This window comes from Lactuca serriola, chromosome 5, assembly GCF_051521515.1.
Source record: "Lactuca serriola cultivar US96UC23 chromosome 5, Lser_US96UC23_V15, whole genome shotgun sequence".
Taxonomy (NCBI): Eukaryota; Viridiplantae; Streptophyta; class Magnoliopsida; order Asterales; family Asteraceae; genus Lactuca; species Lactuca serriola.
Genome location: NC_136412.1, coordinates 99,695,617 through 99,767,705, shown reverse-complemented (window position 1 = coordinate 99,767,705; position 72,089 = coordinate 99,695,617). Strand labels below are relative to the sequence as shown.

Genomic DNA, 72,089 nt, shown 5'->3' with positions numbered 1-72,089 from the left:
ATTTATTTGATCGGAAGATATGTATATGTGATTGGGTGTAGCCTGAAAAATCATATTTTAATTTTTATAAAGAAAAAATACTTTGAAATCGACCAAGTTACAATGTCTGAATTTGATGTTTATGGTTAAAACAACTCACTTTATTTGTAATGTTTATCGAATTTCTTTGCAGAATTTAATGTTGTTGGTACATGTAACAACTTATTGTTGTTTTTGGTTTTACATTGCCAAACATAGTCAATTTATAAAGCTACTACACAACATGTTTTAATCAAGAAGTCGCATTATGTTGTGATAAAATAAAGATCGCATAGATCATTTATGTTAAAAATTACTGTATTAAAAAAACCAAATTGCTCTCATATAAATATTAAATATTCTTATCTAATTAGTTCGGTTCAAAAACTTTAAAAATGAATCTAACTAACATTTTTTTATTAAAATTCAACCTAAGACAAAACCACCTATTAATGTGATATGTATTTAATTATTGTCCGCGTTTAACGCGAGTTATAATCTAGTATAAAACTGAAATACAATCAATTGTCCTGATTTTTTCAGTTTAGATTAATAATATTTAGAGATTAATCCGTGCAATCATTCGGATATATCATTTTGAAATGAAATGAGAACATATTATTTATTTAACACTAATTAATCAAACAAGTCAAACATACATAGTCTTTTATTTCAAATATCAACTTCTCCGTCAACAAACCTACGAAACTTCGAATATGAAATATGATAATTTTCATATTCGAAAGAATTATTTGAAACCTAGGAAATTAAGCATATTAATATTAAAACGGAGTTTGGTTGATAGAGTCTTCAAACATTGGCTTCTTAACCAATGTAGTACATAGGATCGGGAACTTTAAAGGTGCGATCACCGGCGTTGCTTCCAAATAAATCGCTCCATTGATCGCCCATATTCCCACGAATCTTGTATCCACCCTCTTCCTCCAACTCTTTCCTTTTCTTCGATTTGTACACTACTCCACCTCCTTCCCCAGCTTCTCTGCATATATTACAATTGATTTATAACAAAATACGTTCGATTTAAATGATGTTTTTATCTAACGATATATCAAGCCACCTTAGTATTAGCTTTTCCCACGTCGTATAACCAACTGCTTTCAGTTTTTTTATACGGGCTTCCCTGTAAATCTCCTCAACTCCGGTGAGAAACACAATCTTGAACCCTAATTTTATAAACTGTTTGTACAGTTTAAGAGACCCCGGTATTGCCAATGAAGATGCTTCCTCCACCCAAGCATTGAACGATGTCTCGTTCAACGGCATTGCCCTAATCAAAAACCATCAAAAAAAGATATAAAAACATGATACATTAAGGATACAAAGATTTTGGTTAGTTGTTTCGATTACCCGAAAGCAACTGTGTCACGAGCGTAATACGGGAGATTAGATAGTGTAGTTTCATCAATGTCGAAGACCCAAACGTGAAACGTCATTTCCATCTCCGGTGAGGTTGAGGCCTTTGGCATACTTATAGGCTTCGGCGGCTACCAGATCAACATCCCGACGGTATTGTTTTCTAAGCATGTAATGACCGACATAGTCTTTGCATGCTTGGGCAGTTGAGGTCTCCACTGCCAGCCGCCAGCTCAGGCAGTTGAGGTCGGAATGCTTGTGGCCGTTGGATCCCTAGTGTGGCTTCAGCATGTGGATGTAAATGTTTGGAGATGTAGCAGCGGTGGTGGCGATGGTTAAGATCAGAACGAAAAGTAACGTGAAACTGAAATCCATGGCTTTTGCTGGGGCATGCATTAGTAAATAGCAAGTTGTACTGTAGTATTGAAGCATATGGGCATATGGCATTTGCTTATATAAGCCCGGTTTGGCCCACCCTCCTCTTTTTTAAAATCAACGCTTCTATTTTTAATTGATTATTAATTTCATTTAACTGAAAATCCAAGAAATAATCATTTGTGATTTTGTGTATTACTTTTATTTTGACTAAATTACAGAAATGGTCGTCGTCCTTTACAAAATCTCACATCTTTAGTCTAGGTTTGCAATTAATTACATTGCCAGTCCTTATTTCAATTTTTATTTATTTATTAATATATATATTTAAATCATAACGAGTTAGGAACATGAAGTTTTACGTTTTAAAGTTTAGCCACAAGAGTTTTAAAAGTTGACACTTTTGGCGTTTTTTTTGGGAATATAGGTTCAACTTCCATATCCGATGCAATGACCTTAGCGTTATCGATACTAATGGCATAACCTTCATTTCTATAATTTTTAAAAAGTGTCATCATATTTTTTAATAGATCAATTGTGGCATCAATACACATAGTTTTGGTTTGCATTTTTTTTACTAACTTTATTTATAGCAAATAAAATATCATACCAAATTACCATACCAAGTAAAAAATCATAACTTTCAGTAGCATTAACTAAACTTTCAGCTTCACTTTTAGACTTTGCATCATCACATGATGAACTTAATTCTATCAAGGCATCCCTTATATGAGGAACTTGAAACCTAATGGCTTTGACACTTTTTATTCTACTCTCCCAACGTGTATTAGATAAAGATTTTACCATTAAGTTAGGGACTTTATCAAGTAATATTGACCATCTTTTGGTTGAACTTGAAAATAATACAAAAATGCATTGCAAAACTCCAAAAAAAGAAATGGCTTTAGCACAAGAATGAGCCATATCACTAACCGTGAGGTTAAGACTATAACAAGCACATGGCATAAACAATGCTTTTGGATTAATTTCAAATAATCGTTTTTGAACACCTTGGTGTTTTCCTTTCATGTTAGAACCATTATCATAACCTTGTCCACTTACATCATCAATATTAAGACCATAAGAATTAATTGCATTTAATAACTCTTTAAAAAGTCCTAAACCCGATGTATTTTCTACCTTTAAAAATTTAAAAAAAAATTCTTCAACTTTTATTTTATTATTAGACATGTTCACACATCGAATAACAAGACTCATTTGTTCTTGATGGCTAACATCGGGGTGCAATCAAGGATAATAAAAAAATATTTTGATTCTTTTATAATATTAATTATAGAATTTTTGACATTATTAGCTAAAATAGAAATGATTTCATTTTGAATTTTGTGTCCTAAATAATGAAGATGAGTTTGATGATTTTCTATGCGTCTAACATGCTCTTGCATTATAACATCAAATTATGCCATCATTTGAATTGCTCCCAAAAAATTATCATTAGATTTTTGAAAAAGTTTTTCGTTACAACCTCGAAAAGCCAAATTATATTTTGCCAAATATTTAATGACAACAATTATTCTTTTTAAAACTTGCCTCCAACGTTCTTTTTCAAGTAAAACTTTATTTTGTAAATCTTTATCAATTGTTTTATTCTTATCCAATCTTGCTATTAGTTCATCCCAAGAATCCATACAAAAAAGATGTTGGGAACTATTTTCATGTTCTTTAAGTCTATCAAATAAATGTTTCCAATCATTAAATCCATCATTCGCTAAAGAAATTTTAGTAACATAATTATTAGGTTTAAACAATTTACAACAAAAAAAAACACTTTATCAACTTTTTTTGAGTAAATTAACCATTTTCGATCACTCGTCTCACCATTACTTAACTTTCTAGTATAAGAAGCATAAAAAAATGTCTAGATAGATTATCTTTAGGATATACAAAATTTGATTCTCTTATTGGCCATTTTTCAATCAAAATATCTCTTAAGTTATTGTCAAGATTTTCCCAATTACTAGGATCATATATATCTAAAGGTGGAATAAATTGTTCATTGTTATCATTCATGACATTTTCATTCTCATTCTCATTTGAAATGTTAACATTTTCATTATTGACATTAACATCTTCATTATTAATATTTTCATCATCAAAATCAACATTTTCATTTAAAACTTTTTCTGTAGAAACATTTTCATTCAAGACATTATCTTGCTCATTAAAAACAGTTTCATGTGTGAGATTATCTTGTTCATTTACTTGTACATCAGCATAACTATTTTTTTTAAAAAACTTGTGCATAGACCCTTTTTGAGTTTCATTATCTTGTTCAATTTTTTGTTTTTTCTTTCGTTTTTCACTTCCAGACATATACTTTCTAGGATGCATATTTAATAGAGTGATAAGAGGCAATCAGGCAAACAACAAGCAAACAGATAACAAATAATAAAAGAAGGGTTCCTTTTCTTTGTACCTACTGCCAGTGATGCCTTGATAGTTGATGGTATGTTGTAAGCCTTTAAATAACCTCTAAGAAATTGCCAAATGCCAATTGAAAAAGGCCCACAGCTACAACAGAAAATTCTGAAGTTTAAAAAAAAATCAGATTAAAATATTAACATTAAACAACTGAAATTAAGCAAATGAATAACAAATTATCTCTAAAAAAACCGAGAAGGCTACTTACAGTTATAGAATCATAGATTCAGAGTTAGTGAGTTACAGGGATTCATAATCACACAATCAGAAGGTCATTTTCCTGGATTGATTCTACATAGCATAAACTTATGAATATCAGATTCATAAAAAAAAATCTCAGAAAAATAAGAAATATGAATGCTAGAAATTAGAACTTACAATACAAATAAAGAAGATTAGAAGAAGATTCACAGCCGAGAACTTACAGATACAAATAAAGACAACGATTTTGTGGGATTAATGCTTCGTCTGTGGTGTAGTTCTATTGTAGAAAAAAAATTAAACTTGATAATCGAAAATAGAAGGCAATAATCGGTAGAAAGGGGAGAATTGGTGCAGAAATCGGTAGAAGGAGAAGCAATCAGATGTACTAAATCGCCAATTCGCCAAATCGAAAATTAGAATAGGGAGAATTAGGGAAGAAATAAGAGATTGATTTAGTTCAAACTGAAGAAGAAATACAAGTATCTGATTATTGAGACCGCTGCTTACCTTAGAATCCGGAGAAAACGTTTCGATTTTCCATAGCCGATCGTTCAAGATTTAATTGCACCTTGGAAGTCGGCACTCTCGCACGCCCAGTCGTTCCCGATTCCAGTCGTCCTCCCGCTTTCTTTTTGGTTGACGACGCGTTGATAAGAGAGGGAGTATTGTAGTATTGGGATTCAATAATAATCAGTCCAATAAAGCTTAAACCTAATGGGCTAATGCTATACAATTAATATAAGAGATATAAAATGGGGGCCCTATAGCATTAAGGGGCCCGGGACGGTCGCCCAGCTTGCCCAGGCCCATGGGCCAGTCCTTGGTCTCATATAAGGTTATTCCTATGGGTGAGTCAAAGTTAAATATGCTTTAAAAAGGAAAAAAAATGCATAGGTTGCCCACTGTTTGCTCTTTTGGTGTTATTCCCTTTCCATTCAAATATGTTTATTAATTCGATTATTCAAAAATAACAGTTTTCACCCATAAACTTTGAATTTTATTTATTTTAGGCTAAAACTAAAAGAAATCGAAAATTACAGATTTAGCCCCCGAGTTTTTATAACTTGTTGATTATTTAAAGTTGTATAAATCAATATACTTCGAGTTTAGCCCCTGCATTTTTGTACTTTATAGTTAAAAATATTCTTGGATATTACGAAAGGTGTATTTAAACGTTTTAGCTTTGGGTTTTATTATTTATATTAGGATATGATTTTTAAGGGGAAGTATTATACCATCTAAAAATGGTAATTACGAAAATCACAATCAACGTGACTTGATTATTAGTCGTTTTATGAGACAAGTGGATGATCGAACCAAAATGGACACATAAAATGTTTTCCAGGATCATAGTCTTAGAAAAATTGTTGGTGAAATGCAGGGTGCGAGTATCGTGGTAAATTTTGGTTGAGACATAATGACAATGAAATGAGTTTTTCATGTTCTGTGGTTGTTCACACATAAATGTTTATCATATGGTTTATATGCGGTTTTCAATTATTTATTCAAAGTATATTTTATGATAAGTATGGTTGTGTGCAAATGTTTTTATGAGTTGTTTATCTATTGTGCGTTTTTTTTGTTGACATGTTTAGTGGGAACGGGTGAGATGTTTAATTGCCGTGATCATGAGGGATGTGTGTTATCGACAAGGGTGGGAATTGAGATTTATACTTATTTCCTTCGATATTTAAAATACTTGAGTACAATAGATGATGAGTTGTCTCAAGGAGAAGGGAAATGAATCTTTGGTTCTTTTTCTGGATAATTAATGGTTCGCCTAAATTATGTCATCAGGTGATATGTTTATTGTATGACTTATTGAAACTATATGATAAGGCCTTTTATTTTTTTTAACTGATAGACATGTATATGCAACACGAACTCACTAGACCTTAGCCTTACCCTTTTAGAAACTTTAAATGTTAGAAACCTAGGAAACTATTAACAAGTGGCAGTAAGAAGGCTAGGGGAAGGATTGATCAACAAGTCGACAAAGGATTTCGGAAAAGACGTAACACCCGAAGCTCTTCGGTTGAAGACTTTATTTTATTTTATTTTTCTTCTGCTGTAGTTTAGTCTATAAGTAAGTTCAGAATTGATCTTGGGAGATGTTGGAATGATTATTTGTTATATAGTTACAAGTTGGTATCAAAGCGATGTTTAAGCAGATTAGGTGTTTGCATAAACCCTTAAGCTTAGATGGAAGGAACAAGACGTAATTAAACGACTAAATTAGAACATATCTCGTTTGTAGGTGTCATATCTTCAAGGAGATCTAGAAGGTTTGCTAGGGTCACCTCGAAGGAAGAACACATCCCAATTGGAGCTTATGTTAGAGCACCTGGAGATGTACTGAAAATTTTGTTGATCCCTAATGCGATTCGTGGACATGGCCAAGGAAGAGGAGGAGGCAAGGGTAGAGGAAGAGGGTGAGGAGTTGTAACAGCACCGATAGATGAAACGTCTGTCCGGGGTAGCTCCGACTCCCACCACGGTCGAGATCGAGGTCGCAGAAGGGGTTATGCGACAAACATGATCATTAGAGAAGAGTTGGTTGATTAGATAACACGGGTGATACACGCCACCTTGCGAAATGTAGTTGCCTAGGCATGAGATGTAATAATGAGTGAGTACCACGGTAACATAGGCGGAGGTGAAGAAGACTACGAGTATAGTCTACCAAATACAAATCATGACCCAAGAATTGCACAACCCACAAGGAACATTGACTACCATGAACGGAGGGGTTGTAGTTATAAGATGTTTATGAATTGTAGGCTACCAACATTGAATGGAGAAATTGATCGCACTTTGTCATCAACATGGATCATGGAGATTGGGAACATTTGATACTATCAAGTCAACGGATGAGGACAATGTGATATAGGGAGGATTAATGACCTCGGACTCTGCATCCGAGTCCTACTCTAACTCCTCCTCATCTTCTTCTTCGTCTAGATCCTCTTCAGGGTCTTCCTCCATTAACTCCTCAGGATCCTCTTCGATCCAACCACCATTTCCTTGGTTAGGGAAATACGGGTCTCCAGGAATATGGAATCCTGCCATGACGTCTGTGCAAGAATAGAGATATGAGAAATATAAGAAGGGTTTAAGTGTATGTCCCGGTAGTATTCTAAAATACTCCTATAGTATTTTAAAATTTATGTTCGATTCTAGAGTTTTTGGGTAAGTTTTGGATTCATTGTTCACCACGACCATTCTCAAACACATGTTAGCCATATCTTGCATAAATATAGTTGATCCGGCTATATTTATCCCATATATGTTTACATAACTATGTAGGCTCAATCGTAGTGTTCAACTTATCTTAATACTTTTTATACGGTTCTGATTATGACATTGTCCTAGCATGTATGCATATACGTATACTTTCATAAAAATATTATTATATTTTAAACATATACCTAGTCAGAGTGTTTTAGCCCCATTGTATTTATAGTTGTATATCTTAAATGGTTTGATATACTTAGTTCACTATAAACAATGCTCTTATACCAATCTGTCACACCCCCTAAACAGAACGACCGAAACGTCTAGGGGTGGATAGACTTCATGTATAGTATCATAACAAATAAATAATAGTGATCAAATCCATAGAACCATTGCATTGAAAATTAAGTAGTTTACATTGTACACAAAACATGTTTACCTGATGTTAAATACATATGACAAAAGTAAAAGACGTGACGTTGCGGCGCCCCATCCTCAAAACTGATTTGGTTACCTATCTACTGATTTCCTGAGAATACAAGTGGTTTTGAAAAGGTGTCAACAATTAAGTCGGTGAGTTCATAAGAATTTTGTAATAAAAAATCAGTAATTTTTCCTTGTATGATGATAGAGTGTACTTTCAGAAAATCCAATATTTTCTTTAAAAATGAGTTGTAAGCCTTAATCCAAAGACCAAAAATGTAGGTAGTGTTGTACTAGTAAATATTATTATGAAGTTTTATCTTTATATAAAACTACTTAAATGTATGTTAACCTCGTAAACCAAATGTATTGTTAATACCCCATGTGAGTTATTATAACCATGCTGGCGACTAGATGACCTGCTACGATGTTCTTCCGGCGTCGGAATGTTAGATATTTGTTACCCCAGATGTAACACCCATAAAAATCAGACCAAATTTAAACTTTTTAAGACATTTAGAAACCAACAGTTATTACCAATTTGTTTTCAAAACAGTTGTATATCAGAGTATCCCAGAAACATAGTCATAAAAGGTGAGGAGTTGTACGGTCACGCCTTTGCCTTCCTGCGATCATTTGATGTACCTGAAACAATAAGCTGAAACTGTAAGCCCGAGGCTTAGTGAGTTCCCCCAAAATATCGATACATTGTACATAGCACATATACAAATAACAGCATGTACTGGGTCCACAGCTTTACAGACTGGATTACCCCCTAGGCCCTTAGTGTGAGTCTGGGTTGCCTTACGGGCCCACAACTTACATATGGCTTGCCATCAAGCCCGTAGTACGAGTCTCCCTCAGCTCATAACTGGAATGCTCCCAAGCCCACAGTACAAGTCTGGCATGCCCCACCTGGCCCTCATCTCGTATATGGAATGCTCCCGGGTTTGTTGGTTACCGCACGGAGCAGTATCACCTCAACCCAACCCACATAATATGTCAACATATAACACAACTAATGCGCATATAGATAATCACATAACAACACAGGTAGTCCTACAGATCTACCTAACCGGCATAACAACTAGCATGCAACACTAACTCATACTCAACATACTACCATTGCTAGGATATCATATCCCATGGGTCGGGGTTTATTAGCTATAAACCCTAATATGTCAAGTTCATACATTTGAAAAAAAAACCAATGGCTCTGATACCATTGATGGGTTTTATACAAACAATCCTATGTGTGCATGCAACCCTAGAGTTGGATCTATGTTTTCACTATTAGTTATACAACTTTATGAATACAAAAAGAAACCTGGCATGCTACTATAATTATCGAAATTCACATAAAAGAATGTAATACATACCTTTTGTTGTTATATATCAATAACAACTAGTTCCTTAAATTTCCTTAGCTCTTGAAAGCAAGTACCACAAGTGTAGTACCTCTAATGGCTCACAAACACACTAGGTGAAAGGATGAATATTGGAGAGAGGAGAGAAGGGTATCTCGCCCTAGATTTCGTCCCTTTTAAGGTTTCCCAAGGCTTGGACGAAATTTTAGTGCCTTAGGGTGCTATTTATACTTAAGGCTAACTAGGGTTTCAAGGTGTAAACCCTAATCCCTTAGCTTAGGGCCTAAGCAAGTCCATGGACTCCTTTCCTTAAGCCCTTGGACGAAAACTCCTAGAACCTTCTAGGATTTTCGTTCAAGCCTTAATAAAGGTGATCCAATGACCCAAAGCCTCAACTATTGAATAATTACAAAATAGCCCCTACACTTTCAGTCAGTTCCTTTAATCCCAAAATTAATTCCTAATTAATTTCTGATTAAATACTAATTAATAATATGATTCCAAATTAATATATTATTCATATAATATATTAACAAATCATATTTATAGCCCAATTTATTATTCTTAACAATAAACCAACCTCTCTCCTCAACAATCATCATGTCTAGTCACTAGTGTGAAGGCAACCCAAAAGGACCATGCACAATCGGGTCAAGTACATACCAAAATAGTTATGGACTTAGAAACTATTCCAACAGTCTCCCACTTGGATAAGTCTAATAACTATTATGCGTATGACTTTAGATCCTGATCTGCAATCGTAGCTTTCAAAAGCCGCTGTCAACTCTGATCTTATCAGAAACGTGTCCTTTAGATAAAGGGATCATATATTCCTCCATTCTAGATATCGTATAGACTAAGACATGGATTTAAATCATTCTCTCTGTCTATGTGTTGTTTCCCGATTTCTGATTTACGACAACTGACAACAGACTACAATTGAACACATCAAATTAGTCCCGGCTTGGACAAGCGCTTAGAGTGTCATCACTAAATCATCGAGGGGCCCACAAATATCACTTTCATCCCACTTTGGATAAAAGGAACGGATAAACTTTGATTCAATGCTTTCTTGCACTCACTTACTGAATCACACACAACAATATGTTTTATGACACCTAGTTACTGGTGCATTTACATATTATCAACGTGTCACTGATTCGCAAGATACAACTCACACATCTCAGTTTCAAGAATATAAGATATTATCGTCTCACCAATCACTCATGATAAAATCCATGAAGTGATCCAAGTGAGCGTGGTTTTAATCCAATGCTCAAATCATATTCATAAGCACTCATGAACGTTGCAGCAAACATTTGCTTATGTCTAATACACTTTAGACAATCCACACACCAATTCACGGCAGTCTTCATTCATACCTACTTCCAACATATGAACGACTATGGTCCGTTTGAATAATTCGATTATTTAGAAATAATTAATTATTTAGGAAGTCAAAACATGCAAAGTGAAACACAAGAATAATACTAATCCCATATGGCCCCTAACTTTGGGTATAAATAAAATATTTTATTTAATCACCATATTGATTACTCATTATTTGTTGTTTCGGGTAATCAACTTCTTACTTGAATTATAACAACAATTGTCCCATGCTCTTAGCATGCACATTATCTTTACTTATGGTCCTCACTTTGTGAAATAGATCAAATGAACACATTTCCAATCATTCTCATTTCACAACTCACAATCCTTATCACAAGTGTAAGAATATCAAATTCTTGTCACTTATAGAATATGCTAGATTCTAACATTTTATGCAATGATCCTTTCGTAAAGTCATAGCTCAAAATCATCAAGACTTGGCCAATCTCTATCAGAAACAATTCAATAGATATGATGTCTCTCACTCAAAGTACATTCCTTTGAACATCCTTCTTGCATAAAAGTTTCTAATCTAGACAAAGATTCTCAATATTCAGCTCCCAATATGGAAACATTTCCATATTTTCCATATGACAACTCATTCTTAATAGAATCTTATCTATTCATAATAATGTCGATATGGTCCATCCAATACCATACTTCCAACTACTCACAAGCGACCAATCCCCAGCGAGCTTTGGATCGTCCTTTGATAGTTGTTTAATTATCTTAGTCAAAATCGATTCTTGTCATTTTTCCCTCTAAATGCGCTAGACATTTGGAAAATTTTAGAATGGTCAAATATTATAGCACTTGCAATCGATCCTATACCCGAAGTGTATGGTACACGATTCATAATGTCTTACATAAAGATATGATACTTCATTAATCTTCTGCCATAATATTTAATGTGTCACGTTCTCACAATTCGAACTATGAAGAGGGATGACATAATCATAATCGAAATTTTGAGAACGCACTATGTATCCTTGACTAAATTTATTAACATTCCACAACCTAAGCCTTTAGATTTGAAATGAAGCATAACATTCTCTCCCTTAATTATAGCAAAACAACTTTTCAACCCTTACAACTTTGCAAAGTATTACTCTTGTTTTCTATAATTAATATTGCTAACTTTGCAATACTTGCCTTAATAATCATACAAGAATAACATTTATGCTTCCACTATCATGATGATTATTGTCATATAAGTATAACACTTATGCTCCCACTAGCTTTGACATGTATTCAGAAATAAGCTGAACTTTCAGATTTCTAATACCAGATGCTTCGATAAGCCTTTATCTAAGTTTCTTAAACTTATACACCTTTTCCTAAGATAGCTCATATGTGTGTCTAAACAATTCAGACTAATTTCCAAATCTCACAATTCGAATCTTGGAAAGGGATACCGTAACCATAATCGAATTCGAGAATACAATTTTTACAATCACTATCTTCTTAAAATCTCTCTTAGTGAAAGCATTTCCTCACAATCACTTTCATGAAGGAGGGAATCTTATGACACTTAGATTTTAATGGTGTATGTGTTCCTATCCATGCGAATTTGTCAAAACCAAAGTTTGCGACAAATCCAAAATCATATGGACCGAACTTTCTCAATCTTGATTTCTTGCCTTATGGTAACACGAGTGCCCACCATGTCTTCCAAGTAGTTAAGCAACTCATCCTTTCCTATCAATTCACTTTTCATTGATCAAGGTGCTTGCCTTTTATGCGTTCAAATGAGAACTCATAGAACTCACATGCATAATTAACTCAATTGGAACGGCACAGAAATAAGATAGTGTCAACACGATAGGTTGTGAATCTCAAGTCGTGTGCTAGTGATAATCGATAAGGTTTATTCTTGATTAGTTCTTGAACTTTTCAATACCATTAAGACTCCCACTGACTCCTTGACATATAAGATTCTCTTGTCAATAAACATTTATCGACAAACAAATAGTCAAGAGTTAGTCTAGCTTTTATCAAGACAAAACACTTCACAAAATTGGTCCTAGTTGGTCTTTGTCTTATCCAAGACATCACAACTTTCCACATTTGATGAATGTTATAAACCTTCTTAAGACTTGTCACTCAATGTCACAATTTTAACTCTAAGACTTGTTTTGGAACGAAGTATGATTGACTTCTTGATTTTAACCATTTCTTCAATTCTTGATTCCTTTTCTCAGACATACAATTGTACTAAGACTCACTTAGAGGATCAATTGAGATATGGTTCTTAATCATTAAGACTTATCATAAAACATAATAAAAGGTACTCTCCCTTTTTCTTAGAATAGAGAAACTTTTATCTTTCTGCCTACTTGATTCTTCTTATTCTTTCTGCTATTGATTGAAACTTTCTCAATCAACTCAGAATTACACTTAATCTTATAAGTTTAATCATATTTACTTAACCTTAGTAAATCATGACGAATATCTTTGTTACTCTTGTGGTGGACTTAATCAAAACACAACTTTGTGTACTCGATCTCCTAGTCCTTCACTTGACACTTTGTCAAACAATTAGTCTAATTTCCAAAATATGGAAGTTTTCATTCGTCATAGAATACTCGTTGCATGATTCTAAGTTTCTATCCACTTGAAACTTGGGCGATGAGAAACTCTCCCTATTTGGTAAATTCTTGACATTTCCACAAACAACATAATCCATTATTGCTAATAACAGAAACATTCAAACATCAATTTTTCATACACGCCATTGCAAAGATAAATAAATAACATAAAATCAAAATTTATTTTATTGCGGAAAAAATTGTTCTTACAATGCAATTCAATTGAAAACTATGTTAATACATATTTCTTAGCAATATATTCTAACTCCAAGTAGTAGCTCAAAATCATAATCTTCAGCAATGTGATCGAAATCCATTTCTTCACCATTAGATTCAGCTCACTTCTTCCCTTAAGCTTCCTCTCTTTTCTTCGATCCAATAAAACATCAAAATGTAGTCTTATTACATCATGTATTAAGAATCTAGAATAGGAATTTAAAAGAGTTAGTTAATGGATTTTACCTAAAGTAGAGCCATACGTTTTGACTCCCCAATCTCTTAGATCGCTTAGGTAAATAGGGCAGCTTCATCTCCAATGCCCCTTCTCTTGGCAATAAAAGCAAATTGACTCTTTTGGAACAGCACACAGAACTACTTTAGACTTTTCCTTTCTCTTATGATCAAACTTTTCAATCATGGCATGCCTTTCGTTGCCATTGCCTATATCCATAGAGGTCTGGAAGGCAGATTCACCAATCAACTTTGCTTTTCCAGTGCGCCAAATCATTGTTGATTCAGCAACAATAAGAATATAGGTGAGATCGATGAGGGTCACGTCGTGGTTCATCATATAGTGCTCTCTTACGAACTCACTATATGATTCATTAAGCGACTAAAGAACTCAGTCAACAGCCAGCTCCTCACAGACAACGGATCCCAACATTCTTAACCTATCAATGTGTGACTTCATCTCTTGGACGTGTGCACACACTGACTTTCCTTCTTCATGTTTACTTGCCAAAAGGGCTTGAGTGAGCTTGAACTTTTCAAGCCTTTGAACTTGTGGGTTAGGGAGAATAATTGGAGGAGGTGGAGGAAGTGAAGCATGATCTCTTGTTCCTTGATCATATCATGGAATATCATCTTCATGTGGAAAGCTTGTTCCACGGGATTTGGGAAGACCATAGTTGTCATACTTTGACATCTACAAACGGGAGAAAATTCAAGTTAAGTTGATTCGAATCCTTGATGTGACACCCAAATGAAACATCAAGGCTAGGATCCATCACAATACTCTACAACCTAGAAGAGGGATGCCGTAGTCTAGTTGCAGAATATTTGAAGGTAGGTAAATGACGATTTACCAATTTCCACCATGAAAAATGAAAAAGAAATTTAAGTTTTAAATCTATTGAAAATTCTTAGATCCTTTGAGATTCATTGAACTTTTCAATGGCATGTTTGAATCTCGATATGCCTCTCGATTTGTGACTGGGATGCCGAGGATCACAAAACAGGGTGTGAATAACAATGCAAACTTACATGGTGCCCCCAATGTTACAGGTACCTATTCGATGTGCTGGTTAACCACACACGCTCCACCGAACTATGACAAACATTGAGTCAACCTTTGCTACCTTTGCTTAGAACCATTTAGTGTGCCGGTTAACCACACGCGCTCCACTAACGTCTTCGCAAGGGCACCAAGTGTAATTTCATGGAATTGCATCAATTCACTTTTTCCTAAAGTAACTAAGATTGGGAATTTTGAAAAAAAAACTTTTAGTTACTTTATACTTCATTATACTTTTAATGGAAAGGGTTTGCCCTATCCTACCCGTTCGGCTAACGACCCTCCACCAATCAAGGAAGCGGTGGGTGAGAGTGGGCACCCATTAAACGGCCATTTTATAGGCCATAACCTTATACCCCCTTATAGATTGGCTTCGTGAATAAGGCCTACTAACAGTAAGACTAGCATTTAAGTTATACATATATAATATTAGACTTTTAATGTTATACATAGTATAAGGGTGTATTTTACACTTTTAAAATACTAGGTGGTTTACTTTTATAAATTACACTTTTAATTTAATTTAATATAAACCATATCATTATGGATTTATTAACTCTCTTTTAATTATACACTTAATTAATTTAATAAAACCATAAGGGTGTAATTTGAACTTTTCAAAATTAGGGTTTTAGAATTTAGACTTTTTCAAAATTAAACCTTTTAATCAAACAATTTAAATTCCAAAACTTGAGGGCAAGTTTTGAAACTTTCAAAACATAAGCAAGTACATTCTAGATCAAATTAAAAATAATAATAATTAACCAATTAATTAGTAATTATCTAAATATGACCTAATTCAATTTATTGCAAGATAATCTATCAAATAATTCAAATAAATCAAGTTTATCACATAAGGAAATGATTATCTAATTAATGTGACAATTATCTTTTACTTTGGTAAGAATATCTTTTAAATTAAACAATTAATTTAACCTAATCCCTTAAATCCCCTAAATTTCGAAATTATGGGATGGGATATTCAAAATCGTTAATTACCAAAATTATACATTTAAAGGATAATTACAAGATATGGCAATATCCAAATCCCTAAAATTTAGGATCTAATCATGGGGAAAGAGGCAATTTCGAAATTCTAGGGTTTGACAACCCTAAAATCGAAATCTTGGGGCCAAAGAGAAAAGGTTTAGAAAATCTTACCAAAAATTTCGAAATCTAGGGTTTAGAAACACTAATTTCGAAAATCAAGCCTCCGGGGTTTATTAGCTATAAACCCTAATATGTCAAGTTCATACATTTGAAAAAAAAAACAATGGCTCTGATACCACTGATGGGTTTTATACAAACAATCCTATGTGTGCATGCAACCCTAGAGTTGGATCTATGTTTTCACTATTAGTTATACAACTTTATGAATACAAAAAGAAACCTGGCATGCTACTACAATTATCGAAATTCACATAAAAGAATGTAATACATACCTTTTGTTGTTATATAGCAATAACAACTAGTTCCTTGAATTTCCTTAGCTCTTGAAAGCAAGTACCACAAGTGTAGTACCTCTAATGGCTCACAAACACACTAGGTGAAAGGATGAATATTGGAGAGATGAGAGAAGGGTATCTCGCCCAATTTATTATTCTTAACAATAAACCAGCCTCTATGCTCAACAATGATCCTGTCTAGTCACCAGTGTGACGGCAACCCAAAAGGACCATATGATGGGTTTTAGCCATAAGAACATCCTATGTGCTCATGCAAACCCTAATGCTTGGATCTAGGTTTCTCTATTGTATATAAAATTCATCCAAGACTTTAAACCCTAGATCTAGCATACAATTAATCAAATTAACTTATGAATGAGTTTTAGATCTTACCTTGATTGTTATGTAGCAAAAACAATCTCAAATCCTCCTTGTAATGACTTTAGAAAGCTTAGAGTCACAACTGTCACTCCTCTAATGGTTCACAAACACCATGAGCAAGAGGATGAAGAACAAGGAGAGAGGAGGCTGCCCAAGAACGTCCAAAACCCTAAGGAGTTACTTCCACACGTTTTTGGTGCTCTAGGGATCTTTAAATAGTGAGGCTATTAGGGTTATCTAACAAGGAAACCCTAATTTGGATGCTTAAGCCCTAAGCAACCCATGGACTCCCTCCTTAGAGGCCTTGGACGATTTCTCATGGGTTTCCCCATAGAATTCTTCCACTCCTTTAAGATGGAGTCCATTAGCCCAATATTTAACTATCACACAATTGACAGCTCTAGTCCCTTAAGTTTAGTTAATGTCTTTTCTCAACAAACTTAATTCTTGACTAATATTAATTAAAAACATATGATTTCTCCTTTAATATATTATTCCCATAATATATTAATAAATCATAATTAATCCTCTCTCTCCATAATTCATCCTATCAAGTTGCTTTGGTGAAGGCAACCCAAAAGGACCATGCACCATCGGGTCAACTACATACCAAAATAGTTATGGACTTAGACACTAATCCAACAATCTCCCACTTGGATAAGTCTAATAACTATTTTGCGTCTGAGTTCAGATCCTGATCTGCAATCGTAGCTTTCCAAAGCCGCTGTCAACTCTGATCTTATCAGATACGCGTGTCCTTTAGATAAGAGATCATATATTCCTCCATTCTAGATATCGTATAGATATAAGACATGAATTCTAATCATTCTCTCTATACTATTTCCCGACTTCCGATTTATGAAGACTGACAACAGACTACAATTGATCACATTAAATTAGTCCCGGCTTGGCCAAGCGCTTTAGGTGCCATCACTAAATCATCGAGGGGCCCAAAGATATCGCTTTCATCCTACTTTGGATAAAAGGAACGGATAAACTTTGACTCAATGCTCGCTTGAACTCACTTACCGAATCACACACAACCATAAGTTTTATAACACAAAGTTACTGGTGCGTTTACATATTATCAATGTGCAACCGACTCGCAAGATACAACTCACACATCTAGGTTTCAAGAATATAAGATATTATCATCTCACCAATCACTCGTGATATAATTCATGAAGTGATCCAAGTGAGCATGGGTTTAATCCAATGCTCAAATCATATTCATAAGCACTCATGAATGTTGCAGAAAACATTTGCTTATGTCTAATACTCTTTAGACAATCCACACACCAATTCACGACAATCTTCATTCATACATACTTCCAAGATATGAACGACTGTGGCCCGTTTGAATAATTTGACTGTTCTAAACCAATTAAATTATTCAGGAAGTCAAAACATGAAAAGTGAAACACAAGAATAATACTAATCCCATATGGCCTCAAACCTTTGAGTATAAATAAAGCACTTTTATTTATCACTATATCGATTACTCATTATTTGTTGTTTCGGGTAATCAACTTCCTACTTGAATTATTACTACACTTGTCCCATGCTCTTAGAATGCACACAATGTTTACCTACGGGTCTTACTTTGTGAAATAGATCAAATGAACACATTTGCAATCATACTCATTTCATAACTCCTAATCCTTTTCACAAGTGAAAGAATATCAAATTCTTGCCACTTATAGAATATGTTAGATTTTAACATTTTATGCAATGATCCTTTTGTAATGTCATAGCACAAAAGTCACAATAACTATTGCCAATGAAATTACAAAGTCCTCTATTTGAGATTGTTACACTACAATTCCATAGATACGATGCCTCTCACTCAAAGTACATTCCTTTGAACATCCTTTTGCATAAAATTTCTAATCTAGACATAGACTCTCAATATCCAACTCCCAATATGGAAACATTTCCATATTTGCCATATGACAACACATTCTTAATAGAATCTTATCTATTCATAATAATGTCGATATGGTCCATCCAATACCATACTTCCAACTACTCACAAGCGACCAATCCTCAGCGAGCTTTGGATCGTCCTTTGATAGTTGTTCAATTATCTTAGTCAAAACCGATTGTTGTCCTTTTTCCCTTTTAATGCGCTAGACATTTGGAAAATTTTAGAATGGTTAAATGTTATATTCCTTGCAATCAATCCTATACCCGAAGCATATGGGACATGATGCATAATGTCTTACATAAAGATACGATACTTTATCAATCTTTTGCCATAATATTTGATGTGTCACGTTCTCACAATTCGAACTATGAAGAGGAATATCATGATCATAATCGAAATTTGAGAATGCACTATGTATCCTTGACTAAATTTATTAACATTCCACAACCTAATCCTTTAGATTTGAAATGAAGCATAATATTCTCTCCCTTAATTATAGCAAAACAACCTTTCAACCATTACGACTATGCAAGGTATAACTCTTTTTTTCTATAATTAATATTGCTAACTTGCAATACTTTCCATAATAATCATACAAGCACAACATTTATGCTCCCACTATGATGATTATTACCACATAAGCATAACACTTATGCTCCCACTAGCTTTGACATGTAATCAGAAATCAGCTAAACTTCCAGAAAAACAATTCCTATTGAATTTCTTAAGTTTATATTTCTAATACTTAATGGTTTGATAATCTTTTATTTAAGCTTTTTATACACCTTTGCCTTAGATAGCTCATATGTGTGTCTAAACAATTCAGAATAATTATCAAATCTCACAATTCGAATCATGGAAAGGGATACCGTAACCATAATCGAATTTGAGAATCCAATTTTTCACAATCACTATTTTCTTAAAATCTCTCTTAGTGAAAGCATTTCCTCACAGTCATTTTCATGAAGGAGGGAATCTTATGACACTTAGATTTTAATGGTGTATGTGTTCCTGTCCATGCGGATTTGTCCAAGAACCAAAGTTTGCGTCAAATCCAAACTCTTATGGACCGAACTTTCTCAATCTTGATTTCTTGCCTTATGGTAACACGGTTGCCCACCATGTCTTCCAAGTAGTTAAGCAACTCACCCTTTCCTATCAATGTACTTTTCATTGATCAAGGTCCTTGCCTTTTATGCACTCAAATTAGAACTCATAGGACTCACATGCATAATTAACTCAATTGGAATGGCACAGAAACAAGATAGTGTCAACACGATAGGTTGTAAACCACAAGTCGTGTGCTAGTGATGATCGATAAGGTTTATTATTGATTAGTTCTTGAACTTTTCAATACCATTAAGACTCCCACTGACTCCTTGACATATAAGATTCTTTTGTCAATAAACATTTCTCGACAAATAAATATTCAAGAGTTAGTGTAGCTTTTATCAAGACAAAAACACTTCACAAAATTGGTCCTAGTTGGTCTTTGTCTTTTCCAAGACATCACAACTTTCCACATTTGGTGAATGTTATGAACCTTCTTAAGACTTGTCACTCAATGTCACAATTTTAACTCTAAGACCTCTTGATTTAACCATTTCTTCAAGAGTTAGTGTAGCTTTTGGAACGAAGTATGATTGACTTCTTGATTTAACCATTTCTTCAATTCTTGATTCCTCTTATCAGACATACAATTGTACTAAGACTCACTTAGAGTATCAATTGAGATATGGTTCTTAATCATTAAGACCTATCATAAAACATAATAAAAGGTACTCTCCCTTCTTCTAAGAATAGAGAAACTTTTATCTTTCTGCCTACTTGATTCTTCTTATTCGTTCTGCTATTGATTTAAACTTTTTCAATCAATTCAGAATTACACTTAATCTTATAAGTATAATGAAATTTACTAAACTTTTAGTAAATCATGACGACTATCTTTGTTACTCTTGTGGTGGACTTGATCAACACACAACTTTGTGTACTCGATCTCCTAGTCCTTCACTTGACACTTTGTCAACGAATTACTCTAATTTCCAAATATGAAATTTCTCATTCATCGTGCAACCAAGTTGCATGATTCCAAGTTTCTGTCCAATTGAAACTTGGGCGATGAGAAACTCTCCCTATTTGGTAAATTCTCGACATTTACACAAATAACATAATTAAGAATCAAATCCATTATTGCTAATAATAGAAATATTTAAACATCAATTTTTCATATATGCCATTGCAAGGATAAATAAATAAGATAAAATCAAAATTTATTTTATTGCAAAAAAATTTGTCGTTGCAATGAAATTCATTGAAAAAACTATGTTAATACATATTTCTTAGCAATATTTTCTAACTCTAAGTAGTAGCTCAAGAATCCAATCTTCAAGCAATGTGATCGAAATCTATTTCTTCATGATTAGATTCCGCTTGCTTCTTCCCTTAAGCTTCCTCTCCTTTCTTTGATCCTACAAAAAATCAATTGTAATCTTATCACATTATGTATTAAGAATCTAGAATAGGAACTTAAAAGAGTTAGTTAATGGATTTTACCTAAAGTAGAGCCATACGTTTTGACTCTCCCATCTCTTAGATCTCTTAGGTAAATAGGGCAGCTTCGTCTCCAATGCCCCTTCTCTTGGCAATAAAAGCAAATTGACTCTTTTGGAAGAACACATGGAACTACTTCAGACTTTTCCTTTCTCTTATGATCAAACTCTTCGATCATGGCATGCCTTTCGTTGCCATTGCCTATATCCATAGAGGTCTTGAAGGCAGATTCACCAATCAACTTTGCTTTTCCAGTGCGCCAAACCATTTCTGATTCAGCAGCAATAAGCATGTAGGTGAGATCTATAAGGGTCACGTCGTGGTTCATCATATAGTACTTTCTTACGAACTTACTATATGAGTTAGGAAGCGACTGAAGAAACCAGTCAATAGCTAGCTCCTCACAGACAACGGATCCCAACATTCTTAACCTATCAATGTGTGAATTCATCTCTAGGACATGTTCACACACTGACTTTCCTTCTTCATGTTTACTTGCCAAAAGGGCTTAAGTTAGCTTGAACTTTTCAAGCCTTCGAACTTGTGGGTTAGGGAGAATAATTGGAGGAGGTGGAGAAAGTGAAGTATGGTCTCTTGTTCCTCGATCGAATCATGGAATATCATCTTCATGTGGAAAGCTTGTTCCACGGGATTTGGGAATACCATAGTTGTCATACTTTGACATCTACAAAACGGGAGAATAATTAAATTCAAGTTAGTTGATTGATTGAGTCCTTAATAAATCACCCAAATGAGATATTAAGGCTAGGACCCAACACAATATTCCACAACTTGGGAGAGGGATGTCGTAACCCAAATTGAAGAACATTTGAAGGTAAGTGAATGACGATTCACTAATTTTTCCACCAAGAAAAACGAAAAACAAATTAAGTTTTAAATGCTTTGAAAACTCCTAGATCCTTTGAGATTCATTGAACTTTTCAATGGCATGTTTAAGTCTTGATATGCCCCTCTAGTTTGTGATTGGGATGCCGAGGATCACATAGCGGGTGTGAATAACCATGCAAACTTACATGGTGCCCCCACATGTTACAGTCACCTATTCAATGTGCCGGTTAACCACACACGCTCCACCGAACTATGATAAACATTGTGTCACCCTTTGCTACCTTTGCTTAGAACCATTTAGTGTGCCGGTTAACCACACACGCTCCACTAACGTCTTCGCATGGGCACAAAGTGTAATTTCATGGAATTGCATCATTTCACTTTTGCCTAAAGTAACTAAGATTGGGAATTTTTAAAACAGTTAGTTACTTTTGTACTTCATTATTACTTATAATGGAAGGTTTCTGTCCTATCCTACCCGTTCGGCTAACGACCCTCCACTAGTCAAGAGTGCGGTGGGTAAGAGTGGATACCCATTCAATCGCCATTTTATAGGCAATTTCGTTAAACACCCCTTATAGACTAGCTTCATGAATGAGGCCTACTAACGGTAAGACTGACTTTTACTCATACATATATATAATGTTAGACTTTTAATGTTATATATAGTATAGGGTGTATTTTACACTTTTAAAATACTAGGTGGTCTAATTTAATAATTATACACTTTAATTAATTAATAAAACCATAAGGGTGTGATATGAACTTTTGAAAACAATACTAGGGTTTTAGAATTTAACATTTCTAAATTAAACTTTTAATCAACTTTTAAATTCCAAAACTTGAGGGCAAGTTTTTGAAACATTTCAAAACATTAGGGTTTCAACTATTTAAATTTCAAAACCAAAACTTTTGAGTTCAAATTTAAGCTATAAAACCTACATGGGCACAATTGAAACTTTTTCACAACACAAGGATCAAATAACAAATAATAGAAATTAAACAATTAACTTGTCATTATCTATATTTGACCTAATTTCAATTTCTTACAAGGTAAGTTACCCGATTAATACAAATAATCAATCTTTAATCATATAAGGAAGTTATTATCTAATCAATTGGTAATTATCGTTTGTTTAATCAAGGATATACTCAAATATAAGATAAAATTCGAATATTAAAGACCCAAAACAATTAAGGCAAGTATCCTCAAGCAAAACAACAAGAAATCCCGAAACTACCTCCTTCTGACGCTCGAACTCGCCGAGTTCCTCTATGGAGTCGCCGAGTAGGAGCCAACTCGCCGAGTTCAGCAGGCAGGGGGGCCAAAAATCGATTTTACAGCTTGAACAAACATATAAGGCATCAATACAATAGAAACCAATCAAGGCTCTGATACCACTGATGGGTTTTAGCCATAAGAACATCCTATGTGCTCATGCAAACCTTAATGCTTCGATCTAGGTTTCTCTATTGTACATGCAATTCATCCAAGACTTTAAACCCTAGATCTAGCATACAATTAATCAAATTAACTTATGAATGGGGTTTAGATCTTACCTTGATTGTTATGTAGCAATAACAATCTCAAATCATCCTTGTAATTGATGGGTTTTGGTCATAAGAACATCCTATGTGCTCATACAAACCCTAATGCTTGGATCTAGGTTTCTCTATTGTACATGCAAGTTATCCAAGACTATAAACCCTAATTCTAGCATTCAAGTAATCATATTAACATGAGAATAGGTTTAAGATATTACCTTGATTGTTATGTAGCAATAACAATCCCAATTCCTCCTTGTATTGACTTTAGAAAGCTTAGAGTCACAAATGTCACTCCTCTAATGGTTCACAAACACCAAGAGCAAGAGGATGAGGAGGAGAGAGGATGGAGGTTGCCCAAAACGTGTTCTAACCCTAGAAGAGAAGTTCCCCACGTTTTTGAGCTTTAAGGGTTCTATATATAGTGAGGCTATTAGGGTTATCTAACAAGGAAACCCTAATTTGGATGCTTAAGCCCTAAGCAACCCATGGATCCCTTTCCTTAAGGCCTTGGACGATTTCCCCATGGGTTTCCCATAGAATTCGTCCACTCCTTAATATAAGGCAATCCATGGCCCAAATTGCAATTATCCTATAATTACAATTCCAGTCCCTTAAGTTTAATTAATCTCTTTTAGTCACAAAACTAATTACCAATTAATTATTCACTAATATTAATTAAACAATATGATTTCTCCTTTAATATATTATTCTCATAATATATTAATAAATCATATTTAATCCTTTCTCTCCATAATTCATCCTATCAAGTTGCTTTGGTGAAGGCAACCCAAAAGGACCATGCACCATCGGGTCAAGTACATACGAAAATAGTTATGGACTTAGACACTAATCCAACAGTAATGACTTTAGAAAGCTTAGAGTCACAAATGTTACTCCTCTAATGGTTCACAAACACCAAGAGCAAGAGGATGAAGATCAAGGAGAGAGGAGGCTACCCAAGAACGTCCAAAACCCTAAGGAGTTAGTTCCACACGTTTTTGGTGCTCTAGGGATCTTTAAATAGTGTGGCTATTAGGGTTATCTAACAAGGAAACCCTAATTTGGATGCTTAAGCTCTAAGCAATCCATGGACTCCCTCCTTAGAGGCCTTGGACGATTTCTCATGGGTTTCCCCATAGAATTTGTCCACTCCTTTAAGATGGTGTCCATTAGCCCAATATTTAACTATCACACAATTGATAGTTCTAGTCCCTTAAGTTTAATTAATGTCTTTTAGCCACAAACTTAATTCTTATTAATTCTTGACTAATATTAATTAAACAATATGATTTCTCCTTTAATATATTATTCCCATAATATATTAATAAATCATAATTAATCCTCTCTCTCCATAATTCATCCTATATAAGTTGCTTTGGTGAAGGCAACCCAAAAGGACCATGCACCATCGGGTCAAGTACATACCAAAATAGTTATGGACTTAGACACTAATCCAACACCATGCACAATCGGGTCAAGTACATACCAAAATAGTTACGGACTTGGACACTAATCCAACAGTATGCAAACTCCATAAAGCCCTCTATGGCCTAAAACAAGCGTCACGAGCTTGGTATAATGAGCTCAAAACATATCTCATCTCCCTCGGTTTCCATCCAACCATCTCAGAATCCTCCCTTTTTCTCCTCAAAAAACATTCAACCTTTATTCTAGTTCTTGTTTATGTCGATGATATCATAGTCACTGGTCCCTCTCCAAATCATCTATCTCGCTTTATCACAAATCTTGCCACCAAATTCTATCTAAAAGATCTTGGCTCCCTGTCATACTTTCTGGGCATCGAAGTCCTTCTGTAACGACCCAATTTTTGGTCATGAAAATTGGGTCGTTACAAGTTGGTATCAGAGCCCTGGTTTGAGGGATTCGGACACACCTTCGGGAGTGTCTGAACTCAAATCGAGGGATTAAAAGATTTTCTAAAAGAAAATGTTTTCTAAAATTGAGAAAAGAGTTTTGAGAAAGAACGAAGTGTGTGATGTGCGTGATCTGGGGTGCCTGACTACCCGGTACGGCCGTTCTGGGTGCCGTCCTACCCGTGTCAAGCCATTATGGGGTGCTGACTACCTATGTCAAGCCATTCTGGGGTGCTGACTACCCGTGTCAAGCCATTCTGGGGTGCTGACTACCCATCGGTCCTAACAACCGACCACAGGGACTGGTCCCCTCATACTACCTCTATCGCATATAACATAGCAATCCAGCATGCAAACATATCATCATATACTGTTAGACGTATCTGGGGTGTCTGACTACCCTTCGGTCCTAACAACCGAACTCGACTACTATCACATACAACGTATCATGCTAGCATATAACATATCAGGTAATAGTAAACCTAGATGATATCACAAAGACAATCATCTACCATACGACTCCTACTGGTGGGTCGGCGTTGTGGCCTTAGACCCACCGCTACTGGAAGGTAACTCACCTCGAAGTAGCTGCTGATCTGATCGGGAACTGCCTACTGCTGCTGCTGCTATTGCTCCGGAAATCCTCCGGCTGCAATTCCCACAATATACCCAATCAAACACTGCGCACTGATCTTTGGGTAAAAAGACCATTTTACCCCTGACCATGCCCTAAGTCAAAGTCAGAGTCAACTTTTAGTTGACCCGACTCGCCGAGTTGGCTTTCCAACTCGCCGAGTCCCTATCCAAACGACTGCCCTGAATCCCGATCCTACCCGTCGAGTTAGGCGACGACTCGACAGGTTTACCTTCTTAACCAATATTCAAGTCCTTCATCCTACTCGTCGAGTTGTATGAACAACTCGTCGAGTTCATCTTCATCCGATGAACACTGATGCTAAGACTCGGCGAGTTGTTCATACAACTCGGCGAGTCTCAGCATAAGTGTTCTTCGGATGAAGATGGACTCGGCGAGTTGTATGAACAACTCGGCGAGTCTGTTCTTGATCTAAGGAGATTGCCTTGAACTCGCCGAGTTAGGGCATTGACTCGCCGAGTGCCTCCATAGATGAGTTAAGCTTCCCACTCACTGAGTCACACCCCGTGACTCACTGCTCACTCGACACTACGAAAAGGGGACAAACTCGGAGACTCGCGAACAGACTCGCCGAGTCGTTGCCATGCATCCACTAAATACACAGATTTGCTCGATTCCAGTCCATGCCATTCACAGATCTGGACTTCTAGGACACGAATCACATGTAAAGTTTCCAACTTTACGTGTGGATATTCACCAATATGGATTTTAGGGCTCAAAATGTCTCAAAAGGGTAGATCTAGGGCTAACAAGCAACATGGGGCCATAAAGCTAACAGATCTGAGCTCCTGGAGCTCAATCTTGCCTAGATCCAGAGGCTAATCATCTTATTACGACATACAATGCACATACAAGCTTGGGGATTTGACCAAGAAGGACCCAATTGAAGTTTTAAGCATAGAATCAAGGGGAAAACGGGTTATACCTCAAAGGAACTGCTGGAAGAACACAAATAATTCCTGGATGGCTTCCCTTCTTCTGGATCTACTTCCTTCCTTCTTCCAAACCTTCAAAAACACACACACTAACCTCAAACTCTCAAAGAATAGCTTAGAACGAGAGATACAGGGCTTTAAGGGTCAATGGGGGCCGGCTTGGGGCTGATAAGTCCTTTAAATAGGGTGCAAACCCCTGAAACTTAGGGTTTCATCCAACAGCTATGACTCGCCGAGTCCAGGATATGGACTCGCCGAGTCGCCAACTTAAACGTGTCCCGGGTCCCGCATCCACTCGGCGAGTCGGACCTATGACTCGCCGAGTCCAAGGCTAAAAGAAAGGAAATACTCAAATAACATTTACGTACCAGGAACCGGGTGCTACACCTTCCACATCACTTTGGTATTATTCTCTCCCAACGCAAGTATATACTTGACATACTCAAGAAAGAAAATATAAGTGACTGCAAACCTCTCTCAACACCGATGATCAATACTGAACCCCTTTCGACTCACTGGTGGTACACCGTACACCCTTGAAATCACCTACTGATTATCGAGCACTTGTTGGAGCACTCCAGGACCTATCCTTAAGAAGACCTTACATATCATTTGCAATAAATTGTTTATCCCAATTTATGCATGCACCAACATCTCTTCACTGAGCAGCCCTAAAATGGCTGCTCCGATGCCTACATGGAACCTTACATCATGGAATCATTTTACGTAAAACATTTCCTCTTACATTTCATGTTTTTACTGATGTTGATTAGGCAGGTGACAAAGATAATTACAGAAGCACTATTGGTTATATTGTCTACCTTGGCTCTAATCTAATTTCATGGAGCTCAAAGCGTTAATCCACTCTTGCAAGGAGCTCCACAGAAGCAGAATTTCGTGTTGTGGCTTCCACAACCACTGAAGTCCAATGGCTTATCTCATTATTAAGTGAACTTGATTTCCAACCTGTGACAACACCAACCATTTACAGTGATAATCTCAATGCCACATCCTATTCTGCCAATCCAATTTTTCACTTAAGGATGAAGCACCTTGCTATATTCCACTTTGTCTAAGAAAAGGTTCAACATGGATCTCTTCGAGTCCAACATATTGCAGGTGATGATCAATTAGTAAATTCCCTCACTAAACATCTACCAAGCTCACGTTTCCACTATCTTATTACAAAGGTTGGCTTCATTTCCGGATCATCCATCTTGCGGGAGCATATTAAGATATAACACCCACATGTGTATTTACCATGTTAAAAGTTGTTGTATACCTCCACAAATGTAACATCCCAAATTTCAAGGCCACAAATTTCATTTTCAAATTTAACATGTAATAAAGCGTGTTACTAAAACATTGTCAAAGTTACATTAATTATCAAACATAAGGTCATGTCTCAAAAAAATATCATCGGAAACAAAGAAAATCAGAGTATGATCCCCGAAAATTCAGTGCAGAAACAATGTGTGTGATGCGCCGCTATGCCGCCGGCTCCTTCCCCTTGGACGAAGAGGTACCTGAAACCACAACTAAAACTGTAAGCACGAATCTTAATGAGTTCCCCCATCATACCACATAACATATAAATCATCAGTATCTTTCAACCGGTAACAACCATCGGTATCTTTCAACCGGTAATCATCATCAGTATCTTTCAACCGGTAATCATCATCGGTATCTTTCAACTGGTGCTGGGGACTATCTTACCCCCTATCACAAGCATACAATAACGAGATATGAACATACAGTTAGGCATAACTGGGTACTGACCTACCCTACTATCCTAGAGACCGAGGTCAGAGAAAACTAATTCCTACTACACACAACATATCATACAGGCATATCTCATAACCAAAGCACATAACCAAGTCAAGATAATTAGCACAAAGACAATCATCTACTAGATACTCCTTTTTGGTGGGCCGGCATTGTGGCCTTAGACCCACCCTTACTGGAAGGTAACTCACCTCGAAAGGATGGCTGCGGAAAAGCTGATCCGCAAATGTCTGACTGCTGCTCTGGTGATCCTCTGGCTATATATCCACAAAACACTTATTCAGACATTGATACTATTCCTAGGGTAAAATGACTATTTTACCCCTGACCGATTCCAAACCAAAGTCAAGTCAAAGTCAACATCCAGTTGACCCGACTCGTCGAGTTGGCTCGCCAACTTGTCGAATCCATATCCAGTCGATTGTCCTTACTCCCGTCTCTACTCGTCGAGTTAGGCGTTGACTCGTCGAGTTCTCTTTCTAACTGATACTCAGTGGTCCTTCATCCGACTCACCGAGTTGTATGATCAACTCTTCGAGTTGATCTTCATCCGATGAACACTCTAGACTATGACTCGCCGAGTTGTATGAACAACTCGTCGAGTCTGTTCATGAGGCAAGAAGATTTCCTTGGACCCGCTGAGTTAGGGCATTTACTCGCCGAGTCCCTCCATTGTTGAGTCTAGCTTCTGACTCACTAAGTCCACCTATGGCTCACTGCTCTACTCACATACTCAAAAGGGGGAAAATCAGGGACTCACGACTTGACTCGCCGAGTCGCATACTTGCAGTCTCTATTCACTCGATTCTGCTTGAACCCAGTGCATTCCATTCATAGATCTGGGTTCACTAGGTTCCTAGGGCTCGATTAACACGTAAAGTTTTCAACTTTACGTGTATATAATCACCAATGGAGATTTTAAGGCTCAAAACACACTAAAAAGAGTAGATTTAGGGCTTTCATGCAATATGGCCCCATAAAGGTATTAGATCTAGGCTCCTGGAACTCAAACATAGCTAGATCTAGTGGTTATTCAACCCATTATGATCCCTATACTACTATAAAGCTTGGAAATGGTTAGGATAGCTTTAATGGTGTTCTAATGGGGATTTAAGCATAGAAACAGAGTAGATCCGAATTGTACGTTAATGAACTCTGGATTAGGTCCTAGGTCCTTGCTCTTCACCTTCTCTTTTGGTCTTTCCTTCCTTCCCTTCTTCAATTTTCAAGAAACAAGCACAAAAACACTTCAAATTACAAGGAGAGGGTTAGGGCTCGGTATAGGATGCTCTGAGGTTGAAGCATACCCCTGAAATTAGGGTTTCTTCTAGACCGGTGGACTCGCCAAGTCCAGAATATGGAGTCGCTGAGTCGCCAACTTAAACGTGCTCAATATCCCGTCCCAACTCGGCGAGTCGGGCCTACAACTCGCCGAGTCCAAGGCTAAAATGTAAAATAATTAGATAAATCATACATACCAGGAACCAGGTGCTACCAATCTCCTCTACTTATTTTAGACTTCGTCCTTGAAGTCTGTTGCTCGATCCTGAAACAGCTCAGGGTAATGCTCCATCATTTCTTCCATCGGTTCCCAAGTCCACTCCGAACCCTTCCGCTGCTGCCATTGCACCTTCACGAGCTCCACCCTCTTACTCCTCAAATCCCTCGACTTTCGGTCGAGGATTGCCACTGGTCGCTCAATGTAATTCAGGCTGCCATCGACCTGAATGTCCTCCAGGGGTACCACTGCTGAGTCGTCCACCAGGCACTTTAGTAACTGAGAAACATGGAAAGTGTTGTGTATCTGACTAAGTTCGGCTGGCAGATCCAGCCTATACGCCACTTTGCCCACTCGGGCCAGAACCCTAAAGGGTCCAATGTACCTGGGGCCCAACTTGCCTCGTTTCCTGAATCGGATGAGGCCCTTCCACAACGACACCTTCAGGAGAACCATATCCCCGACCTGGAGCTCCAGGTCTGATCGGCGCTTGTCGGCATAACTCTTCTGCCGACTCTGTGCAGTCTGAAGCCTGCTCCGAACCTGTTGAATCCTCTCAGTCGTCTTGAGCACCACTTCGGTGCTCCCCATGACCCTCTGGCCAACCTCAACCCCAACATATCGGGGTCCTACACCTCCTCCCGTACAACATCTCAAAAGGTGGATGGTTAATACTCGGGTGGTAGTTGTTGTTGTATGAGAACTCAGCCAAAGGAAGATAGGTATCCCAGCTACCACCAAAGTCTAGCATGCATGCCCGCAACGTATCCTCCAGAGTCTGGATGGTCCACTCACTCTTTACCATCTGTCTACGGGTGAAAAGCAGTGCTAAAATGTAGACGAGTACCCAGCTCGTCATGGAACTTCTTCCAGAACCTGGAAGTAAACCGTACACCTCTATCTGAAATCACGGAGACCGACACTCCGTGTCGCGCCACCACCTCTCGGATGTAGATATCGGCCAACTTCTCAGCCGAGATACTCTCCTGGATCAGTATGAAGTGGGCGCTCTTGGTCAACTGATCCACGATGACCCATATAGAATCCACTCCCCATGCGGTGCTCGGAAGCTTGGTGATAAAATCCATCGTGATGTCTTCCCATTTCCACAACGGGATCCCCAGCGGCTGCATCTTGTCATGTGGCCTCTGGTGCTCGGCCTTGAACTTCCTGCAGGTCAAGCACCGCTCCACGTACCAAGCTATATCCCGCTTCATGCAGGGCCACCAATAGTCTAGACGAAGATCCCTATACATCTTCGTCGCCCCTAGATGAATGGAGAATCGAGATTTGTGCACCTCCTCCATCAAAACCTGGTGCACACCCCCGAGATATGCCACCCACACACTATGGTGTAGTTTCAGCAATCCTCTACTGTCATAGTCGAAGGAGGAAACCTATCCTACAATCCGCTCGCTTTTCCGATATTCCTCCTTCGTGGCCTCCTGCTGGGCCCCCCGAATCTGCTCCAACAGCGGAGTCACCGTTGTCATCCTTAGAAAGATATCTCGGATCGGCGCTGCCTTGCGGCGAAGCGTGTCAGCCACCACATTGGCCTTCCCCGGATGGTAAAGGATCTCACAATCATAATCCTTTACCACGTCAAGCCACCGACGCTGCCTTATGTTCAGATTCGGCTGGTCCATATGATACCTCAGGCTCTTGTGGTCCGTGTAGATGGTACAACGAACCCTATAGAGGTAATGACGCCAAATCTTTAGGGCGAACACAACAGCCCCAACTCCAGATCATGCATCAGGTAGTTCTCCTCGTGAGGCTTCAGCTGCCTCGAAGCGTAAGCAATAACGTGTCCTCTCTGCATCAACGCTGCGCCCAAAACCGAGGTGGACTCATCACAGTACACAACAAAATCCTCCATGCTCTCTGATAGGGCAAAGATTGGCGCCTTGCACAATATCTGTCTCAACGTCTCGAATGCGGCCTACTGCTCGGGCCCCCAACGAAAGACCATGGCTTTCCTCGTCAGCCTGGTCAGGGGTACGACTATCTTGGAGAAGTCCTAAATGAACCTCCGATAGTAGCCTGCCAATCCTAGGAAGCTCCGAATCTCGGATGGAGACCTCAGGGCCTCCTATTTCATCACAGCCTCTACCTTGGCCGGATCCACTGATATCCCGTCCTGGTTGACAAGGTGCCCCAGAAACTGCACCTCGTGCAACCTGAACTTACACTTGGAGAACTTAGCATATAAGCTCTCCCTCCTCAAAGTACTCAGAACCTCACGCAAGTGCTCCTCATGCTGCTCTCGTGTCTTGGAATAAACCAAGATATCGTCAATGAAAACTATCACGGACCAATCCAACATCGGTCGACACACGCGATTCATGAGATCCATGAATGCGACAGGAGCATTGGTGAGCCCGAAAGGCATCACCACAAACTCATAATGACCATAACGTGTCCGAAAAGCAGTCTTCTACAAATCCTCCTCTCTGAACCTCATCTGATGATACCCTGAACGCAAATCAATCTTGTAGAACCAAGATGCTCCCTGTAGCTGGTCAAAGAGGTCGTCGAACCTCGGGAGTGGGTAACGGTTCTTCACCGTTACCTTATTCAGCTCCCGATAGTCTATACACATCTGATGCGACCCATCCTTCTTCTTCACAAACAGAATCGAGGCTCTCCAGGGTGAAATGCTCGGTCTAATGAATCCTTTGTCTAACAACTCCTGTAACTGTGTAGACAACTCCTACATCTTAGGAGGAGCCAACCGATACAACGCCTTGGCTATCGGAGCCGCACCAGGGAATAGGTGGATCCTAAACTCCACATGCGTCTCCGGAGGTATCCTAGGCAACTTCTCGGGATATACGTCCATAAACTCCGGCCCCACGGGAACATCGCCCACTGTCACCTTACCCGCCTCATGGGTGTCCATTACATAAGCGAACTACCCTGCGCAACCCTGCTGAAGGTAACGCCTAGCTCTCGCTGCTGAACATACAGCTGGTCCTTGCTGTGGGCTCTCGCCTTGAACTACCAACTCTCCCCCACTTGGGGTCCTGATCCGCACCAGCTGATGTGCACAATCTATCACCGCCCCATTGGGGCTCAACCAATCCATGCCTATAATAACCTTGTTCCCCTCAACGGTATGGGAACCAAGTCTACCAGGTAACGTTCCTCGAACAACCTCAAAACACAATCTCGATAGACCTCTGATGCTTGCACTGATCGGTCGTCTACAATCTCGACCTCTAGAGGGCAGTCCAACATGCCCGAAGACTCAGGACACTTCTTACTAAGTGTAAGAGACACAAATGATCGGGTAGCACCCAAATCAAATAATACCTGAACTGGGATACCGTTCACATGGAACGATCCTAAACACATATACACAGAGCACATATCAATATCATAACATCATATAAATAAATCAAAGGGAAAGAATCATACCCATCACCACATCGGGTGCAGCGCGTGCCTCCTCGGCTGTCAGCTGAAATGCCCGACTCCGAACCACTAGAGCCTTCGACTTGACCTTCTGGCCATCCATAGCTTGTGTTGTCGCTGACGCTGGCGCCACTGCCGGCATTGTTGCTGCTGCTACTGCTGTCAACCTGGGACAATTGGCCTTTTTATGGCCCCTCCGATTGCAATGGAAGCAAATCAGGTCTGACGTCTGAACCGCAGAAGTAGGGGCAGTGCAATCTCTGCCAAAATGCCCAACCTTGCCGCACTTATAGCAGCCTGAACCCGGCCCAGTGCGACAAACTCCCTTATGTGACCGACCGCATTTCCCACAATGGTCCCGCCCTGACTGGCCTTTCGGCCTACCATCGGATCCCTTGGGCTTCTTCCCCGAAGCCCCCATCGTCTGCCTCTCAGCTGCCTTCCTCTTCTGTATGTGCTCCAAATCAATCTCCCTCTCCCTAGCTCTGGCAATCATGGAATCCAGGGTAGGGCAAGCAAAAAAACTAATATGCTCCTGAATATCCGCCTGTAGCATGTCATGGTATCGAGTCCTCCTCATATCCTCATCCCCTGCATACTGGGGCACCAACAGGGCCCTCTCCTGGAACTTGGTGGTGATCTCCGCCACAGTCTCCGTAGTCTGTCTCATATCCAAGAACTCTCTGGCGAACTGCTGAAGCTCCACAGCTGGTGCAAACTCATCCCTGAATCGGGTCACAAAATATGACCAAGTCGTAGCCTCAATGGCTGGGGCTCCCAACGTGTCGCCAATCAACTCACACCAATCTTTGGCTCTATCCCTCAAACAAACCACAACGAAGCAGACCTTCGACCCTTCTGGGCAGAAGCTCGTCAGCTGTGCAGATTCGATGTATGCGATCCATCTCCTAGCAACAATGGGGTCCTTCACCCCATGAAAATTTGGTGCACCACTCCCACAGAAGTCCTTAAAGGACAGTGTGCGTGTACCCACCTGACTAGACGCCAGATCACTCCTGAATGTCCGGAGGCGATCCTTCATCAGCTTTATAATCCCTTCCTTGATCGACCCGAAAATGACCGGGGTCGCCTCAATGATACCTCTCGTAATCTCAGACACGATGAACTTGCGTAACCCATCATCGACATGCTCGGATCCCGCTCCCGAACCAGATCCTGATCCCCCTGCTCCATGACGTGTGACCACTATTCTGAAAATAAAAACACATTTGTCAGGAACACATATACCCTCAAAAGGTCTCACACACTCTCCAAGTTTCTAGGTTCCATCTCGGCCCTCCTCGAATCGAGTACGGATCCCCTGCTTTCAGTAGTACGGGCTCATACTACCTTCCACATCTCTCCGTACTTTCCTCAAGGATTGCCTTGACTTCACTAGGTCCCTTCTACCGATACTCTTCCCACTGATCACATCCTAGGCTTCCCTAAGGCACTCTCCGACCTACTCCCTGCCATCAGCTGTATTACGAGTCCTTACCGCGTCCCCCTAACTAGCTTGCGGATACTGCTACATGTCCATTCACTAGTTAGTCAAAGTTGGCCAGAACCCCCATAGCACAAAGCAAGTAGCATTCGTGCGTTGAGTAACTAAACCAGGCATAACCTACACAGGCCATCCTACTGCTGACTAAATAGTCCTAGCATACAGCTCACACAACAGGCATATAAGGCATCTTTCCTACATCCTTAGCCCTAATTAGCATGCAATTCTCAGAATCATATATCAGGAACACAAGGCATCCTCCTAGATCCTTAGTCCTATTCTAGCATGCAGTTTTCTGAATCAAATCCATACAACATAACATAACAAGTATGGGTATCTTGGCAAAAACTTACTTGAGCCCGGCCATTCGCACGCATCACACACTTCGTCTTTCTTAAAACATCCCATTTTAGATTTTAGAAAACCATTTTCCTTGTAGAAATTCTTTTAGTCCCTCGGTTTGAGTCCAAACACCCCCGAGGGTGTGTCCGAATCCCTCAAACTAGGGCTCTGAAACTAACTTGTAACATCCCAAATTTCGAGGCCAAAAAATTCATTTTAAAATTTAACATGTAATAAAGCGTGTTACTAAAACATTGTCAAACTTACACTAATTATCAAACATAAGGTCATGTCTCAAAACAATATCATCATAAACAAAAAAAATCAGAGTACGATCCCAGAAAATCCAGTGCAGAAACAATGTGTGTGATGCGCCGCTACGCCGCCGACTCCTTCCCCTTGGACGAAGAGGTACCTGAAACCACAACTAAAACTGTAAGCACGAAGCTTAGTGAGTTCCCCCATCATACCACATAACATAAAATATCATCGGTATCTTTGAACCGGTAACAGCCATCGATATCTTTCAACCGGTAATCATCATCGGCATCTTTCAACCCGTAATCATCATCGATATCTTTCAACCGGTACTGGGGACTATCTCACCCCCTATCACTAGCATACAATAACGAGATATGAGCATACAGTCAGGCATAACTGGGTACTGACCTACCCTACTGTCCTAGAGACCAAGGTCAGAGAAAACTAATTCCTACTACACACAGCATATCATACAGGCATATCTCATAACCAAAGCACATAACCAAGTCAAGATAATTATCACAAAGACAATCATCTACTAGATACTCCTTTTTGGTGGGCTGGCATTGTGGCCTTAAACCCACCCCTATTGGAGGGTAACTCACCTCGAAAGGCTGGCTGCTGAAAAGCTGATCCGCAAATGTCTGACCGCTGCTCCGGTGAAACTCCAGCTATATTTCCACAAAACACTTATTCATACATTGATACTATTCCTAGGGTGAAATGACTATTTTACCCCCGATCGATTCTAAACCAAAGTCAAGTCAAAGTCAAAGTCAAAGTCAACTTCCAGGTGACCCGACTCGGCGAGTTGGCTCGCCAACTCGTCGAGTCCATATCCAGTCGATTGTCCTTACTCCCGTCTCTACTCGTCGAGTTAGGCATTGACTCATCGAGTTCTCTTTCTAACTGATACTCAATGGTCCTTTATCCGGCTCGCCGAGTTGTATGAATAACTTGTCGAGTTGATCTTCATCCGATGAGCACTCTATACCGTGACTTGCCGAGTTGTATGAACAACTCGTCGAGTCTGTTCTTGAGGCAAGAAGATTGCCTTGGACCCGCCGAGTCAGGGCATTGACTCGCCGAGTCCCTCCATTGTTGAGTTTGGCTTCTAACTCACTGAGTCCACCTATGGCTCACTGCTCTACTCACATACTCGAAAAGGGGAAAATCAGGGACTCGCGACTTGGCTCACCGAGTCCGAAGAACGACTCGCCGAGTCGCATACATGCAATCTCTATTCACTCGATTTTGCTTGAACCCAGTGCATTCCATTCATAGATCTGGGTTCCTAGGGCTCGATTAACACGTAAAGTTTCCAACTTTACGTGTATATAATCACCAATGGAGATTTTAAGGCTCAAAACACACTAAAAGGGTAGATTTAGGGCTTTCATGCAATACGGCCCCATAAAGGTATTAGATCTAGGCTCCTGGAACTCGAACATAGCTAGATCTAGTGGCTATTCAACCCATTATGATCCCTATACTACTATCAAGCTTGGAAATGGTTCAAGGATAGCTTTAATGGTGTTCTAATGGGGATTTAAGCATAGAAACAGAGTAGATCCAAATTGTACCTCAATGAACTCTAGATTAGGTCCTAGATCCTTGCTCTTCACCATCTCTTTTGGTCTTTCCTTCCTTCCCTTCTTCAATATTCAAGAAACAAGCACAAAAACACTTCAAATCACAAGGAGAAGGTTAGGGCTCAGTATAGGATGCTCTGAGGGTGAAGGACACTAGCTTGGGGTGCATAACGGGGGTTTAAATAGGGTGTAAACCCCTGAAATTAGGGTTTCTTCCAGACTGGTGGACTCGCCGAGTCCAGAGTATGGACTCGCCGAGTCGCCAACTTAAACGTGCTCAATATCCTGTCCCTACTCTGCGAGTCGGGCCTACGACTCGCCAAGTCCAAGGCTAAAATATAAAATACTTAGATAAATCATACATACTAGGAACCAGGTGCTACAACAAATTTCTACCATATGTATCTCGTTTAGTTAGTGTTACATTGTATTATATAATAGGGTTATATTCGTTACTCTGTACGTGTGAAATAATAATATCAATTCCTTTTCATCTATATTCTTTATACCCAAGACATTTTTAGGTGATAGTATAATCTTTGTTAATAAGTAAAGAAACGTATTATACTTATAATAAATTTCAAACAGGCTTTCAAAATTCTAAGTTTAACAAGGAAAAAGTGGTTCTGACCAAACCATAATTTTGATGTAAAAATCTGAAATTTAGCCCATAAGCCATTTGTAATTTTGGGGCATCAAAGTAGCTATAATTTAACTATATTTTCTATTATTAGGAATGTTGAAGGTTGAACCGGTGTAAAAGATATCTCAGGCTACTTTAGAGAGTGTTTGCTATCGGAGGTGAGTTCCTCACTTCATAACCTTAGGGTATTACATGTTTACTATTAGGTCGGGTGAAACTATAAACTATATGATTCATAGTTAAAGTAATACTTGTTGCATGAGCTATGTTTGATGTTTCTTTTTCTGTTATATGGAATATATATTCATGGTATGTTTGGGCTCGATGGCAGAATACCGAACCGACTGACCGATGGCCATTGTGCTAAGTCAGGGGGACTGAAGGCAGACTCGACGGTTGAATATCAAGTCCTTGTTTGGGTGTTGTTTGGGATGTGTTCCCAAATAGACACGAGATGCATAATATTAATGTTTATATTGTAATAACTCATGTCAAAATAAAAATACAAAATATATAATCATATTATATTAATATAAAATAATGATTAGTTAAAAGTTATTGAGTCAATTAGAGGCAAATTATGAAGATTAATGTAATAATAAAAAAAACGTCACCTTCATTGGGGCATTAAATTCGAGCAAATGAGAGGTCTTCATCAGTTATACTCTTAGGCATTATATCTAGCACGAAAAATCGAGTGGAAACCCCACACAAATTTCTGAAATCGGTTGAGGATCACAGGAGAAGTAGGACTTGGATGTTCTCGAATAGTTTTCAGAGTTTTTCCTGAAATCAAAGTATGACCACTCGATTTAAGCTTGATATAGTTGCTTAGATAGTTTTATATACATGTTAAGCGTGTTTTGGTTCAATCTCTTTTCTCATTTTCATCCAAGTAGTACCTAATCAACAAGATTTATAAGTAACATTTTTATTCAACAATTGTTTTAATCCACACTGTTTTGGTACATAATTTTGATAATTCCTTGTGGAAGGTTGTTAGGCAGAAGTGAAGATAATGATAGTGATTTTTATTAAATGAATTGATATTGTTTTAAATAAATGGAAACTTCAATATATTTAGAAATAGCAGAAAATATGAATTTTTCGGATGAAAGAGAGGTCTGATATAAGTTTATTCTTATGGGTGGGTAAAAAGTTAAATATACTTTAAAAAGGGAAAAAAAATGCATAGCCTACACTATTTGCTCTTTTGGTGTTATTCGCTTTCGATTCAAATACACAAATACAGTTATTAATTCAATATTCAAAAATAATAGTTTTCACCCCTAAACTTTGAGTTTTATTTATTTTAGGCTAAAATTAAAGGAAATTGAAAATTACAGATCTAGCTCCTGAGTTTTTATAACCTGTTGATTATTTAAAGTTATATAAATCAATATACATCGAGTTTAGCCCATGCATTTTCATACTTTAATGTTAAAAATACTTTTGGATATTACAAAAGTTGTATTTAAAAGTTTTAGCTTTGGGTTTTATTATTTATATTAGGATATGATTTTTAAGGGGAAGTATTACACCATCTAAAAAGGGTTTTTACGAAAATCACAATCAACGTGACTTGATTATAAGTCGTTTTATGAGACAAGTGGATGATTGAACCAAAACGGACACATAGGATGTTTTTCTGAATCATAGTCTTAGAAAAATTGTTGGGGAAATGTAGGGTGTGGGTACTGTGGTAAATTCCGGTTAAGACATAATGATAACGAAATGAGTTTTTCGTGTTTTGTGGTTGCTCGCACATAAATGTTTATCATATGGTTTATACGTGGCTTTTCAATTATTTATTTAAAGTATATTTTATGATAAGTATGGTTGTGTGCAAATGTTATTCTGAGTTATTTATCTATTGTGCGTTTCTTTTGGTGACAGGATTAGTGGGAACGGGTGGGATGTTTAATCGTCGTGATCATGACGGATGTGTTTGATCGGCAAGGATGGGAATTGAGATTTATACTCATTTCCTTCGATATTTAAAATATTTGAGTACAATGGATGATGAGTTGTCTCAAGGAGATGGGAAATGGACCTTTGGTTCTTTCTTTGGAGAATTAATAGTTCCCCTATATTATGTCATCGGGTGATATGTTTGTTATATGACTTATTGAAACTATATGATAAGGCCTTTTGTTTTTTTAAGTGATGGACATGTCTTGTTACACCCCCGAACTGAGAAAACGGCAAAAAACGTCCGGGGGTGGATGACGTCATGTATAGGATCATAAAACATGAATAATAGAGATTAAAGCATTACAACCATCATATTGATAATTTATAAGTTTTTACATTTTATTCAAATCATTGTTTGTTTGGTTTCCAAATACATATGACCAAAAATATGTGACGTGATGCTGTTACGCCCTATCTTCAAAATCAAACCCTTGTGAGTATCTCTTTACTAATTTACTGAGAATAAAAGTAGTTTTAAAAAAGTTTCAACAATTAAGTTGATGAGTTCATAAGCGTTTGTATGAGAAAAATCTACAATTTTTCCTTGTAAGATGAAAAAGTGTGATTCCAGAAAATCACATATTTTCTTGTAAAATGAAATGTAGTCTTAGATACCCTAAGACTGATATGTTTAAGTATTCCTATACTCAAAGTAGTAGTTTATAGTTTTAATCCATGTAAAATCATTTGAATGTATGTTTCCAGAAATGCCCGTTGTATTGTACTTGAAAATAGTGTAATGTAGTTTTATCTGTATAAAACCATTTGTATGTTTGTTTCCAGAAATGCTAGTTGAACTATACTAGGAAATAGTATAATGTAGTTTTATAATTATATAAAACCAATTGAACATAGTGTAAGTTAGTCTCGTAAACCAAATTTATTGTTAATACCCTTGTGAATTATTATAACCATGCCAGCGACTAGTTGGCCTGCTACGACGTTCTTTAGGCTTCAGAATGTTACGACATTTGTCACCCCAGACCTGCCGGTCTAACTGTAGCTAACAGTTTAGGTGCGAGATTGTCAGTACCATATAGATCTATACACAAGTGTCATGCTCTCCCTACAAGAGACACTGGTTATAATACATGACTTTCGTGTGTGCTCTGGTATGTATGGTGAATGTATGTCTCACAAAAACTGTATTAACTGGTTTACGTCTAGTGTAGTGAAAACTATTTTTCTTGTAAATGTATGTATTACCTTTCATAGTGTTTACATAGCGTAAAAATAATTATACTTCTAAATAATTATTTCTTTGTCCCTAAAGGGTAAAATAGTGTGAATGTCCCATAAACTATATATATATATATATATATATATATATATATATATATATATATATATATATATATATCGAAATAGTACTAACTAATCATATGAATAAAGAAAACAATTTAAAATACAATAACTATTAAAGCACATAATTAACTTAGCCTTTTTGAATTATTAAGATTTAGAACTAATTTGAGAAATAAAATGACCTTTCGAATCAAATGAGAGGGAGCCATGCCACAATTCTTGACAAAGATCACCACCATTTGATTCCCATCCCTCGAGATGTGGTTGAGTATGAAAATGCCTATACATTCCTTGTAAAGCTATAACTGTTAATATTACACAAAAAGTATTAGATACAATGCTTTTATCAAGATTAATTCCTAGGTTGCTAAGTAGTTCTTGCATACATAGATACATCAAACAAATTTAAAATAGAACAAAGAAAAGTTATTGGATATTAGCTAAATTAGAAAAAGGAAATTATTCATAGAAATTAGATTAAGAAAGAAATAACAATATAACGGGTTTTGATTAGTACCATTTGTAGCTCAATTCAGGTTTAATGATATCCACTTTAACTGAACTCCTCTTATGGTGCTTAAAGAGGCCTTCCCTGTATTTTTTATTAAGATAAACATAAGCAATCAGTTTTGAGAAGTAAATCATATATAACTAATTGATACATCAAAAAGACAAACATAAAAATGAAAGTAAAGTACTTGTGTGTATGAGAAGTTGAATTCAGTCACAGTTCAAGAACCAAAGTTCATTCCACATATTTATAAAGAGAAACCACAATCACATACCATTTCGGTTTCTTCATAATGAAGAGTTAAACATATAGCTTTTCATCCTATTTGGTTACCGCTTCTGGTTCTAGCCATCATTCTTCTTCTTTCCTTATCACCAAACATTATGTCAACATAATCACCTTACGAACCCTGCAGGGGTAAATATGAGCATTTACTATTTGTCAATGTTCCTAGGGGAATATCCGGTGTAATTAAAGCAATTAAAGAATGTTTAACTACAAAAATTCAAAAGAAGATCCAAAACAGAATAACCTCTACACGAGGGAAAATAATAATTAATGAAGCCACAATCGTGAACCTCTTTTTGAGCTGTATTAGAACTTTCTTCATCAAAACTAAAAGGTACAGGAAAAAACGTAGCTGATTACAGTATGATGTATAGGAAAAAGAATCCTTAAAATCAAACCCTAACCGTACCTGGACTCGACGGATCTGCCTTCATAACTTCGAGGTAACGTTGGATGTCAGATGGAACTCTAAGATGAAGAGTAATGATGGGGAGGCAGTGATGGTGGTGGGTTTAGCAGACGATGGGGAAGCTATGGTTTCGATGATTTGAGGAGATATGAGGAGAAACAAAGAAGGTGTTTGGGATTACTTTTTAAAATGAATTTTTGGACTCTTGGCCTTTTCAAAAAGTTAAAAGTTTAAAAAGGTGTTTAGCTATTCTAAAAGTTCTTTTAGAATGACTTTTTGCCAAAAAGAAAATGAAGTTGTTTTAAAATCCAAGAATATGTGACATTTGGTTTTTTGGTCTTTGCCTTCCTCAAAAGTTATCCAAACACATTTTAAAAATATTTTTTGAAAAAAGTTATAAGTTAAAAAGTCCTTTTGTCAAAAAGGACTTTTTAGGTTAAAAACAATCCTAAACACCCCCAAAGAATCCTAATTCATTAGGAATAGAAATAATGAGAAGATGAGTGTAAAATAGAATGTGGGACTCGGAGGTTAAGGGAGGAGTGTTGCAGAATCAGAAGAGAGAAGGTAATAGATTATGGAAAACTCAAGAAATTAGCCTGAAAGATCGGGAGATTTGCCGATTTAAAATTTTAAATTGCAAAAAAATTAGGAAGACAATGAATAATGAATATGGGGGATTTAGGTTTCTAGTTATTTGGTTAATGATGATGTCAACAAATAATCTAAAGGTGAAAAATATAGGATTGAAAAACTATCAATGGTCCTGATTTCTTTAGTTTTGAATTAAGGGTTCTTTTTTAATAATATTTAAAGATATTTTGAGTTTTTATAAGTTCCAAAAATCACCATTTTAAAACTACATTTGAGTATTTCAAAAACGTTATAAACGTTTTTATAAATCAAATTTTATTTAAAATAACAACTTCTTACATTACATTGTTAATTTTGAAAACCAAACTTCATGTGATGTTTTTTTGTCTAAAATTATTTTAGAATGTGAAATGTTAATTTATCAACCACACATAATAATTACATAAAATAAACAACAGAAAAACATGTATAAAATATATGTGCATAACATAACCAACTAATGATATTTTTTATGAGCCAATATAAAAATTCCAAGTCCATTCCTAAAGGGATATTTTAAAGGGTCAAAAGATATTCTTGTAATGTTGTTGTAGAAGCTCCCACTTGAGAGAACACTATTTGCTTGCAAAAGATTTGAAAAGCTTCTTTATAGCAATATTTCAGCAATTGTCGCTAAAATTCCGACAATCCTTTATCAATAGCATTAGTGACACTTTTCAGAAATTGTTATTGAAAATCTTGCACACCTTTTAGACTCAAAAATTACTCTTTGGTCTTCAGAAAAAAGGTTCCAACTTCATTTATTGTTATGCTTTTGTATAATTATTTGTAATAACTTATCTATTACTTACAACAATAAACGAAGAAAACAAATCTATTTAATTTATTACATACCATTTGAATAAATAAATTATTACAACCATTCTATAATAAAAACACCAAACACAATAATACAACAAAAACAATGATCATTGGCTAGTTTATCCACATCATACATATCAACATACACATAAAACAACCTTTGTTTTTCTAAGACAACTTTAAAATGACAAAAGATGCATTAAAACTTTTGTCACATAAAATAACAATTATAAAATTGTCATAGAAAATATATATGAACTTGTTTTTATACAAAACCAAGCTATTTGTATTCTCAAAAAACTAGGATTTCCAAAAATAAAAAAAATCTAACTAAACTTGCAAGATTGCACTGATACCAATTGTTAGGTTTTTATTCAAAAACTAGTTTCAAAAACAAAAAATTTGGCAACGGAAGACTTGATCATTTTTTAATAACAAAAACAAGTTAAACCCACCAAGGATCATCTTGCACATTTTTTAAAGAAACCAACACCAACCAACGAAGATGATGAATAAAAGACAAGCTTTGTAGTTCTTTGGATCCTCTTGAGAGGCTTGGAAGTTGATGAAGAATGATAAACTTTAGAGACACCAACAATGACTCAACTTTATGTAGAATGCTAGTTCTTTTGTATAAAACTCTTAAGACTCTTAAGCTTTATGTTCTTATCAAATTAAGAACCTAAAGAGAGCATAAAAACAAGTAATAAATCTTCAAATGTTCAAAGCAAAAGAACAGAGGAGGGGGGGAGAAGAGAAATCACAAATTTTCTTCACTTTCACAAGAGTGAACCAAAATGCAGGCAACTAACTTATTTATAGCATACGCTTAACCTAAAGGTCCTTAATCATTAAGACCTGTAACACCTGATTCCTGATATGTATTTAATTCAAGTAATTCTTATATTTTTATATGGGACTCGACGAGTTGGGGGCCCAACTCGTCGAGTAGACTCATGATCCACGGGAAGTTTAAGTGATCTTCTCGACAAGTCGGGAGACCAACTCGGCCAGTAGATGATGTTTGAGTGAAACCCTAAATTTGAGGGTTTGCACCCTATTTAAACAACTTATCTATCCCCATCTCAGCATCCATTGTCCCTTATACTTCCAAAAGACATTAGCTTGAAACCCTAGCCTTGTTTGAGTGCACTAAGGTCATTTTTGTGCATTTTGGGGGATTGTGAAGCTTGAGAAGAGAAAAGGAGCTAGGGAGTTAAAGTTGAAGCTAGAAGATGCAGAGATTGTGTTTCATTTCCAGCTCATTTTAGGTAAAAATCTTCTATCTTGATCTTCCATGTGTTTAATCATCTTTAGGGCTTGGATTTTGGTATATTTAGGGCATTCTAAGCCATTTTCGGGTTGTGGAGGGTAATATGGAGTTATGGCTTTAGATCTTGGTCTTTGGAGGGGTCTCATGGCATAAAGGTGCCAACTCTATGGCCATGAGAGCCCAATGTATCTTGTAGGTCTCGTTTTTGGTCCTTTTGAGCTTAAAGACCCATGCATGGACGTAAAGTTCATGACTTTACGTGTTATATCGACCCTAGGAGGTCAGATCTACCCTTTAGATGAGATGAGCTTAGCAGAAATCGAGTTTATGGACATGGACTTTAGTGGACTCGACGAGTTGTTCTTGGGACTCGGCTACACGGGTAGTGGTTCCAACCTTTGCTGTATTAAGGGTATGGTTGAGTCTAGGAAACGACTCAACAAATTTGGACGAGATTATAGACCTGGAAATCATGGGACTCGATGAGTGTATGAATAAACTCGAAGAGTCCAAGCCAATATCCCAAACCATGAAGATGGACTCGACAAGTTGTTCATACAACTCGGAGGGTCATCAACTAAACACATTCTTTTGAGGGAGATGAACTCGACTAGTTCAAGGGGAACTCGACGAGTCGGTTGAAGATGGTCCCTATGGTAAGATTGAAGGAGAACCTGGCGGGTTCTTGCTAGACTCGACAAGTAGAGTTAGGAGTTGTATTGAGTTGGAGGAGTATGGACTTGACGAGTTGGTAGACCAACTCGGGGAGTCAAGTCAATTGGATGTTGACCAAAGTTGACTTTGACCGGATTTTAGTTGACCCTGGATAAGGGTTACAAGTACAAATTGATAACTTAGAAGGGTTGTTGTGTAGGGATTGAGGAGTCGAGGAGAGTCGATTTTCACACCGAGGACAGTTCAGACACTAAGCGACATTGAGGTGAGTTACCTTCCAGGAGAAGTGGGTCTAAGGCACCAAGGCCGACCCATTAGTAGTTGATTGTAGTTGAGATGATTGTCTTTGTGATAATTGTTTGGTTTGCTATTACTTGATATGTTCTACGTGCCAGTATGCTATGTTCTATGTGATAGTGGTAGTATGAGGGAATAGTCCCCCGGTCGGTTGTTAGGACCGAAGGGTTGGTCGGACACCCCAGATATGTCTGAAAGCATGTTTATGATATGTTATTATGTGATATTAGTAGGGGTGAAATAGTCCCTGTGACCGGGTGAGATAGACCGGAGGCTAGGCAGGCACCCTAGAATGGTCTGACATGGGTAGTCAGCAGCCTAGAATGGCTTGACACGGGTAGTCAACACCCCATAATGGATTGATATGGGTAGGTCGGGCACCCGAGAATTGCCTGGCAGCATGTATGATTGTATGGTATGTGGTATGATGGGGGAACTCACTAAGCTTTGTGCTTACATTTTCAGTTTTGGTTTCTAGTACCTTTTCATCCAAGGGGTAGGAGTTGGCAGCGTAGCAGTGCATCACACACACACACATGATTTTCGCAATGAGTTTTCTGGGATTGTACTCTGATTTATACTATTGTTCGATGTTTTGATTTTGAGACATGTTCACGATGGTTTATGGATTGATATGATATTGACAATGTTTTTAGTAAACGATTTTATAAATTACTTAATTACAAACAAAAATTTTTGACTCGAAATTTGGGATGTTACAAGTTGGTATCAGAGCCTTGGTTTGAGGGATTTGGACACACCTTTGGGGGTGTCTAGATTCAAATCGAGGGCTTGAAGGATTTTTACAAGAAAATAGTTTTCTAAAATCTAAGTTAAAGAATTTTAGGAAGGAACGAGGTGTGTGATGCGTGCGACCGACCGAACTCAAGTAAGTTTTCCCCAAGATACCCATACTTGTTACGTTATGTTATATGATATGATTCTGATAACTGCATGCTAGAATAGAACTAAGGATCTAGGAAGGATGCCTTATATTCCTGTTGTATAAGCTTATTGAGTTGTATGCTAGGGCTGTTACTCAACAGCATGAAAGCCTAATTAGGTTATGCTTGATTTGGTCACTCGATGCCCAAATGTTGCTTGCTTGATGCTATAAGGGTTCTGGCTAGCTTTAACTAAATAGTAGGCGAATATGTAACAATATTTGCAAGCTAGTTAGGGAAAGGTGGTAGGGACTCCTAGTGCAGCTGATGGCGGAGAGTATGTCGGAGGGTATCCTAGGAAAGCCTAGGATGAGATTAGTTGGGAAGTTATATTAGTAGAAAAGGGACTTGGTCAAGTCAAGGCAGTTCTTGAGGAACGTAAGGATAGATGTGGAAGGTAGTATGGGCTCGTACTACTGGAAGCAGATGATCCGTACACGAATCAAGGAAGGCTGGTATAGAACCAGGAAACTTGGAGAGTGTGTGAAATCTCTTGAGAGTATGCATGACCCTCACATCATTGTGTTTGTTTTCAATATGGCGATTACGCGTACACTGTCCTTCAAGGACTTCAGGAGAAGTGGTGCACCGGACTTTCATGGGGTGAAGGACCCCATTGCTGCTAGGAGATGGATCGCAGACATTGAGTCTACATAGTTGACGAGCTTCTGCCCGAAGAGGTCGAAGGTCCGCTTTACTGCGGGATGTTTAAGGGATAGAGCTAGGGACTGGTGAGAGTCAGTTGGTGACTCGCTGGGATCCCCAACCATCGAGGCTATGACTTTGGCAGATTTTGTGACCAGGTTTAGGGCTAAGTTTGTGCCGGCTGTGGAGCTTTAGCAGCTAGCCAGAGAGTTTCTTGATATGAGACAGACGATCAAGATAGTGGCGGAGATCACCGCCAAGTTCAGGGAGAGGGCCTTGTTAGTACCTCAGTATGTGGGGGATGAGGAGATGCGGAAGACCCGCTACCATGATATGTTGAGGGCTGATATTCAGGAGCATGTAAGCTATTCAGCCTGCCCGACCTTGGAGTCCATGATTGCCAAGGCGCGGGAGAGGGAGATTGATTTGGAGCACCTCGGGAAGAGGAAGGCAGAGGCTGAGCAGGTTACAGGGGTTTCGGGTAAGAAACCCAAGGGATCTGACGTTAGGTCGAAGGACCAGCCGGGCCAGAGCCGCTGTAGGAAATGCGGCAGGCCGCATGAGGGAGCTTGTAGAGCGGGATCGTCAGGCTGCTACAAGTGCGGCAAGACGGGGCACTTTGGCAGGAATTCTATTGCCCCCGCCCCCATAGTTCAGACATTAGACCTGATTTGCTTCCATTGCAATCAGAGGGGCCATAAAAAGGCCAACTGCCCTAGATTGATAGCAGCAGCACTAGCAATAGTGGTGGCGCCGACTCCAGCAACTGCACGAGTTACAGAGGGCCGGAAGGTCAAGGCAGAGGCTATGGAGCCGAGCATTTCAGCTGACAGCCGAGGAGGCACGCGCTGCACCCGATGTGGTGACATGTATGATTTCTTCTCTCTAATCTTTTATGATATGTCGCTATGATTTTGATATGTTATATATATATATATATATATATATATATGTGTGTGTGTGTGTGTGTGTGTGTGTCTATATATATATATATATATATATATATATATATATATATATATATATATATGTGTGTGTGTGTGTGTGTGTGTCTGTGTGTGCTCTGTTTAGGATCGTTCCATGTGAACGGTATTCCAGTTCAGGTGTTGTTTGATTCGGGTGCTACCCGATCATTTATCTCTATTACGCTTAGCAAGAGGTTTCCTGAGTCCTCAGGCACATTGGATTGCACTCTAGAGGTCGAGATTGCGGACGATCGGTCAGTACGAGCATCAGAGGTTTTCAGAGATTGTGTTTTGAGATTGTTCGAGGAGCGCTACCTAGTAGACTTGGTTCGCATAACGTTGCAGGGGAATAAGGTTATTATAGGCATGGATTGGATAAGCCCTAATAGGGCGGTGATCGACTACGTGCAACAGTTTGTGCAAATCAGGACGCCAAGTGGGGGAGAACTGGCGATTCAGGGCAATAGGCCACAACGAGAACCAACCTTATGTTCAGCAGCGAGGGCAAGGCGCTACCTCCAGCAGGGTTGCGATGGATATGCTGCCTATGTTATGGACACCCGGGAGGCGGGTAAGGTGACGGTGGGCGATGTGTCGGTGGCACGAGAGTTCGCCGGTGTATTTCCTGAGGAGATGCCTGGGATACCTCCGGAGAGGCAGGCAGAGTTCAGGATCGACCTAGTCCTTGGTGCGGCTCTGATAGCGAAGGCACCGTATCGGTTGGCTCCTCCTGAGATGCAGGAGTTGTCTACACAGTTGCAGGAGTTGTTAGATAGGGGATTCATTAGGCCGAGCAGTTTGCCCTGGGGAGCCCTGATTTTATTTGTGAAAAAGGACGGGTCGCATCGGATGTGTATAGATTACCGGGAGCTGAATAAGGTAACAGTGAAGAACCGTTACCCACTCCCGAGGATTGATGATCTCTTTGACTAGCTTCAGGGAGCATCTTGGTTTTCCAAGATTAATTTGCGTTCGGGTTATCATCAGGTGAGGGTCAGAGAGGAGGATGTGCAGAAGACTGCTTTTCGGACGCGATATGGTCACTATGAGTTCGTGGTGATGCCTTTTGGGCTCACCAATGCTCCTGTCACGTTCATTAATCTCGTGAACCACGCGTGTAGGTGGATGTTGGATAGGTCTGTGATTGTTTTCATTGACAATATCTTGGTTTATTCCAAGACGCAGGAGCAGGATGAGGAGCACTTGCGGGAGGTTTTGGATACTTTGAGGAGGGAGAGCTTGTATGCTAAGTTCTCCAAGTGTAAGTTCTGGTTGTGCAAGGTGTAGTTTCTTGGGCACCTTGTCAACCAGAATGGGATTTCGGTTGACCCGACCAAGGTAGAGGCTGTGATGAGGTGGGAGGTTCCGAGGTCTCCATATGAGATTCGGAGCTTTTTGGGACTGGCAGGCTATTATCGGAGATTCATTCAGGACTTCTCCAAGATAGTCGTGCCCCTGACCCGGTTGACGAGGAAATTCGTGGTCTTTCGATGGGGGCCTGAGTAGCATACCGCATTTGAGACGTTGAGACAAAGATTTTGCGAGGCGCCAATCTTAGCCCTGTCAGAGGGCATGGATGATTTTGTAGTGTATTGTGATGCGTCCATCTCGCGTTTGGGAGCGGTATTGATGCAGAGAGGACATGTTATCGCTAACACTTCGAGGCAGTTGAAGCCTCAGGAGGAGAACTATCTGACGCATGATTTGGAGCTGGGGGCTGTCGTTTTTGCCCTGAAGATTTTGCGTCATTACCTCTACGGGGTTCGTTGTACCATTTACACGGACCACAAGAGCCTGAGGTATCTCATGGATCAGCTAAATCTGAATATGAGGCAGTGTCGGTGACTTGATGTGGTAAAGGATTATGATTGTGAGATCCTCTAGCACCCAGGGAAGGCCAATTTCGTGGCCGGCACGCTTAGCCGCAAGGCAGCACTGATCAGGGATACCTGTATGAGGATGACGGTTGTGACCCCGCTGTTGGAGCAGATTCGAGAGGCTCAACTAGAGGTCATGAAGGAGGAACGCCGAAAGAGTGAGTGTATTGTGGGTCAGGTTTCCTCCTTTGATTATGAGAGTCGTGGATTGTTGACGCTACACCGTAGAGTGTGGGGCCCATATCATGGGGGTGTACACCAGGTATTAATGGAGGAAGCGCACAGATCCAGGTTTTCTATTCATCCCGGGGCGACGAAGATGTACAGGGATCTTCGTCCTGATTATTGGTGGCCCTGCATGAAGAGGGACGTAGCTTGGTTTGTATAGAGATGCATGACCTGCAAGAAGGTCAAGGCCGAGCAACAGAGGGCACACGGCAAGACGCAGCCGTTGGACATTCCGTTGTGGAAATGGGAGGACATCACTATGGATTTCATCACAAAGCTTGCTAGGACTGCACGGGGAGTGGATCCTATTTGGGTCATCGTGGATCGGTTGACTAAGAGTGCCCATTTCATACCGATCCAGGAGAGCATCTCGGTCAAGAAGTTGGCCAATATCTACATTCGAGAGGTAATAGCTCGACACGGAGTGCCAATATCAATGATTTTGGATCGAGACGTGCGGTTAACTTCCAGATTCTGGAAGAAGTTTCATGACAAGTTGGGTACTTGTTTGCACTTCAGCACTGCTTTTCATCCACAGACGGATGGTCAGAGTGAGCGGACCATCCAGACTCTGGAGAACATGTTGCAGGCATGTGTTTTAGGCTTCGGAGGTAGCTGGGATACTTACCTTCCTCTGGCGGAGTTCTCCTATAATAACAGCTATCATGCGAGTATTGACTGTCCTCCTTACAAGATGTTGTATGGGAGGAAGTGCAGGACCCCGATATGCTAGGGTGAGGTTGGTCAGAGGGTCATGAGGAGTACCGAAGTGGTACTCAAGACTACAGAGAGGATCCATCAGGTTCGGAGCAGGCTTCAGACTGCTCAGAGTCGGTAGAAAAGTTATGCCGACAAGTGTCGATCGGACCTGGAATTCCAGGTCGGGGATATGGTACTCCTGAAAGTGTCGTGTTGGAAGGGCATCATTCGATTCAGGAAGCGGGGGAAGTTGGCCCCAGGTATATTGGACCTTTTAGGGTTGTAGCCCGGGTGGGTAAGGTGGCATAACCGCTGGACCTACTAGCCGAACTCATTCAGATTCACAGTACGTTCCACATCTCCCAGTTGCGGGAAGTGTCTGGTGGACGACTCAGTAGTGGTGCCCTTGGAGAATATTCAGGTAGATGACAGTTTGAACTACATCGAGCGGCCTATGACGATCCTCGACCGGAAGTCAAAGGATTCGAGGAACAAGAGGGTGGAGCTAGTGAAGTTGCAATGGCAGCACCGCAAGGCCTCGGAGTGGACCTGGGAGCCGGAGGATGAGATGAGGGAGCCTTACCCTAAACCATTTCAGGACCCAGAAGCAGTATTCGAGGAAGAAGTGTAAAATAAGTGGGGGAGATTTGTAACACCTGCTTCCTAGTATGTATTTAATTCAAGTAATTCTTATATTTTTCTCTGGGACTCGACGAGTTGGGGGCCCAACTCATCGAGTAGACTCATGATCCGCGTGAAGTTTAATTGATTTATTCGACGGGTCGGGAGACCGACTTGGCGAGTAGATGTTGTTTGAGTGAAACCCTAAATTTGAGGGTTTGAACCATATTTAAACAACTTATCTCTCCCTATCTAAACCTCTATCATCCCTATACTTCCAGAAGACATTAGTCTGAAACCTTAGCCTTGTTTGAGTGTTCTAAGGCCATTTTTGTGCATTTTGGTCGATTGTAAAGCTTGAGAAGAGGAAAGGAGCTTGGGAGTTCGGGTTGAAGCTAGAAGATCCAGAGATTGTGTTCCATTTCCATCTCATTTAAGGTAAAAAGCATCTATCTTGATCTTCCATGTGTTTAATCATCTTTAGGGCTTGGATTTTGGTATATTTAGAGCATTCTAAGCCATTTTCGAGTTATGGAGGGTAATACGGACTTATGGCTTCAGATATTGGTCTTTGGAGGGGTCTCATGGCATAAAGGTGCCAAATCTATGGCCATGAGAGCCCAATGCATCTTGTAGGTCTCATTTTTTGTCATTTTGAGCTTAATGACGCATGCATGGACATAAAGTTTGTGACTTTACGTGTTATATCGACCCTAGGAGGTCAGATCTACCCTTTGGAGTTTGGATGAGATAAGCTTAGCAAAAATCGAGTTTAAGGACATGGACTTTAGTGGACTCAACGAATTGTTCTTGGGACTCGACGAGTCGAGTAGTGGTTCCCCAACCTTTGCGGTATTGGGGGTCTGGTTGAGTCTAGAAAATGACTCAACAAAGTTGGACGAGATTATGGACCTCGAAATCATGGGAATCGACGAGTGCATGAATAAACTCGGCGAGTCCAAGGCAATCTCCTAAACCATGAAGATGGACTCGTTGAGTTGTTCATACAACTCGACAAGTCATAGACTGAACACATTCTTTTGAGGGAGATGAACTCGACGAGTTCAAGGGGAACTCGGCGAGTTGGTTGAAGATGGTCCCTATGGTATGATTGAAGGAGAACCCGTCGGGTTCTTGCTAAACTCGACAAGTAGAGTTGGGAGTTGTATTGAATTGGAGGAGTATGGACTCGACGAGTTGGTAGACCAACTCGGCGAGTCAAGTCAACTGGATGTTGACCAAAGTTGACTTTGACCGGATTTAAGTTGACCCTGGCTTAGGGTTACAAGTACAAATTGATAACTTAGAAGGGTTGTCGTGTAGGGATCGAGGAGTCAAGGAGAGTCGATTTTCACGCCGAGGACAGTTCAGACACTAAGCGACATTGAGGTGAGTTACCTTCCAGGAGAAGTGGGTCTAAGGCACCAAGGTCGACCCACTAGTAGTTGATTATAGTTGAGATGATTGTCTTTGTGATAATTGTCTGGTTTGCTATTACTTGATATGTTCTATGTGTCAGTATGTTATGTTTTATGTGATAGTGGTAGTATGAAGGAATAGTCCCCCAATCGGTTGTTAGGACCGAAGGGTAGGTCGGACACCCCAGATATGTCTGATAGCATGTTTAGGATATGTTATTATATGATATTAGTAAGGGTGAAATAGTCCCTGTGACCGGGTGAGATAGACCAGAGGGTAGGCAGGTACCCCAGAATGGCCTGACATGGGTAGTCAACACCCTAGAATGGCTTGATATGGGTAGGTCGGGCACTCCAGAATTGCCTGGCAGCATGTATGATTGTATGGTATGTGGTATGATGGGGGAACTCACTAAGCTTTGTGCTTACATTTTCAGTTTTGGTTTCAGATACCTTTTCATCCTAGGGGAAGGAGCGGGCAGCGTAGCAGCACATCACACACACACATGATTTCCGTAATGAGTTTTTTGAGATTGTACTTTGATTTATACTACTGTTCGATGTTTTCATTTTGAGACATGTTCATGATGGTTTATGGATTGATATGATATTGACAATGTTTTCAGTAAACGATTTTATAAATTACTTAATTACAAATGAAAATTTTGAATTTTGGGATGTTACAAGACCTTTAAACAAGCTTGTCCCCCATGCTTTTACTTTTGAATAAATTAATTGAAAGATCATCCCTTGTTACGCATCTCCAAATTTCGGCAATGAAAGAGAAGAATAGTTTAAATTTTATTAACTAAAGATTTATAAAATATAAACTATGTCTTTAGGAAAAAAAAACAAAAGGTTTCAACAAATCCAAAATGTTGTGCATGACTTATTAATTCATACCATACGAAATAATATGTTACTTGTAATTGAAAAATAATTACTTCCATGAAATAAATATTTTTCCAATTAATCATAAGAGTTTATTGAATATTTATTAAAATCAATTTCTAATAAATAATCAATTATATTGAGCTGTTGTTAGTGTGACCTCTTAATATCATATGTTAATTAACAATATCACTTTAATATGACTCTAGAACATACTAGATCTTTCATCTATATGAGCACCTAATTCATTTTATATAGCTTGAATTATTGTCCCTGATTTGCCTATCAAGCTACCAACCTTATCACTGGAATATAGAATCCTAAAAACTCTTTCCTTCTGAGCTTCCTTGGCAGGATCAAATCTTAAGTTTATTAAAAAAATGACACATGCCATTGATAAAATATCAAATACCTACACCACAGTCCATATTGGATGAGTACTTTTTATTTAAGCAACAACAATAGAAACAGGAATAGCTTCATCACAACAATAGATTATGAGGCAGCATAAAGTAGATTAGGAAGAGCCTCAAGTAGAAAAACCAAAGTTAGTTGTTGTGTTTTCTTGAAAGAAGTTGTTAAAATAGATAGAAGAAGGATAGGTGATTGAATAAATAGATAAAGTGTATTAAATAATTAGTAATACCAACCTCGATTTACAAGTATAATTACTAAAGTAATTGAAGGATTATGAGCAGCAATTGCAAGAGCTAAATATCAACCAATGGGATCTCCAACTAGAAGCTCTTTTAAAATATTACAATTCCAACTTTCTTGATCTCCTTTTGAATATCATTAACCACTCTTTCAAGCCAAATGATCCTTAAACCGTTCAACTATGAAAATTAATTCATGAAACAACATAGCCAAATAAGCACTTACAAGGTTAAAATGGTAATTTTGCATTCAAACATTTCATTCAATTCAAAAAGAAACATTCTTCACTCACTTAGGCATACACCATTTATTCATTTAATACATTACCCATAAACCACTTAACGACTGTTAACCATTCAGATATTGAACATATTTTTACAAAATTACTATTACATGTGGCCTATTAAAACTTTTTTTTTAAAAAAGGAGCAACCTATATCGTTTTAACTAATTAGATGGTAAAAATACCCGTAAATTTGAATTCATGTCCAACTAAGTAATGCTTATCTATTATAAGAGAGGGTTGACAGGGTGCATTGGTGCAGTTGTAGTCTGGATACCAATCAAGCTCACAGGCCAGAAAAAACAGTATGAGCTTAATGCCAAGTTGAATCCAAAAGATGGATTAGAATTGTTGCCCCATGAATGAAGAATCCACACGTATAGCACCAAGTAACTTATTGAGGTTATCTTCATCAAGCAAATATTAAGTGACTTAGTGACATTGTAAGCCATTTTACTTTCAATTCAAGCCACCAAGTAAATAGAACTTTAGGCAAACATTTGCCTAGAAATTATTAAGGGGATAGAAAGAACCCTAAAACTAACTTTCTTTTAATTGTTACCTGCAGTTAGGGGAACAAACACTTTGAACGAGTAGGAAGTAACATCAATACCTTTCCAACTTGTTATTTAACAAGAATTTCAGCATGCGGTTCTGATTATTTTACAATAGAAGAATCATATAATGCATAACAGAGTTGCAAACAAAACTTTAAGATCAAAAGGTGAATTTTTAACATGGATTCGTGTTTTTATTTGTTAGTCTCTTAGATACATCATTATCATCAACCATGTGTGGAGATCAAATGTCTAAACTAAAAGGTTTGGCCGTTTGGGTTTGTTCTACCTCTTTTTCTTCTCAAAATCAATATTGGTGTCAATAACTTCCCTAACAGATAACATGAGATCAACAAAATTTAAATTTTACTTACCTTTAGAGATGAATTCTTGAGCTCAGAGGATCAATTTCATTAAGAGGATCCTTAATTTCAACCAAAATCCATACCAAAAACTAAATATGAATGCTCTTAAGAGAAACCCAAATTAGCAAAGGCTAAGAACAGATGAACAGACAAAAATTTTTGGAATTGCCCAGAAAAGGGGATGAACGGAAAAACAGAATAAAAGAAAATTCGAAATGACACCTTGTTAAGTTGTGTTTCCACTATGAAATCAATAATAATATAGATACATAATGAGTAAATTCAAAAGAAGTAAAAGGAATTCCGGTTAGCATAGAGTAAATCGTACCTGTAGATGTTGTTATTTTGATACGCAGAGAAAAGGAGAGGCAAGTAATGATGTATGAATAGATAAGCCGATATTAACACATAATCATGGAGGGGATTACTCAGTGGAGAAAACCTAACACTGACCAGGTGTTTTGAGTGTTCACCTAGCTACTAACGAGCACAACACTAAATCATTAGGGACTCGCAATCGCATGCGAGGAGAGGTGAGCCCGAGATCGTCGGCGATGTGAGGTGAGACAGAGGTTACTGGAAAGGTTAGGTGGGGCTGATCAAGTCGTCGATTGCAAATCTCTTGTATGGAACAAAAAAGTGGTTTTGAATGATCACGTGTTTTTAATGTTCTTAAAAAAAACCCTAGAATTAAAAGTACCTATGATTTTTGTAATGCTCGATTTTGGTATAAGCTTAATTCTCTAATTAATTGTATTTTTCAATTGGGACTCGACGAGTTGGAAGCTCCGACTCATTGTGTCGAGAACGATTTTGGCCGCGGATATTTGTGGACCAACTCGACGAGTCGGGGTGTCCCAACTCGGCGAGTTGGAGGCTATGAAGGAAACCGTAATTTTAGGGTGTTGCATCCTATTTAAAGACCTTAAGTCCCTGGGTTGGCCTCCTTACCATCCTCCTTGTTTAGAAACCCTAATTTCGTACATTATACTCCAAGGTTGAGTGTGTGAGCTTGTGGTGGGCTTGAAGAGATGGTTTTGGACTTTTGGGTATTCTTTGGAAGGAGCTTTGAAGTTGGAGGTACCGAATTTGGAAGGAGGGCTTTACATCCAGAATCTCTCCATTTGTTGCAATCCTTTTAGGTATAAAGTTGATACATTGCTTTGTTATCATCTAGATCTCTTGGTTTGATGTTTCATCTTGATTATTGAGTTTATGTTTGGGTTGTCCAAGAAGTTGAGGATTCCAGGGGTTATCATGAAAGATCTGACCCTTTCATGACCTCTCTTGGATTAAAGTTGCCAGCTTTACTAGGTTCTAGGTCTCATTCATGCAATAAAGTCCTTTATTAAGCCATTTTGAATCCTAGGTCACTTTCTAGCATGCATGAACGTAAAGTTGGAAACTTTACATGATTTTCCAGCCTTGGGATGCTAGATCTATGTTTTAGGACTATGTTTTGAGGGTTAAGGGCTTAATGGGTTAAGTCTCACTCTTTTGAGACTAGGGTTCGGGTTTGGGCCTGTTATGGTAGCTTCTAAGGGTAAAGTTGGAAATTTTACCCTTCTAGACATCATTTGGAAGGAGATCTGAGTATTGGAGTTCCTTGATTCGATGGAAACAGCTTAATGCATTAAACTGTTGGATTTCTGGTTAACTCGGTGAGTTCACTAGTGAAGTCGGCGAGTTGATTAGGGTTTTCCCGATCTATACAGTTAACGAAGAAACTCGAAATGTTAGAGGACAACTCAGCGAGTTGGGTCAACTCGGATTGTTGACTTTGACCTTTGACTTTAGTCCTTGATCAAGTTTGACTTGTAATGGGTTTTAGAGCATTTTGGGGTTTATTTAAGGAAATTTTTCTGTTTAGGGGTTGAGTAGAGCTGGTATTCGGAGCCAGGACATTGGCAGCTATCGTTCGTTATTTGAGGTGAGTCTTCTCACCACACTCGTGGGTCGAAGGCACCAAGGTCGGCCCATTAATGTTATATGATGTCTATGTGCACATGATTGTCTTGGTTATAGGATGATGCTATGTTAGTGACCGGTTAGGTCTGTATCTCGGTTATTGGGATGTTTCTATGATTGGTGATCTGTTAGATCGGTTTGACTGTTATATGAAATGTGCTAGCGTATGATATTTATGTGCACATGTTTGTTTGATTGAGAGTTGGGTTGAGGCGGTCCTGCTTTGTGTTGTAGGCCAACATACCCAGCGAGCGGTCCGGATAGGCTGTAGGCCATGCGTGGCGGTCCAAACGTGTCGAAGGCTCGAAGAGCAGTCCAGATAGACTGAATGCCTATGAGGCAGTCCAGTCAGGCTGATGACTCATTATGCATGCTGTTCTGTATTGGTTATATGATATGGTTATGTTTGTATGGTGTTGTTATTTTGGGGAAACTCACTAAGCTTCAGGCTTACAGTTGTTGATTTTGTTTCAGGCACTTCGGTTGATTGTGGGAAGGCGAAGGCGTGATCGTGCACCTCCTTATATTTTCATGATTGATTCTGGGAATACTCTGATGTCTAAACTATTTTGAAAACAACCTGTAATAACTTAATGGTTTTAAAATGTGTTAAAAAGTTTAAATTTGGCTTGAATTTTATGGGTGTTACAAGTTGGTATTAGAGCCTTGGTTTGAGTGAATTGGAGGAACACTCGTGTGAATCCAGTCTCAAATCAATGAAGGATTTTAAAATGAGTTTTTAAATGGTTTTCAAAATATGTAAAGGAGGATGCAGGGAGTATGATCAGCTAGAGCCAGTAAGTAGACCCCAAAATACCATATAGTTATTTGATTATGTGATATGTTAGAACAGCATGCTAGTACTAGGCTAGGGATCTTCAGGAATTGCATGATAGAATTGCCTGATTACATGATGCCTGCTAGCCTAGGGTTTCCTTATTGAGATTGACATCATTACTGTAGTTACTTGTGTATGCATCACGGTTGTATATAATTAAGATCTTATAGCCTGAGAATGTTTGATTTGGCCTTATGTTCTATTCTTATTGATTAGGGCTTAGGGTAGGATCGAATATTCAAAAGTCTATGGGGTCCAGCGTTATGTATGGCTAGCATACACTAGTGCTGCAGGGTTGGTGGATTTTTCATGGATGGGTGGGTTGTGTGAGGCCGGGAGGCTAGTTATGAGATATTTAGTATTTCTCTAGGAGTGAGGATTGAGCGCTCATTATGTTTATGTATATTGTTAGGGCGTTATGATGATACTTGAGACAAATATGGGTAGGTGTGGAAGGTAGTATGGGCCCGTACTACTGAAAATGTTTTTATACAAGTGTGTTCTGTCAAATTATAATAGACACTAAAGAATAATTCAAAATGAAAGATGCGTCTTGAACGAGCACCATCTTCTCTGAACCTTGCATCGGTACCTGTCTATGGTTGACCTGAGGATACAAGTTATTTTGAAAGCGAGTATCAGCTTTAAAGCTGGTGAGATCATAAGTATTTTAGTGTCTTAATTTGTAAAACTTGTAATTAAAGACTTGACATTGTTTTTAAAGAAAGCTCGTATAAGTATGAAAATGTTTTGTATGATCCTAGGAAGCCCTATGTTTCCTACTAATGGTATCCTTTTACCAAGGCATCTAGTGTCTGTGTGTGTGTCTCTTGTAAGAGTGTGTATTTTCCCAAATCTGACTATCATTATCCAAAAATATAGTTTCTACATTACCGTGCATCGTGTGAAAATTCACGAAGTGAATGTTAATGGGAAAAATATATAGTACTATGGTGTAGTGTCGAACTACAACCGTACTAATTACCTTAAGTCTAGGGTAATCTCGTAAGTACTGTAGTATTTGTAATAAGCGACTACCTCTGTACTCCTATTGCCTTATTTGAGCGATAAGGCCTAATGTGATGGCTAGATCCCAGGCTAAACGCTTCCCTGTTAAAGGGATTTTGGGACCTTTACACGACGCCTGCCTGTATGCAAGCCGTGAACATCCACATTACTATGATCATGTATACCCGATATAACTACCACAATGCGTTGTGATTCATCGGTATAGTTAGATACTAAACTTGTTTTATGCTATAGCACCTAATGATGTCTGTCCTATCAAAGTATATGTAACCGCACTCATGTAAACGAATATATGTAAACGTACTCATGTAAGCGTAATCATGTAAAACATATCTATGTAATAGTATAGTAATGTACTGTAATGTTCTGCATGTGCTAGCTGTAACGTGTGTTCTCTCTCTATCTAGCATGTATAGTAATGTACTGTGTGTACTAGCTGTAACGTATGTTCTCTCTATCTAGCAAGTATTGACTCATGAATGAAGTGACTCATTGTATGATATCGTGTTCTAATAATAGTCCTAGTATCTTCCTAAACTACCCATACGGTAGCTTACTAGTAATGTAACTGGTACGCATGGACATGGATGTGTACCCTTGCTACCCAAGGGTATTGAACTTAACTGGAAGAACCTTTATGACTATATATGTACACATGATATATAACTAATATTTAAACGACCTTCGGATGAATACCCGATATCCCACCAGACCACATCTCAAGCGCGAAAAGGAAATAGGGTGAATAGCCTTCCTAAGTTCTTTAAACATTTCTTATATAACCATACATATATAGGCATGCAATTAACAATATAAAATCATAAAATAAGTTTTGTAAAACCTTTTGAACAGGATTATTATCTAAGAAAAGATCGACTTGATGTCAATCTATAAGATGGGTTGGAAGTATTTATCTAACAAAACAGTTTTAAATAAAAAGAAACATTTGTTTGAAAACAATTGTAAATGAGTTTGAAATGAAACATACAGTGTATAATGAACAATTAAATCAGGAGTTTTCAACATATAAAACGTATATGAAAATCCTTTAAATAACAATTGTTTGGTAAAACAGCTAATGTCTAGCAAATCATTTATATGCTGCTTATTAATCACATGTGATTGATATAATAACTAGCATGATTCTACTTGTATCCCCCCCATAAAACATTTAAAAACATTTAAATCATTGATTAAGGGGTATGAACTCACCTGTGGTGGGTGATACGGATGAACTGAAGAGGTAGGACCGCTAGGTGTCAAGTGAAGTCTTGAACACACTCTATGATCCTAGTTAACATATAATTTCACATATATGTAACTAATTAGTCTATAAACAACTAATAAACAATTCAAGACACGCTAGGACTTGCTAAACACCTTTATCAAGTGTTATTAGCCTCTAGGATTGCATCTAAGTGTTTGTAGGGGAAGCTATTGTGTGTAGGGGTCTAGGAAAACTCCACCATGAAGTTCACGACCCTAATAACACTACCAAATGAGTTTACGGTCGTAAACTCATGGGTTTAAGACCTTAAGCTCATACTTAGGTTACCATGTTGTGTTTGATGCTCTACAAGACTCTAGGAAGCATTTCTACTTAATGGCTTCGTCTATGGAAGAGTTTAGGGCATAATATAACTCCTTTTAGGAGTTTACGGCCCTGGGACCATATCCCTTGGATATTACGGCCATAATCTCCCTTGGGAGGATGTTTATGGTGTTTTCAAGTCTCTAAATTAACTAGGAACTAAACTAGGCTTTTGTACTTGGCTTTAGAAGAGTTTATGGCACCATTTGGCACCATTTTATGGAGTTCACGGCCCTAGAACCTTTTGGGCCGTGAACACCTTACTCTTGGTGTTCTAAGTGTCTTAGCTAGCCCTAAACTCATTTAGGTACATGCCCAAATTAGTCTATTAGCTTAAGGAGGGTTTTTAAGTCATTTTGGCACATAAAAATGGAGTTCACGGCCCAAGAATCTCCTTGGCCGTGAACTCACTTTCACCCTTGATTCTTAATTGTTTTGTGGTCTAAAACATGTAATGCTAGTCCCTATGTTGAGTTCTAAGCCTTTGAGGGACATTGGGACACTTTTGGCCCTTAAAATGGAGTTTATTCTCCGAGTGTTCTTGGGCGGTAAACTCCCAAATCTTGGGGTCTTGATCCGATTTTTATGTTTTCTAGTCATATACACACTAGCATACAAGCCTAAGGTAGTTACAAATCACAGGGGAAGGACTAGGCATCTTTTTAGGATTTTACTCCCCAAGGTGTTCTTGGGCGGTAAACTCCCGAATCTAGTTGGTTTGTTATGAAATTGATGTTATTAAGCACATTATAAGCCATATAATACAACTAGAGAAAGCTACTCATGATTTGGGATAAAAACCCGAAGATCCGTGAGAGAGAATTTGGCTTTTCTCTAATTGGAAATGTAACTAATGAATTATTTGGTTCAGATTTCTATATATAGTCCTGAGATTTTTGGCAGAAATATTTTTAATCCCGGAATGAACTCTAATATCCTAGAGTATTGGAATAACAGTGTTGCACAAAACCCTAGTGCATCCACTCTCCTGATATCTCCTTAAGTGCTAAACCTGAAATACTCAAAAGTTTGGAAATTCTCTGTAACTGTTCTAACTTCTATTGGCTTGATATGGTTTGTTTTGAATGGAAATTTCGGGTTGTCACATCATCCCCCTGTTGAAGGGAATTTCGTCCCAAAATTAGAATTTAGATAAGGAAGTAGGTACGAATGATCGAGTCATGAGGAGGAAACTTCCTAATCGATTGGTTCTAGCGTTCCTAAGTGAAATCGGGTTCTCGGTTGGTATCCCAACGAACCTTCACTAACTGGCGACGGCGTTGCTTCGTCCGTTGACCTCTCGGTCGAGGGTCACAATAGTCCTAATACGAAGGAGAGGATCTCGACCAGTGGACTTACAAGAGTCCTAACGGAAAGGTATGGTTTCACAATCGAGACGCGAAGAGTAGGATGTACGTTACTGAGTTCGCGGAGTAGGTCTAGTTTGCGAGATACAAGACCGATTATGGTAAGAATCTCGGAGGTCCTATCTATCTTGGATTTAGCTTTCCACGCTTACAAAGCGTATTAATCCGTTCCCAGAGTGAGACTTCCTAAAGAAATTGGTCTCTCACTTGGAATCCCAAAGGTTCCTTCTCTTGATTTACTTCCCAGTCAAAGGCCACCCCTTGTTGGGTCAAAGTCGAAATGGTTCCTGTGAATTGCGAGGGGTTCTGGATGAACTAAGACAGTAGGTCTGTAAGACCTAGAATTTGACGAATGACTGCCGGCATCTCTGGTTTCGACAAATTCTCAACGGTTTTGACAAATTGTAAGAGTACTCAAAATTTCTCACATCACTAACAATGTGTCATAGGAACCTAACTCTTTAATTTCAAAATTTGTGCTTAGAGAACTTCTCGAAAGTTCCTCTGAAGGTAATGTTTCCATGGGTTCCTTCTTACTATGAGGGTAGATAAGTAAGTCATTACGTGGTGAAATGACGAACTGATCCAAATAAGAAAGACGTACCCTACTCATTAAACTCATGAATACTATGGGTGTATTGGTCCTATCCGAGGGGTATCACTACGGACTCGAAGTGTCCGCATCGAGTTCGGAAGGAAGTCTCTCGGACATACTTTCCTAACACTCAAACTGGTGATATTCGGATCTCAGGTCCATTCCTGAAAGTAATTCTTTCCTTGTGTTTGCTCAACCAATTCATCTATGCGATGCAGAGATAACGATTTCTAATGGAAATCTTGACGGAGTCCTTGGTAGTCGAGGAACATACAATGCAACAATCTGTCGATCTCTGGAAGAAAAAGTCTGGGGTTCTCCAGGGTGAGAAGCCTAGTCTTCTAATTCTATTTATGTGTAGTTCGCTAAGTTGTCCGGGCTGTTCTTGTATCTCCGTAGGTGTTTAGACTATAGGGCGATCTGTTTACAGGAGTCATACTGGATTCTAAGTTTGTTCACATGACGATGCGATGCTCGTAATCTTGGGCAGTCTCCGTCCTGAAGTTCATATTAGAATTCATACTTGGTTCAATGATCACAATATCGTGTATACGAGTCATATATAACTAAGATTGAAAAGGTAGTCGAATAACTGATTCTTCTTTAAGCTCATATCCCATCGAGGAAAAAGAAGTTAAAGTGGAATCATCAATTCTAAACCTGTAGAACCTTGATTATATATCACCCCTATGTATACATTCTTCAGCGACAGGTCAATCGCATGAATCCTTGGATTAAACTTGACGTACTGCACGAGTGGTACTTCGGGGATTTCTTCGGAAAGAAAATAACTAAGAGGTACTCCTGGCATGAGTACTTCGGTGTTCTGATATGACGGCTTCGCTGGAAAAGCGATCTAGAAGAAAGAGATGTACGCATGAAGCTGTTTTCATGAAGATCAAACTGAATCCAGTCGTATGATAATGTCGAAATCATACTGAAACTTAAAGACATTAGATTTGAACATAAGACGTTTACAGACAAAACACAACCGTGCAACCATCAACAGAGTTACACTACTTTAGACTTACAACAAGACCATTGCTGCGAATAAGGTATATTACAAAAGACAAGTATACGCAGCATGAGAATCTCTATATGGACAGGATCTCGCAAAAGGTAAGACTCTAGTTGCACTAGTTTCGGATAGTTTATAAGTCTGATACAACAAAACGCCTAAATTACATTAACGAGGGTTCCGGAGTAGGCTCTCCTGCAGCTGTGATCCTGAGAATCTTCCCATCTGCGCCAGAGTTCTTTGCTATGGGGCAATCCTTCTTGAAGTGTCCTATCTCCCCGCATTGGTGGCATGACTGGCTAGTACCAGCTTTTGTGGCGGGAGTGCGGTGTTTAGCCAGTGTTATGTGGACACGAGTGCCTTCCTCATTACTCCACTTTGAAAATTGCTTCCTAAAGCGTTCTGCCGGAGTTGCCACTGGTGGCTATGGCATGGCAAGTCTTTGGGCTTTCTTGCGCTCCTTTAGGGCTTTACGATATCATCTCTTCCTTTTGGTCTTTAGGCTTCGCAAGTCCATGACTGTTGCCATTTGTTGGTTTCCCGAGTTGGTACTACCATCGGAACTCTCGACTCCTTTTTCAGTCTTGTTTGTGTTGCCTGAGTTGATGTGTGTAAGGAAAGTTGTCACAACAGCTGCTACTGCAGCTTGTAATGTAGCGGCGTCAATATGGAGGGTAGGGGTTTCGTTGCTCGACTGATCGTTTCCGGATGACGACATGATTCTGTAACTCGAAAGATAAGGATTTTGTGAGCGATTCTGGTTCACCCTAGGTGTAGTTCGACTGTTTATGTAAAGAATAGAAGTATGTTATCGAAAATTTGACCTACATCCCTATGATGCAGTCCTAGCACGGAATGGAAGTACGTTCGCGAAGGTTTGACCTACATCTCTATGACGCAGTCCTAGTACTGACTGGAGGTGTGTTTATGAAGGGTTGACCAACATCCCTATGATGCAATCCTAGTAATGGGTGGAAGTAAGTTCGTAGAATGGTCTCAAGACGTTTGTCGTTCAAGTCGGGGTATTGTGGGTTGGTGAATAACAGGATCCAACCACTAAAAGAGACTTGGAAATGTCTCTGGAGTTAAATTACTATAGTCCAATGACTTGACTAAAGCAGGTTTCAGATAGACTCCAATGAAAGTATAATAAGAGTACTTGAATGAAGAATGACACAGAAGTTAGCCGGCTGTCAATATCTTTGATATTCATGACGTAAAGATTCAGGAAAATGACCTTGTAGAGGTCTTACATCATATCCAGAGAAGATAGTTCTTGACAGCATAAAGATCTAACCAAAAGTACTTATAGTACTAGATAATTTCATAGGAGAATGCCACATAGGGCATAGACAAAAACACGATTCCTTTTAACAAGGAAAATAAAGTAAAGCGTCTACTACTGGCGACGGTCATCCCTCTGGTGAACTCTCAGTTCAGCCAATTAACTGCTAAATACGCTTGTACTTGCCGTGAACTCACTTTCACCCTTGATTCTTAATTTTTTGTGGTCTAAAACATGTAATGCTAGTCCCTATGTTGAGTTCTAAGGCTTTGAGGGACATTGGGACACTTTTGGCCCTTAAAATGGAGTTTACTCTCCGAGTGTTCTCGGGCGGTAAACTCCCAAATCTTGGGGTCTTGATCCGATTTTGATGTTTTCTAGTCATATACACACTAGCATACAAGCCTAAGGTAGTTACAAATCACGGGGGAAGGACTAGGAATCTTTTTAGGAGTTTACTCCCCAAGGTGTTCTTGGGCGGTAAACTCTCGAATCTAGTTATTTTGTTATGAAATTGATGTTATTAAGCACATTATAAGCCATATAATACAACTAGAGAAAGGTACTCACGATTTGGGATAAAAACCCGAAGATCCATGAGAGAGAATTTGGCTTTTCTCTAATTGGAAATGTAACTAATGAATTATTTGGTTCAGATTTCTATATATAGTCCTGAGATTTTTGGCAGAAATATTTTTATTCCTATAATGAACTCTAATATCCTAGAGTATTGGAATAACAGTGTTGCACAAAACCCTAGTGCATCCACTCTCCTGATATCTCCTTAAGTGCTAAACCTGAAATACTCAAAAGTCTGAAAATTCTCTGTAACTATTCTAACTTCTATTGGCTTGATATGGTTTGTTCAGAATTGAAATTTCGGGTTGTCACAGTCTCTTTTTCATTATATGGGTTATGAGAGACCTTTCTGATGTGTTACCAGAATTGTGGTTACAAAACATCTTGAGACCGGATCCAGGTTAGGATCCCGTATTGTCAGAGGATCGTGTTAGTGAGACCCTCCGGGAGGAGGTGATCGAGATTGTCCAGGGACAGTTGCTGTAGATGTTGGGCCTATCAAGACTGTCATGGTTGAGTATTTTGACGAGCGCTATGCAGTCATTGTTGAGACGGCTACCGCAGCAGCTTCAGCAGCTGTAACGACGGTAGGAGAGGAGCTGGTCGAGCTTTCCAGTATCGGGACTTGTTATTGGCACATATTATGATGAGCAGAGGGTTGCAGTTATCTGGGATCAGGGAGATGTTATGTACTTGTTACATTTTGCGGGTTAAGCGGGAAAGTCTGGCACATGCGTTCTAGATTGAGGCTTCGGGGGTTTTACTCGAGGCCGGAATGTGAGTCGCGGGGACTCCGGAAAGGAGTAATGATTATGTTTAGCTGGAGTTATGCATCTGGAATTAGAATGGTTAATTGATAGGGTTGGAATGTTGTTTTTGATATGTGCATAATTAGTTAATTATTTAGTATACATTTTTATTCGTTTTTAACTAACTATGTGAATAATATGGACAAAAGGTACTTAATATTGTTTAAATTTTATTTTCAGTCCAAAATACATGCTTGGGAGTGAAAGGGAACAAGGGAAAGAAATTAAAGACCAAAGAGTGAAGATTGAGGGACAAAAACTTACCTACTCGGCGAGTACACGAGCCTACTCGGCGAGTCCAGCTGAATATTCCAGAAGATAGCCACGATTCCTGATTTAAGACGGATAACAACGAGTCTACTCGGCGAGTTGGGTCTGCTACTCGCCGAGTACACCCTGTTTTGAGATATCTATAAAAACCAAGCCTTTATCCGATGGGACGACTTTTCTGGCGATTTTTGAAGATCCTTCTGCGATTGAGAACCCTGGAAGACGCTGAGGAATTCTAATCTTCAACCTTTTGAAGAATTGAAGCAACTAGGTTAATCATTCCACTTAGCTTTAGGATTTGAGTATGTCTAATCTAGTTAAACTTGTTTTTATGTTTGTTTTTACTGCAACTATGAGCTAAATACGTTTTTGTTTCTGTTTGGGGAATACCAAGGAACTCCTATGGTTTAATTATTAGCTTTTGGTTAATTGTTTATTGGTGATCTATTAAATTAAGTTTATTAAAGAACCTTATGCATTAATCACAATTATTTTCTGTTAATTGGAAGACAATTAAGCTGCATGAACATCTCTTAGTTGTTAACCTCATATGTCTATGTGAAGACTAACTCATATGCTTAGGAATAATGATTATGAAACTAAGATTAATGAGATAATTATTAGATTAATGTGTGAGCTTGTTTGAGAAACCATCAAACAAGAGGTTAATTGAACCACTAAATTGATTAACCACTACAAATCTTATTTAATCCAAATTATTAATCTAGGGAATTAATTAGTTTAAACACTTGATCACCGCTTAAATTAGTTAATTGTCTAAGGGTTAGGAGTAATGAACATGAACCTAACCACTATAGTTGGTAGCCAATAACAATTTATCTATCATAAATACAAATAACCATAGGAGTGAATTAGTTGAACCTAAATAGAAACATCTTTATCAAATTTGGTGAATTAGTTGTCTGCTTTAGTTATTTAGTTAATTAAGTGTTTATGTGTGCTTAAGTTTCTAGTCTTGCAAAACTAGAAGAAAAACCTTTTACTTTCATTAATTGTTTTAGTTAAAATTAGTTATTAGTTTAATTTTCCATTCCCTGAGTTCGATACCTCACTTACTAAACTATACCACTAAAAGACAGGTTCACTACCTTTGTGTGCTAAATTTATTAATGAAAAGTAGGGATAAAACAAGTGCATCTAACACACAACAAGTTTTTGGCGCCGTTGCCGAGGAACGGTTCTAAATAATTAATCTAATTCCTAATTTTTTCGATCCTTTGTGTGAGTTTACTTGCATAAAGTTACTTTATTGCAATTTAGTAGTTAGTAATTAGTTTTTAGCATCTGTTTTAGTTTTAATATTAAGTTTATAATTTTTCAAAAGCACACTGATACTCGCCGAGTGCAGTCGCACCTACTCGGCAAGTACAAGCGTATTTAGCAGTTAATTTTCGAATTTTTTTTAGTACATTTTTTTGTTCTTTTTACGTTTTTATCTTGTTTATTTCAGGACTTTCATGACCAGAGGATCAAACACCCCGCTGGTACCCCCGTTTGAAGATCCCGAAACCGCATTGAAAAGAAACAAAGGAAAGGACGTGGAGAGTTCGAGTACACCAAAGAAGTCACCTTTGTCCAATTTGAAGACTGTTTTTGGGAAAAAGAAGAGCAGCAAATCAGGAGCATCCAGGGCTTCCTTAGTAATCGACGAACTGACTAAGGAAGATATTGAGTACGAGACCGAGGAAGAAGAGGACCCGACATACGAGCACGAAATCGAGTCCGAGGAAGAGTTAGCTATCACAATGGCTAACATTGATGAAATCCCCATGGGAGAATGGAAGAAGAGGATGCGCGACGACACTGGCCCGAGACTTGTGCAACCCGCAATTCCCGCGATCGCTACCTTCGAGCTAAAGGGTCATATCATAGCTTTACTTAAAGAAATACCTTTTTATGGAAAAGACCATGAAGATGCTTACAAGCATTTGGACGAAGTTAATGATGTAGCTGATTACTTCAATGTTCCAAATGTGCCCCGCGAGACTCAGCTACTTCGTATGCTTCCAGTGACATTCAAAGGTGCTGCAAAAGACTGGCTCAAGTCACTTCCCCCTGGATCAGTCACCACTTGGGCCAAGATGAAAGAAGAATTCATTGATCACTTTTGCCCACCCTCCAAGATAGCCAAATTGAAGAAGGCCATTGCTAACTTTGAACAAGCTAGAGAGTCGCTATTTGAAGCATAGGAGAGGTACAATAGCTTACTAAGAAACTGCCCACACCATGACCTAAACAGCAAGCAAGAAGTATCCATCTTCTATGATCGAGTCAATGTCACAACCAGGCAGTTACTAGACTCGCAAGGCCCGCTCACAAAGAAGCCGCCCCCCGGTGATCAAAGAATTGATTGAAGAATTTTCTAAACACTCTAGAGAATACCACAACCCTAGACATGATGTCACTAGGGGAGCCGCTTATGCAGCTACTGAAGACTTATCCGCGGTCATGGGTATGCTAAAAGCCATGGATAGGAGGATGGATAAGATGGATCAAACAATCCATGCTATTCGTGTGGGTTGTGAAAACTGCAATGGGCCTCACCTCACTAGAGACTGTGATTTAGATGAGAATGGCAACAAGAAGGCACAAGTCTGTTACTCAAGTGGAGACCGATATGATGAAGATTGGCGCAAACAAAAGAAAGAGTGGCTCCCTTATGAAGAGTACAAGAAAGCCAAGGAGGAAAGGTTTAGGCAAAAAGGGAGAGGGTTCTACCAAAAGGAGGAGTCGGTACAAGAGAGGAAGCCAAGCTTGGAAGAAATGCTCACCAAATTTGTAGCTGTCTCAGAAAAAAGACATAGTGATCATGATGCTGCAATTCAAGAAACAAGGACCATGCTTAGGAACCAGCAAGCATCGATCCACAATATAGAAACACAGCTTGGGCAACTTGCTCAACAAATCAACCAAAGGTCACCGGGCGAACTTCCTATCAAAACTGAAAATAACCCACGAGGCGCGCACATAAACATAGTCACAACAAGAAGTGGGAAGATAATAACTCCCCTGACACCTATTCAGACTGAGGCATCCAAGGAATCACATAAGGAGGAGGCACAAAAGCAAGCAGAAAACCAAAGCATACATTCTGACAGCCCTACTCTCTGAGTACCTCGTATGGACTCGGCGAGTACACCAACAAATACCAACGAGCAGGTCCCTGAAAAGCTTTACCAGCCTCCAATGCCATACCCAACCCGAGCTAAGAAGGAGAAGCAGGAAGAGGAGTATCAGAAGTTTCTAGATCATATCAAGACTCTTCAAATCAACATACCCTTCATTGAACCCGTCATGCAAATGCCCAAGTATGCAAAGTTCCTTAAGTAACTTCTCACTAATAGAAGGAAGATAGAAGAAGTGAAGAAGGTAGTACTCAATGAAAACTGCTCAGCTGCTATGCTAAATAAGCTACCAAAGAAGAAAGGTGATCCGGGGAGTTTGACTTTACCTTGCCAATTTGGCAACTTAGCCACCATTCATGCCTTAGCCGATTCTGGAGCAAGTGTGAACCTAATGCCATATTCATTCTTTAAGAAGCTGGATCTCCCGGAACCAAGGCCAATTCGCATGGCAATTCACTTGGAAAACAAGACAGTCACCTTCCCAAGAGGCATATGCGAAGACATACTAGTCAAGGTGGACAAATTCGTCTTTCCTGCTGATTTTATCATTCTAGACATGGAGGCAGATCCACCAGTACCAATCATCCTTGGAAGGCCCTTCCTCAACACGGCAAGCGCTATAGTAGACATGAGGGACTCGAAGCTCACCTTGCGGGTAGGAGAAGATTCAGTCACATTTGGGGTAGACCAAGCTATGAAGTATTCAAGGAACAGTGACGACACGACATTCTCAATCGATATGTTAGACGGATTATTGGAGGAATGCATAACTAAAGATTCCATCAAGTTCACAACTGAGAATGAAGAATTTGATCCAGAAAAAGACTTGATGGAAATTGAAAGACTGCTGGAAGAAGCGGACTATGAAGAATTGGTGAAGAACACTGACAGTCCTACTCACCGGGTAGGACCGATCTACTCACCGAGTACCTCTCCAGAAAAGGTAGAAGTCGTGAATACAGCCACCAACTCGCCGAGTACCCTACCTGCACTCGGCGAGTCCAACAGTCAGAACCAAAAATCGGAGCTTAAAACTTTACCAGAACATTTGGAGTATGCCTTCCTTGACGAAGGCAACCAAAAGCTTGTAATCATAGCTGCTAACCTGTCCAATTCTGAAAAGG

General features: G+C 38.7%; 2 long non-coding RNA genes, 1 other non-coding gene and 2 pseudogenes across 3 annotated transcripts; all 5 read right to left on the bottom strand.

The window, feature by feature from the left end:
* Window positions 1-843: 843 nt before the first annotated feature.
* LOC145051192 (acid phosphatase 1-like) lies at window positions 844-1,767 on the bottom strand (annotated as a pseudogene).
* Window positions 1,768-2,253: 486 nt separating this feature from the next.
* On the bottom strand, window positions 2,254-4,119 carry LOC145049699 (uncharacterized; annotated as a pseudogene).
* A 37,474-nt stretch (window positions 4,120-41,593) lies between these two features.
* Window positions 41,594-42,319, bottom strand: LOC145051191 (uncharacterized). The gene is made up of 3 exons (XR_013683452.1): window positions 42,198-42,319; window positions 41,930-42,004; window positions 41,594-41,717 (listed from the first exon to the last, which is right to left on the bottom strand). It is a non-coding gene; the product is annotated as an uncharacterized LOC145051191 (long non-coding RNA).
* A 13,167-nt stretch (window positions 42,320-55,486) lies between these two features.
* On the bottom strand, window positions 55,487-57,076 carry LOC145051190 (uncharacterized). The gene is made up of 2 exons (XR_013683451.1): window positions 56,799-57,076; window positions 55,487-55,955 (listed from the first exon to the last, which is right to left on the bottom strand). It is a non-coding gene; the product is annotated as an uncharacterized LOC145051190 (long non-coding RNA).
* Window positions 57,077-69,969: 12,893 nt separating this feature from the next.
* On the bottom strand, window positions 69,970-70,073 carry LOC145056171 (small nucleolar RNA R71). Its single transcript, XR_013685703.1, has one exon. It is a non-coding gene; the product is annotated as a small nucleolar RNA R71 (small nucleolar RNA).
* Window positions 70,074-72,089: the final 2,016 nt, after the last annotated feature.